The 71778-nt window shown below is 44.2% G+C and overlaps 2 protein-coding genes and 1 long non-coding RNA gene across 7 annotated transcripts in view; 2 read left to right on the forward strand and 1 right to left on the reverse strand.

Moving 5' to 3' along the window:
• Nucleotides 1–10829, forward strand: part of LOC111562596 (cAMP-dependent protein kinase type I-beta regulatory subunit) — an 82708-nt gene extending 71879 nt beyond the window's left edge. For both annotated transcript variants that reach the window (XM_055005132.1, XM_055005133.1), the window contains 2 exons: nt 6964–7045; nt 8572–10829. In XM_055005132.1, the coding sequence (XP_054861107.1) occupies nt 6964–7045; nt 8572–8744 (255 nt within the window). In that variant the 3' untranslated portion in view covers nt 8745–10829. The remainder of the gene's footprint in view (nt 1–6963; nt 7046–8571) is intronic.
• An 11944-nt stretch (nt 10830–22773) lies between these two features.
• LOC111562601 (uncharacterized) lies at nt 22774–26197 on the reverse strand. The gene is made up of 3 exons (XR_008599821.1): nt 25892–26197; nt 24037–25705; nt 22774–23714 (listed from the first exon to the last, which is right to left on the reverse strand). It is a non-coding gene; the product is annotated as an uncharacterized LOC111562601 (long non-coding RNA).
• A 53-nt stretch (nt 26198–26250) lies between these two features.
• pdgfab (platelet-derived growth factor alpha polypeptide b) lies at nt 26251–44791 on the forward strand. Of its 4 annotated transcripts, none has more exons than XR_002745606.3 (7): nt 26255–26786; nt 27693–27789; nt 31795–31929; nt 33114–33304; nt 41307–41433; nt 42148–42272; nt 42889–44791. XR_002745606.3 is itself a non-coding variant. In XM_023261222.3 (6 exons), the coding sequence occupies exons 1-6, from the start codon at nt 26724–26726 to the stop codon at nt 42900–42902; spliced, it is 627 nt and encodes a 208-aa protein (XP_023116990.1). In that variant the 5' UTR covers nt 26260–26723; the 3' UTR covers nt 42903–44791. The 4 variants fall into 4 exon arrangements, 2 of the variants coding, with proteins under 2 accessions (XP_035799832.1, XP_023116990.1); XR_002745607.3 differs by having other exon boundaries at nt 26258–26786; nt 31801–31929; XM_023261222.3 differs by lacking the exon at nt 42148–42272 and having other exon boundaries at nt 26260–26786.
• Nucleotides 44792–71778: the final 26987 nt, after the last annotated feature.

Here is a 71778-nt window from a genome sequence, read left to right on the forward strand (position 1 = left end):
AGGTAACCTGATTGGCTGGTAGTATCTGAGCTGTCAGGAAATGAAGAGCTGAAGTCAAGCTGGATAATTTACTGATTTCACACTTAAAATCCACGTTATTGGTCTCAGATTACTGTTTGCTGCTGGATGCTGACCTTTACGTCCTCATCTCCCCAACAGCAGCTCATTTGCCATTAGTCCTTTGACCCCACGGCAGTAATCATGCTGAAGGGGTCTGGAGGGTCCCAGTGGGTCACCAGAACAGGAACCACTCAGTGGATTCTCTACTATTCATCTTGTGCTACTTGGAACCTGCATGTTTGCCAAAATGCAATTAAGCTAATGGAACTCAATGCTGCTTTTACAGACTGAAGATCGATGCAGTTAATGAATGAAACCATATTAACTGTGAGTGAAAATGTACAGTTGAAAGACGGACGGTAAAGATGAAGACGTTTTAATTAAGTTTAACCACATGTGGAGCTGTGTTGTCCTGTGAGAAGCCCTGTGGTGCTGGGTGGCCTCGGAGCTGCTCTCCAGGATATCACCTTCCTCCACCTCCGCTGTTGTTCCAGCGGTTGTCATTTCCTTTGTGAGAGACGCTCCAGTGTGACGTGTCGCTGTGAGCGAGCTCTCTGCTCTGTGTGTGGTTTGTGTGTTTAATAAATGGTGTGAATGTGTGTGTAAGTATCTTCCAGTAGTGCTCACACTACTCCTGTCTGTTTCTTTACTGCTTGTTTCGTTTTCGTTCATTCATATTCTCTGTTTGTTTTATTCTGCGTCTGCCTGATTTCCTCTGCTGTCTTTCAGTCCTGCGTTGTCTGTCGGCCAGGGAGGCTCTCTGATGTTTGTAAGAACTGTGTGTGGATCAGTGCTAGCCCTGGGCTGGTACAGTACCAGATGCTTATCTGGACCACACTGGAGGAGCTACTGTACCGGCGCTGCTGCTTCGTCTCACCGTCTTTGTTTGGACATGAATGGAATCAGCTAGTTGTAAACACTGATGCCTCATCCTCTCTCCATTCACATCTCTGGCTTGTCCTACACTCTAACCACATTGCCAGGAATTAGACTGCTCCGATGCCTCAGTAGTGTCTAATAGTTGGACAATAATCAATAGATGGAAACATCAGATGTGTGGAAGGAACATTTAACACCACCGGCTGATTATCTTGATACTCTTATCTCCAGATATCTTCTCTCTCCTTCTCCATCTTCTTCAGCTTCTTCTTCTTCTTCTCCTCCTCCTTCTTCTTTTTCTTCTTCCCCTCTTTCTCCTTCTCTCTCTCTTTCTCCTCCTCGTTCTTCTTCTTCTCCTTCCTCCATCTGCAGTTATATACACATTGTAATAGTCAATATTGCACTAATATTAGTTTTCCAGTGAGTTTTCTGGCCGTGCACAAACTGTTGGTTTCATTTTTTCCCAAATAATAAACCACAAATCTGAATGCAAGTCTTCTGCTGAGTATGAATTTGATTAATAGTCTGTAAAGTTAATCTTAACCTGAGAAATGATTAACATTAAGGACACAGATGATGCTAATGAGTTGATTTTTAGTTGCACTGTAAATTAAACTTGTTAAAATAAAGCCATGAGGGAGACCCAGTCACACAGAAGCCCTCAAACATGTTTAACCAAGACTATTTAATGGTTCATGCAACTTTCTGCTAAGAGTACTGTTGGGGAATCCAGTCCTTTGCATTTTAGTGGCCAGAAATTAATTCAGACATTCCTAAATAAATGTGTGAGTTTATTTTAAGAGGCTCAATCAAAACCAGAACAGTTCCAATTAAAGGCAGCTTTCCATAAAACTGGTAAAAGTGAAAGGTTTGTATGGAAACGTACAAGAATTCATTCTTACTACATGAGTGGAGTGTTTTTAGAATTAGTTTTTGAAGTATTTTATACATTATGAGAGAGAGTTTGGGTATGATGAGGAACAGATATAGCTCATGTTTGTTTAGATGCAGCTCCAGCTGAGAAACTTCATTAAAAACCTAATTTATGTCGGCCGTCACCCAGCAAAGTGCTTAACAGAACAAATCTAAGGAATACACAGAACGAATGCTAAATGAATCAGAAGAAAGATTAGAGGTCAAACACAAACGAACACAGTTAAGAGCATAAAGAAGTTTGATCGTTTGATAAAAGTGAAAGTGATAAATCTCTGATCTTCCTCCTCAGGCAGATGCCGGCTTTATGAGCTGCAGTCTATGAACCTCTTCTTCTTTATACTGTGTTCAGATTGTGGTCTAAATGTCGTACAGTTTAGCGTGCCATGAAAAGCCAACACTGGTCAGCATAGCAGCGTTTTAGTCGACCACAAAAGCAAACTGTGAAGCACCAGCCTGTTCTCTGCTGCTCAGAAGGAGTTCAGCAGCAGATCCTGGAGGTTCTGTTCAGATACGGGAACAAACTTCATACAGCAGGGGAATGATTTAGGCCACCCAACTCATTATTCATCACATGCACACTTTCCAGGAACACCCATCACTTACCTCCTCTAACGCTGTGCACAGATTGCATGTATGTACAGAGCTGTGAAAACCTATTTGCCCCTTCTCAGATTCTTATTTTTTTGCATGTTTTCTCCACTTTGATGTTTAACATCATCAAAAAAATGTAAATATCAGACAAAGATACCCCAAGTAAACGCAAAGTGTAATTTTTAAATGATGATTTTATTTATTAAGGACAAAAAAGCTCTTCACAGCTCCCTGGTCCTATGTGAAAAAGTAATTGCCCCCTAAACCTAATAACTGGTTGGGCCAACCTCAGCAGCAACAACTGAAATCAAGTGTTTTCTGTCACTGGCAATGAGTCTTTCACATCTCTGTGGAGATATTTTGGTCCACTCTTCTTTGCAGAATTGTTTTAATTCAGCAACACTGGAGGGTTTTCCAGCATGAACGGCCTTTTTAAAGTCCTGACAGCATTTCAATCAGATTCCAGTCCAGACTTTGACTTGGCCACTCCAAAACTTTCATTTAGTTTCTTTAAGCTGTTCAGAAGTTGACTTGCTGGTGTGTTTTGGATCGTTGTTCTGCTTCAGAACCCAAGGGAGTTTCAGCTGGAGGTCATGAACTGATGGCCGAATGTTCTCCTTCAGGATTTTCTGGTAGAGAGCAGAATTCGTGGTTCCATCAATCACAGCAAGTCGTCCAGGTCCTTAAACCATCACACTACTACCACCATGTTCTTTTTCCAGATGTAACAAGACACACACCTTCCAAAAAGTTCTGCTTTCATCTCATTACTCCATAGAAGATTCTCCCAAAATTCTTGGGGATCATTCAGATGCTTGTTTCCTTTATATACTTTTTGGTCAGCAGTGGTTTTCTCCTTGGAACTCTGCCATGGCTCTATTTTTGCCCGGTCTCTTCCTTATTGTTGAGTCATGAACACTGACCTTAACTGAGGCCAGGGAGGCCTGCAGGTCTTTAGATGTTGTCCTGGGTTCCTCTGTGACCTCCTGAATGAGTCGTTGCTGTGCTCCTGGAATAATTTTGGTTGGTCGGTCACTCCTGGGAAGGTTCACCACTGTTCCATGTTTTCTCCAGTTGTGGATGATGTCTCTCACCGTGGTTCTCTGGAGTCCTAAAGCTTTAGAAATGGCTTTGGAACCCTCTTCAGACTGATAGATGTCAATGACTTTATTTCTCATCTGTTCTTGAATTTCTTTGGATCATTTTGTTGCAGCTTTTAGAGATCTTCTGGTCGACTTCATTTAGTCAGACAGATTCTATTGAGGTGATTTCTGGATTGAACAGGTCTGGAGGTCATCAGGTTTGGGTGTGGTCGGTGAAATTGAACTCGCTTTCCAAAAAATGTGATTAGCCACAGTTAGTTCATGATTTAACAAGGGGAGCAATTACTTTTTCCCACAGGGCCAGGTAGGTTTGGATAGCTTTTTTCCCTTAAAACATTAAATCATTATTTAAAATCTGCATTTTGTGTGTACTTTGGCTATCTTTGTCTGATATTTTAATTTGTTTGAGGGTCTTAAACATGAAAGTGGGGGAAATTTTCCAAAAAGTTACACTTCAAGAAGGGGGCAAATACTTTTTCACGGCACTGTATCTAATAAAAGTTCAGCTGTGAGCACACTACAGCAGCAGGAAAGAAAAGTCATCACTACAAACCGTATCTGTTGGACAGCGATGTGTCTCTAATGATAAACTTACTCAGAGCAGGATTTGCTTTTCTGTTTATTTTCAGAGTTGTTTTTTTTAAATGTCTGTGGGTTGTAAGAAGGTTATAAAGGTTCAAAACAAGCCGGTCCAGTCCAGTGGAAAGGGAAAGCCCAAAGCAGCCAATGGGAATATCCTAACTGTGCAAAAGTGTTTGTTTGTTTTTTTTTTTTTTAGTATATTCTATTTCTGTCTTGGCACATATTGGTGTGTTTTTATGTGTGGTATGTGCACACGTGTCCTCACTGTGACAGGGTTTTCCACAGTTAGAAGTGAATATTTTTGCACCATGAGGAGAAAGCCTTAATCTCAAACTGGCCACGAATAGAAAAGTCCTGAAGACGTCTTAAATCATCCCGGGCCTGGTTGGGCAGTTGGTTGTCTCGAAAAAGAAATTGCATTTCGGAAGAAATATGCGTTTTGCAGTTTCATGGTGAACATCAGACTGCTCTGACAATATCACAGTTTTAATGGTAGCAGTTTTATAGTAGTTAATAAACTTAATTATTTCCAAGAAGTTAAAATACGGAGCATCTTTAAGAGCAAGGATCCGGCTATGGTTTGAAAGAACCCTACACCCTACAATCAAGAAGTTCCACGACTGCGCCTATACAAAGCAGAACCCATACAGAATTTAAATCAGGCTGACGGCCCTCCTGAACTCTTTGTGCAGAGATCCACAACTTCAGAGCTTCTGTCAGGTTTCTGAAGCTCTGGAAGTTTTTCCTGTGAGTCCCAACAATGGTGACGCTTTAACTTGGTACAGTAGAACTCTAGGACTGTGGAGGACATCGGACATCTGATGCACTGATAAACCAGCTCTGTTACCAGTGATGATCTCTGGCATGAAGGTCGGATCAGGTTGACATCCAGCAGGTTTGTTCTCTGAGCTGGTTTGACGTCCGCGGCAAAGCACAAACCTGGACGTTGTAAAAAAAGAGAGTTTTTTTGGGAGCAGCATTTCCTTTCATCGGGCTACTCTGAAGGGAACCAGTGGACAAATTATACAGTTTTTGGTTTTTCTAGATGCTGTCCTGGAATTTCTTGATTGCATCTTTTTTAGAACATCTTAAAAAAATATGGATCTTTAAATCAGCACCATAATTTTTTTTTCAACACCCTCTGGCACAAATTTGGAGAGATGAGCTCAAACCAACATCTTTTAATATTTCTTTGACCATTGATAAATGAAACGTCATCAGTCCTGCTGCTGACTATCTGTAGAGTCAGGTCTAGCTGCTTCTTCTTCTTCTTCCCCTCCTCTTCCTCCTTCTTCTTCTTCTTCTCCTTCTGCTTCTCTTCCTTCTTCTTCTTCTTCTTCTTCTGCTTCTCTTCTTTCTCCTTCTCCTTCTTCTTCTTGTCCTTCTTCTTGTTGTTGTTCTTCTCCTCATTCTTTGGTTTCTTCTTCTAAACAGAGCCAGATGCAGTTTCTGAATTTTTCCGGGGACACAACAACCAACCAATGATTGAAGCTCAGTGATCAAACATATGCTGTAGGAGACCTTCTTCCATGGTCTCCTATGGTGTCTCTGCTGTGTTTTAGTGGTGAGGAGACCCTGACTCTAAAGCTACCTCCACCCTGCTGTCATTTTGTTGTTGTTGTGGTGATGTTTGGAAGTGACGTTCACAAGGTGTTCTCCATTTTCTTTGAACAGCATCCATCACTCCTCCACAGCTCGTTTCTCTACAGGCTCAGTAAGTCACAAACCTTCCACTGGAACTCAGCCTCACCTCTGTCAGTTTAGGGATTCTCATTAAGACTCATTATATTCAGATTTGGCATTATTAGGATGAGAGGATTAGAGCAGTCAGGCTGTTATGTGAGTTTCTACCTGCTACCAGTTACAGCAGCTCTGAAGTTCCCGTCAATGTCCAGACATTGAAAACACACCTCGGTCCAGCTGCAGCTGTGGCATCAAGCACAACTTTAAACGATGTTTGGAAAGATAAATACTCCAACATGCACACCAGCAGCCATGAGACAAACTGAGCTGTTGTCACCTGTTAGGCATAGAGAATGGAAAGCACATTTCCTCCCTTCTACTTGTTGGATGACTCAGACGCAGACAATGCTAATGTCCAGTCAGTCCATCCAGCAGATATCAGCTGTTGGACTCTCTCTCTGGGAATCTGCATGAGCTTGTTCGTTCTTTTTTTCTTTTGTTGGCTTTTTTAGACAGGTTAGTAGAGAGGCAGACAGGAAAGCAGGGAGAGGGAAGACCTGCAGCAAAGAGCCGTAAGCTTGAATGAACCCTCATGTGTGTTTTCTTAATAAACAATTCAGCATTTTACTCGTCTGTTGTCAGTCATTGTAGTTGGTCTGTTCACAGCAGAGGACCCTCAGTTTGGAGCACACGTTTAGTCCGTTACACTGAAGTATGTTGGGTTTCCAGGGTCATTTCAGGATCCTACATTCTTCTTCTCTCACTCTTGGACAATACAGTTGTTTCCATGTAACGGCTGAATGCAGATAAAGGGGATTATGGGATGGAGATGCTAAGGGGCTTAGATGTTTGTATTTATTACACTCTGGAGGAACTGAAGCAGAACCAATCAGTTTTCCTGATTGTATGTTGTTTAGCCTCTGCTGACAACAGGTGTCTGTCCCACAGAGAAGCAGAATAAATCCAGTGCACCTGTGTTCTTATGAAGCAAAGGAATTCCTCCTCCTCCTTTTAATCCTCCTGATGATTTCAGGCTATTACTGCAGAACCCCCTCCTCCTTTTATTCCTTTCATTGTCCTGTCCTTTCTTTCCTCCAACTCCTCTTTTGTTCTTCTTTTCTGTGTGCAGGGTATCGCCTCTGTTCTGCAGCGCCGGTCTGACAACGAGGAGTACGTGGAGGTCGGACGCCTCGGACCCTCCGACTACTTTGGTGAGTGGTTTCTACCTTACCAGATTTGCACCACAGACATTTTTGCGTCATTTTGTGTCATTTTTACAGATTTGTCATTCTTGCATCTTTTAATGATATTTTAATGTAATTTTTGCATATTATTGTGTCTTTGTGACATTTTTGCATATTTTTCTGTCATTTTTGCATATTTTTAGGTCATTTTTGCATATTTTCGTGACATTTTTGCATCTTTGTGTCATTCTTGCATCTTTTTGTCATTCCTGCATCTTTTAGTGATATTTTTGTCATTTTTGCATCTTTTCCTGACATTTTTGTGTCTTTTTTTAATCTTTTTTGTAACATTTTTTCATCTATTTGTGACATTTTTCATTTTTTTATGTCATTTTTGCATCTTTTCGTGACACTTTTGCATCTATTTGTGATATTTTTGCATCTCTGTGTGTCATTCTTGAATCTTTTAGTGACATTTTTTAGTGGAAACATAAATACTAACTCCTTTCTTGGCAGGTAAACGTAATTATTTTTTCAAAACATACTGGAAACAGCTGATTTGAAAAAGATGCAAATATTACAAATGTGGGAAGTTCTATATTTAATTATAATTTAAAATTATTTTGTGATCACAAACAATCCATTCAGTGAAATAAAAGAACTGGTCTGCAGCTAATTATTATTTTCATTAATGAATAATCTGCAAATCATTTTACTTGATGATGGGTTAAACATTTGGTCTCAGTCTACATGACAGAAATCGTGAAACCGTAGATGTTCTATTTGCAATCACAAAGTATTGGAGAATTCAGAATAAGAGACTGATTATCACCTAATTAATTATGGCTATAAATGTTTTTTTTAAAAAGTCCAAATATGTGACATTTCTGTTTATTCTTAATTGTCAGAAGTCAAAATTTGAGTGAAGTAGCTTGGAATGAAAACACACGATCATAAACTGAACAGTTATTCCTCCTCCATCATAAACTGAAGTTTTTCCTCCATCATAAACTGAACAGTTATTCCTCCTCCATCATAAACTGAACAGTTATTCCTCCTGTTCCTCCTCCATCATAAGCTGAACAGTTGTTCCTCCTCCATCATAAACTGAACGGTTTTTCCTCCTTCATCATAAACTGAACAGTTGTTTCTCCTCCATCATAAACTGAACAGTTATTCCTCCTTCATCATAAACTGAACAGTTGTTCCTCCTCCATCATAAACTGAACAGTTATTCCTCCTCCATCATAAACTGAAGTTATTCCTCCTCCATCATAAACTGAACAGTTGTTCCTCCTCCATCATAAACTGAACAGTTATTCCTCCTGTTCCTCCTCCATCATAAACTGAACAGTTGTTCCTCCTTCATCATAAACTGAACAGTTGTTCCTCCTCCATCATAAACTGAACAGTTATTCCTCCTTCATCATAAACTGAACAGTTGTTCCTCCTCCATCATAAACTGAACAGTTGTTCCTCCTCCATCATAAACTGAACAGTTGTTCCTCCTCCATCATAAGATAACCTCCGTTGTCCCTCCCCCCATCGTCCAGGTGAGATCGCCCTCCTCCTGAACCGTCCCAGGGCGGCCACCGTCGTCGCCCGTGGACCCCTGAAGTGTGTGAAGCTGGACCGGCCTCGCTTTGAGCGCGTTCTGGGGCCGTGCTCAGAGATCCTGAAGAGGAACATCCAGAGATACAACAGCTTCATCTCCCTCACTGTGTGACGGGTCGGCCCACCGTTCTCCACCAGCAGAGGTGTTCTACATCAGCATCGGGGTTTTGGTCGTGGGTGGGAGGAGTGAGGGTTCAGGGTGAAGGACACGGGTTTCACATCCACAGGGCGCTCATTGCCTGCCTTTTTCCGTTTTGCGCGTTTCTTTCTTTTGACCTTGTGCACTTTGATCCATGCTGTCACGTAGCTTTATGTCAGAACCAACATGCGGGGGTGTTTAATGTGAGAGGATCATTTAAATAAATGATATGAAGGAGTCGTGCATACAGTGTGCCAACTGTATCTGATGCACGCTCCAAGACTGACAATGAAGGATGTTTTCACTTTCATTCTTTTATGAAGGATAAATTCAGGAAATAAGAAGGAAGTAAAGTCATGTTTACGTACGGCGGGACGAAGTTAGTGCACATTTCTTTGCTCGCTGGCTGTGGTATGCCTTCTTTTCACTTGGGGGTGTCCGTGGAGCCATTTAGGTCCAATGTGATGCTCAGACACCAACCTCTGTTCCCTCAAACGTAGCTGTAGAGGTCTGAAGTTGTTCATTCATTCACAATGCTTCTTAAATGTGCTTTTACTGCTGACATCAGTTGGAGGCAGCTGTGTGTTGAGCTAAACGTTAACTCTGTCGACTAATCCATGAAAAGACCAAAACCAACAGCAGATTGTTGAGTTTTAAACATGTTTGGAGGCTTTAACTTCTTTAGAAGCAGCTCCACAGACTCATGATGGTGGTTCTTCTGCAGTCTCTGGTCTATAACATCACTGTAGACTGTTTTTCTTTACATTTTTACTGTGTACACTGTTATTCATTCTGTCAGTGTACACAGTGAAAACTTAGCATTACCTGATTTTATAACAAAGTAAACATCAGAAAATAAAATGTTCTTTCCTTGGTATCAGGTCTGCAGGTCTGGACCAGATGATCTTCAGCTTTTCTCCTGCTGTCAGTCACATTGGTTCATCCTGAACTATTTCATTCATTACAAACTATTCTGATATTTGGTTTATTGGTTTGAGTCATTTTTTTTGGTTTCTTTGCTCCTCTGTGGCAGCAGACGGACTATCTTTGGGTTGTGAAGAACCAAACAACTAATACATTAATCAAAGCAGTAACTGACAGATTAAACTAATCATTAGTTGTTACTCTAAGAAAAGTCTCCAGTTTTCTTGTCCTTCTTCAGCAGCAGCCATTCTTACCGTTCTCACTGTGGCGTCTTCCACTTTAACTTCTTTGTTGTATTTCCTCCTCTTCTGACAACTCTGGTTTTCTTCTCGTACATCAGAGAAACACTGACAGATCAGACTACAGAGATGGTTGTCAGCCTGTGGAGTTGTGTCTAAATGTGTTATTGTGCTCGTATTTTTAGTGATAAATAAAAAAGGCTCAGTGATGTATTTTAGCTTTTTTGACTATCGACCTCTGTGAGCTAAATGAGACTTTTGATATTCAGATGAAACTTATTCTTTGGATCAATCGTTGCTGCTTTTGGTCTTTTCATGATATTTGTTGGCAATAAGAAAAATCTAGAAAATCTCTGAAGTTATCCTTTAAGGTTTTACAGGTATGTAGCGTGTGCAGCCAAATGAATTAAGCAGCTGCTTCTTTCAGCAGAAACCCTCTTTAATCCTGCGACGGCTTGGTCTGATCTGTGAGCTGTGGATCTCTGGAGGTTCGAACCTCTCCGCTCTGCAGAGTCTGAAACAACCGTCCTGTAAACGCTGACTCTGTCTCAGGACTAAACCTCCAACACACATCTGATGCTTTTCTAAGCCGGTTTAGTTCCATGTTTGTTGCTATCAAAGCTTTTGCACCACCTTAGAGTTTGTATCATTGAGTCAATGCACCAGTTTGATTTAGCTGTTTTTAAGACATGAATTCTGTGTTATAAATAAGAGTTTTAAAAGTAGTAACTTGTGTTGCTTTCCTTTGATCTGCTGCAGTCTGACGCAGCAACTGATGTTGGAGAAATGGGACCTTAAGGAGAAAATCTTGTAAAATCTGTATTCTCTCTCTGTATCTTTTTCTTTCAACTATCAAACCATCTTGAGCAAATAAAGATAAGCTTCTGAAATCCTTTTCATTGGAGTCATTATTTGTCCTTGTCCCAGCAGGACTCTTTAACATTCTTTCCACGTCGTTTATCCCAGCTCCTGGCATCTTCTCCTGACTGGACTTAGTTCTGTCTGTCCCTTTATCTCACCTGTACTTCCCCATAAATGTTGTATTTCTGTTTCATTTCTCTTCAGTCTGACTCCACCCCAGCCTCCCTCCTCTCTGCTCTCCATCCTTCTCAGTGTCAGTCATCCATCAGACTCCTCCCAGCCGGTTTACACCGCGGTGGACTAAAGCCTCCACAGCTTTGACACATTCCTTTTCATCTTAATGCCCACTAAATCAACTGAGGAATGCACCCCCAACTCGCTGACATTGAGTTTAATACCCCCCACTTCCCACACATGTACACACACCTTCAGTCTGATGCTATGCTAACACACGTTCAGCAGGTCTGCAGCTCTGTGAAACAGGAAATGCTTGTTTTACCATAAATAAATCATCACAGCTTTTATTCCAGCTGTACATGTGGAACCTCTCAGGTTAGTTTCAAACAGACCTGACATTGATTATTTTAAACTGGCTGCATCATTACTGCAGCACTGACTGACTCCAGTCTGTGTAGATTCTCAGTCTTCCAGGTTGTGGTCATCCTTGGAGCTTCAGAAGCAGCTGGACTTCTCTCTTAGGTTCTTGAAGACGTTTTAACTTCTTTACTACTGGCTTTTCAAAAACTTGTTTCCTTGTTACTGATGTTCTGACTTCCTGAAGAAGGATGAAGCTGATGTTTCAGCTGTATGTCAAACTGAATGTGCAACCTAAGAAACCGCAGAAAATTGAAGATTAGACCAATTCAAAAGAAACAAGAAAAGCCCTCACAGAGCGCAGTCCTCCTCCAAGGCCGCTCAGTCACTGGATCAATTCTGATGGATGAAATCTTGAAAAAAATTGTGGCAGAAATCACCATAGAATGTGTCTATTTAATATAGATGTACCCACAAACAAAATGACCTTCCTCTGAGTACAGGCGTGTGTTATGCATGTGTACGTTATGTACGGATACCGGATCACGTGATCTAAATATGTAGCGGGCGGCGGGAATTGATGGGACTCAGAAACACCCCCACAATTTAATCAGCTGTTCCTTGAATCATTTCTGATGGATAAGTCCTGATACGTCCTCAGAGGTGGATTTGTAGTAGAATCACAATCATGTGATCATCAGCAGGCAGCTGACGTAGTGTTCACTTGTTGTCATGGTTACAGTGACTCCGTGCCGCTATCTGGCAATGATACAGAAATCTTTAACAAATCCGTGGATCCAGACTATAAACTGCATCACTGCCAAAATCTAATCACTTGGTCCTTGTGCCATTTCTGACCTTCACTGAAAATTTCATCCAAATCTGTTGGTCTGTTTTTGAGTGATGTTGGTAACAGACGGACGGACAAATGTATGCTGATCATCACATGCCTCCACCGCATTTCTTGGTGGAGTTATGAATGTGGACAAATGGATGATGCCTCCACCAAAGTGAGGAGAAAAAAATCATTATCAAAGTCAAGTATTTACTTTTTCACGTAATTTTTTTTAGTCCAATAAAGACTAAAAGCAGCTCAGCTTCCATAACAGCAGATTTGTCTCCATGGTAACTGAGCAAAACCATGTAATAGAGGTTAAAGATCTGGAATAAGCTGGTAAACGTCAACAACATCCACTGTCCCAAAGAACCAATATTAGTTAGAACAGTTAACGTGTGTGTGTGTGTGTGTGTGTGTGTGTGTGTGTGTGTGTGTGTGTGTGTGTGTGTGTGTGTGTGTGTGTGTGTGTGTGTGTGTGTGTGTGTCTGTGTGTGTCTGTGTGTGTGCGTGTGTGTGTGCGCGTGCACGTGTGCGTGTTACGTCCTGGGTGGGCTGGTTGAGGACAGAACTTGGCACCGTCACATGAGCCTTGACACCGTGGCACCATGCCAGCGTGAGAAGAAGAGAGTGCAAACAAATGTGCACTTTCACACACTCCTTTACTAACCTTCCATTTGGGTCAGTCACTTCTATATTTGGGCCCTTTATGCCTTCTTTGCCCTGTAATCCACCATGCAGCTTCTGTGTTGCTAATTTGACTGTAGCACTGACACCGAAGACATTTCTCCCATCAGGATAGCATGAGTCCAGGTGTGTCCAGGGCTTCACCTGGACACACCTGGACTTCAGCCCTGAGTGAGACCAGAGCGCATCTAGAGTTGAAGCTGAGGCTACGATGAGAAGCAGTTCTAATCCCAGTGTATACATGCTAGATTGTTTAAATACTACCACCACAGATCACTGTTCCTGCTCAGTCAAACGAACTGAATGGATCCAAGGCTGTAATTCACAAAGAAAACTTTTGGTCTCAGGGTTCGTATAGTAATGTAGAGACTTATTCTAGTTGTTGTCACATATTTTTACTATGTTTTGCTGCTTTTCTCGGCCATATTGCTGTTTTAACTCTGTTTGTGCCTCTTGTGGCTCCTTTGCTGCTAAACAGAGGTAGTCCATGAGAGCAGGAAGCAGCAGGGTTTCAGCACAACAGCAACACTATTACTTCTACTCCTTCCATCCTGTTTTACTGCCTCAGCTACCTGCTGTGACCCAGCTACTCCCACAACGTGAAGTCCGAACTAACACGAGACTCAGTGGATCTGTGGGGAGGAGAGGATGGTGAAGACAGGATGAAGACAGAACAGAGAACCAATGGCCTACACCACCATTCAAAAGTTTGGGGTCACCCAGACAGCTCCATGTTTTCCATGAGAACGCCCACTTTTATTCATTCTTGGTGAAGTTCAGGACAGTAGACTGTAGATTCTTGGTAAAGTTCAGGATAGTAGACTGTAGATTCTTGAATCTACAGTCTATATATCTACACCACCGTTCAGAAGTTTGGGGTCACCCAGACATTTCCATGTTTTCCAGTAAAACTCCCACTTTTATCCATGTGCTAACATAACTGCACAAGGGTTTTCTAATCATCAATGAGCCTTTCAACACCATTAGCTAACACAATGTAGCATTAGAACACAGGAGTGATGGTTGCTGGAAATGTTCCTCTGTACCCCTATGGAGATATTCCATTAAAAATCAGCTGTTTCCAGCTACAATAGTCATTTACCACATTACCAATGTCTACCCTGGATTTATCATTCATTTAATGTTATCTTCATTTTTTTTTAAAAAAATGCTTTTCTTTCAACAATAAGGACATATCTAAGTGACCCTAAACTTTTGAACGGTCGTGTGTATGAATTAAAGTTGCCCCACATTAGTTAAAGTTGCTCTAAATGAGTTAGAGTTGACCTAGTGTAAATGTTACAGAGTTTATCCCTCCACGGAAACATTTTGCCTCCTACAGGATGGCTTCTTAACGCATCCCTCCGAATTCCCAGCTTTATAAGACGATTGCCAAAACTTTACAAGATAAGATGCTGGGAAGAATCTGGCGTGTGCGTGTTTGCATGTGTATTTGTTGTATCCCATAACCAGACACAGCAACCCATGGTCTCCTGGGAGGACGTTTTATTTGGTGCTGCATATTTAGATCTGGCTCAGAGAATATAGCCGCTGGGTGTGTTGCCCCCCCAGCCTGATTCTCTCTTTTGTTTCCTGCCCTCTCCACTTGCTCTCTGTTCCCAGAGACGCCATCGCTGCTCCACTCCATCCCCCTTGACTGGGGAAATTCAGGCTAATTAAAATGCCTGCCAACCTCCATTGAGTCTCCTGCTTTCTCTCCTCCATGATCCCCACACCCTGGTGGAAAAATCAGCCCCCAACCGCCGGCTAATGACCGCAGCCTTTGATATGCAGCTGTCCAGATATATTGGGTGTGGCGACCTGACTGCTCCAGACCAAGGTTCAGCTGGTTGGGTTGAAGCTCTCCGTCCAGGTCCCGGCTCTGAGTCCCGGCTCTAATCGGGACCCTCTGGGGTCAGGGGTCAGCGCCCAGGCCTGGTCACAGGTGGCTGAGCAGTGGTGAAGCTGATGGGATTGAAAGGTTAGGGATGAGAGGAGGTGTCGAGCAGAGGTCAGGAGGAGAAGGAGAGCCACAGACTGGGTCAGGAGATCATCACAAGGTCTGCCTCAGTGAAAACTGGTGATGGAGCAGCTTGGTGACATGGTGGTGATGCTACAGTAAAACACGAGTTCAGACTCTGCATAGAACCACTACTACCAGTGGACAGTTGAAAAAGTACCCAGACTGCTTTACCTGAACCAGATGAGGTCTTTTTATTACACATTCTTCATACATGCCACTACTGGTCCATCACAGAGCAGCTCTGATGTTTGGTCTGAGGTTTCCTGTCAAAGTTCAGGTACTGGGACGCCCTTGTAGGGTGACCCATAAACAGCTTCTATAGGCCCAACGCAGCAGTTCAAATCCGACCCATAGTCATTTACTGCAGGTCTTTCCCCCACTGTGCACTGTAAAAGACAAAAAGGCCAAAAAAAAAGGTTCAGGTACTGCAGTGTGGAGCCACATGGTCCAAGTGGAGAAGTCTGCTAAAGTCGCTTCATTTCACCGCCAGACTGTTTTCATTTTCTGATTCTTTAGCCCCAACTGAACCTGGATAAATGAAAGAAATCTATCGGACTGTGTGGTGTTTTTCCAGCAGCCATGAAAGGTTTTATACAACTTTCTACTTAGATAGTGAGTTCCAACACCTGTAAACATTGTTTGCAGGTGTTAAAGTCAACATAGCAACCAAATATTCCAGTAGAAGCAGCAGCCATGAGTCCAGAGTAATAAATGACTGACTGTGAAATGATGTCCTCCAGTAGGAAACATAAGACTCAATAAAAGAAAAGAGAGAGAAAAGAAAGAAAGAAATGAAGGCGGAGATGAGATACCATCTGTTTGTTTTTCTGCTTTTCTTTCCCAAGCTTGTTATCGTTCCTCATTTCCTGCTGGACGACAAGTAAATAATTCACATGTATACATGTACCAACACTGAGCCCGGCCTCCCCGGCTCGCCTCCGTCTTGGCCTCAGTTTCAAAGCTCTTCCCAGCAAACGGAACCTCGTGTGACTCGCCTCCAAACGATGTGTAGAAAAAACAAACAAAAGACTGAAATGTTCTCCCGACATTCTGCATGCTCGAGGAAAAAAGAAAAAGCAAGTCGGTAGCATTTTTCTGGGCAAGATATTCCATCATGCACATGACTCTGCAATCTGCTGCCCACATTGATCCCAACCCAACAATCCTTCTCTTCAGCTCTGACTTCGCTCCCCGGGGAGGCAGCTCAGCAATCGTCTCAATTGTTCCTTTTTTCAGCATCTCCTGCTCTCAGAGGAATCGTTAGCGGTTTGAGTGCAGATCATAAAAGTAGTCGAACACTCTTCTACTCACATTAGTGAGATGAAGGAATGCAATGAGCAAAAAGTCCCCATTGGACTGTTTAGAAAATTGTCTCAAAAGCCCACTGAGACAATGCTAATAGAACTTTGGCTCTGAGACATTTTAGATGATGATTTGCTCCAGATGCTTCAGATTCCTGCACTGGAAGCGTCTCGTGTTTCTAAATCAGTCTTCAGCTTCTGCAGCGTGATGCTCTCAGTCGGACTGAACGCTGTATATCTGCATTGTTGGATGTATGAAAAAACTTGGCATCCTCTCCAGGAACTAACAAATCGTGTCAGTTCCTTCACTTTGTCTACATCCCAGAAACTTTGCTTCATCCATCACCACACAACCTCCCACTGCAGGTGAGCAGAGGCCCAACACAACGGCTGTCAAGTGTCTGTTGAATGTAAGACCACCCTAAACACCCACGACTGTCCTCAAGCACCCAGAATCCCCTCTACCTCCAGCCCAACCCCGAGCAGCACCCCAGGGCAGAGTGAGGGTGGCCTGGGCCTCCCTAAACCCTGCAGGACCCGGCTCAGGGGGACCCGGCTCTCCCTAGAACCCTGCAGGAACCAGCTCAGGGGGACCCGGCTCTCCCTAAACCCTGCAGGAACCGGCTCAGGGGGACCCGGCTCTCCCTAAACCCTGCAGGAATGTGTGGATTTGAGTTAAAGCTGTAACCAGAGAGCCCTCTCTCCTGTCTTTAAGCTCATAATGGAGCCACTTCCTGTTGATAATCAGTTTGTTGTGATCTCCGTCTGCCTCAGGATTTTCACACTTCATCTTAAGTCCTAGGAGAGAAGAAAGAGGAGGCAGAGGAAGGAGAGGCGTTATTATGGTTCTGGTCTGTGTACCATAATGACAGTATGTTCTGTCATCAAAGGCTCAGGACCAAAAAATGTTATTTTTCTTATTGGAGTTCTAGATCCTGCATTAAACCGCAAAGTACCCACACATGCACACGGTTGTAGATTCATGCTAACAACTCCCATTGTGTCATTCTGTGTCAGTTCTATCTAATAAAGGCAGGAATGCCAGCAGAAGTGGAAAGGAGGGGGGTCCCACTAACTCTGTCCTGTCTTCTCATTTTTTCCTTCTCTTTCTCCCACTTGCTGACAAGCATCCCAGAGCTGGACTGGAGCTGGTTCTGCTTTTACGGCCTCTAATAATAACAACAATAAAAGAGCCAAAGACCTGCTGTAATTATTTTTGAAAGCAGCTATAGTGCTGCTTCCAGAGCAGCTAACTGGGAGCTCTTTAGGGTAGGGGGCTTACATTAACCACTGTTAATCGTTACCACGATGCGTGCGAAACAGCTTCACAGTGCGGCCTATAAAGCGGGCAGGGCTTCTCTCCTGGAGGTAAACCGCTTTCATGGCTCACTTAGGTGTGGTTGCTATAGGAATTGCACTGTGTTGAGGAAAATTCAGAGCACTGCTAAAGCATCAAGTGGCCGAGTAAGGAGCACAAAAGTGGATTCTCTAACTGGTCTGAATCATCCTCTAATCCGGGGTTTTCCTTTGTTGGAATCTTTTTCTCTAAACCCTCTCTGTTCTAACACCCTCTCTCCTCCTACTTCCATCCAAGTCCTCTTCTTTCCTCTTCATCTCTCGCTGATGTCACTCAAGTCAAGCAAACAAATCCCTGCTTAATCCCACACATCACCACCACCATCACAACCTCCACCAGTGCCCTCATTTCTAGGTCCCTGCTCCATGAGTGCGACTGCCTGTGGGCTCGAGAAAGACAGGGGAAGGAAGGGTGAAGTGAAAGCTCCATCTGACATCCCAATTGGAGTAATTATGGGCTTATGGTCTCCTAATACATCTCTGAGGACAGCTTTGTGTGTCCCTCCAAGAGCTGAGCTTGTCTGTCATGTAGCGACATAAAGAGGACTTGAGATCCACCCATTAGCTTCAAATATGTTTTTCTTTATTAGATTTTAGATAAGGGGGCTGTACAGTGGATCAGTGGTTAGCACTGTCGCCTTGCAGCTAGAAGATCCCCGGTTCGTGTCCCGGCCTTCCTGGGATCATTCTGCATGGAGTCTCCATGTTCTCCTGCTGGGTTCTCCAGGTTCTCCAGCTTCTTCCCACAGTCCAGAAACATGCTGAGGTTAACTGGTGATTCTAAACTGTCTGTAGGTGTGAATGTGAGTGTGAATGTTTGTCTCTATGTGTAGCCCTGTGATAGATTCACCTGTCCAGGTGAATCTATGATAGACTGTTACCTGTCCAGGTGAACCTGTGATAGACTGTTACCTGTCCAGGTGAACCTTCACCCTCAGTCAGCTGGGATAGACTCCAGTGATCCTAATGAGGACTGAGCGGTGAAGATAATGGGTGGATTTTAGATAAGGCTCTCCCATGAAACACAAATCTACTTTTTCACTCTCCATATCCGTTTCTTCGTATTTGTTTGGATGACTTTTCTCTGCATGTTAAAACTGTTTCTTTCCACTTGATCCTGGCATGTTATCCTGTAAATTCTCATATGTTTATTATGAGTATGTTCCTGTATATGTTTCATTCTTTAATGTCCTTATTTCAGGGCCAAATGCATGTAAGGCAATACCAGTCTGCGATTTTCCCACTGGCACCAGCAGAGAGTTTACATTTGTGCCACCATAATGTCTGGGCTCTGCTCCTAGACCTTGGATTTTCCTCCGTCCCCTGGGATCGCAGTGAGACAGGGCAGCTCTGTCTCCCACCGTCCTTTCCACATTGTCCTGTCCCACCTTTGATGTTTGCGGGTTAGCCCCGTCCTCCCCTTCCCTCCTCACACAACATGGGACACGGTGGGAGTTCCTGGAGTTTTGGGGGAGTTGGAGGGGAGAAGGCAGGGGGGAGATTGGGTCAGACCACCACAGAGCTGGGGAGACCCCTGTCTTCGTCCTCGCCAGTTCCCACCGCTCCCAACACGGCACACACATGTTGAAAAGGTCAGGTCTTGATAGACAACAGAGCACCGGCAATTACGCTGCTATGTCTTAGTGGCTGGAAGTCCCCTGTTTTCTGAGGGAGTGTGTGTGTGCAGAAAGAGAGAGTGTTTTTTTTTTCATTCATAGAGAATAAAGAGGCAGTGTTTTAAGGGGAAAATGAGCTGGGACAGGGGAAACGGGGAGCTGCATGTAGGGACTTGTGCCCACATTGCTTCATGTCTGTCTGTCCATTGGAGGAAACTGGTGAAAGTGCATGAGGGAGTGCAGGTGTGTGAGTGTTCCCAGATATACAGTCTATTTCATTTATTTCACCTTTATTTATACAGGTAATTTCACTGGGACACGGGTCTCTTTCTGAAGAGAGACCTGTCCTCAAATAACAACAAACCAATATTGAGTTACTGACAAACAGCATGAACCAGACAATAGAACAATATAACAGAGAGCTTCATGACAAAACGCAACAGAGATCAAAATGGACGTGCAACAGCGCCAAGCAATAAAGTTAAAATCCTAACCCTGACCCTAAAATCTAAAATATATTTGTACACACACACACACACACACACACACACACACACACACACACACATATATATATATATATATATATATATATATATATACACTGCTCAAAAAAATTAAAGGAACACTTTTTAATCTAAGTATTGCATCAAGACAGTTAAACTTCTGGGTTACTGATCTGGTCAAGTAAGTAAAAGAGGTGGTTTTTAGTCAGTTTCAGCTGCTTTGGTGTTCATGAAATGAACTGGTGCTCTGTGCTTTTCACAGATGAGAGCAGGTTCATCATGAGCACATGTGACAGACATGAAAGGGTCTGGAGAAGCTGTGCAGATCGTTCTGCTGCCTGTAGTATTGTTCAGCATGACCGGTTTGGTGATGAGTCAGTGATGGTCTGGGAGACATGTCCATGGAGGGACACACAGACCTCTACAGGCTGGACAGCAGCACTCTGACTGCCATTAGGTATCAGGATGAAATCCTTGGACCCACTGTCAGACTCTACACTGGTGCAGTGGTCCTGGATTCCTCCTGGTACACGACAATGCCTGTCCTCATGTGGTAAGAGTATGCAGGCAGTTCCTGGAGGATGAAGGAAGTGATACCATTAACTGGCCCCCACGCTCACCTGACCTGAATCCAATAGAACACCTTTGGAACATTATGTTTTGGTCCATCCAACACCACCAGGTTGCTCCTCAGACTGTCCAGGAGCTCAGTGATGCCCTGGTCCAGATCTAGGAGGAGATACCTCAAGACACCATCCATCGTCTCATTCAGAGCCCCGACATCATGAGGCTGCATACAAGCACATGGAGGAAACACCAACTACTGGGTACCATTCTGAGTTGCTGCCAAGGAATTTCAGAAAGATGGACCAGCCTGCACCATCAGTTCTTCACTTTGACTTTTGTCTTGAATTCAGCCCTCTGTAGGTTGATCATTTTCATTTCCATCAAGCGATGTGGCATCTTTTCATTCCTAACACATTATCCAGTCCATATCAACGTAAATATCCAGTTTGTTTTTCCCTCCATTGAAATATGATGAAATATGATGTTTTCAAAGTATTCCTATAATATAATTTTTTATATATTTGCTTGACGCCTACACCTCAGAGGCACTAAATGAGACTCAGCCACTTCTGAATTCACTAAACTCTCTTCTCCAAGCTGGGAACCCTAACCCTTCCATACAGGTGAGTCACTGCTGCTGGACAAGTTTGACTGGACACATTCCCTGGACTTTTACATTTTGCTTTACTTTCTAAGCATTTTAAGCATCATAATCCTTCATTTGGCGTTTCTAACCAGTATAATGCAATATAAATGTCATTTGTCCAACCTATGGCTGTAGGTGTGAGTGTTTGAGAGATGTGTACCTGAGCTACCTGCCTGTTTCTGCCTCTGAATCTGATTTCCTTTCCTGACATGTGGACCCATCTTTGACCACAAACAGACTTTCAGGTTTCTTCCAGGGTGTTCCCAGTATTTTCTCTCCTCTGTATCACTTCACTTTCACTCTGAGCACCTATTTCTGCTCTCTAAGGATGACTTTCATGGTGGAGGACAGAGTGAAAAAGTCAAGGCAGAGTTCTGACAGAGCAGACGGCGGTTTGATGGATCTGGAGATCACACAGAGAGGATGCCTGAACCGCTGAGCTGTGCTGCTGTAATGTTAATGTGTTGCAGCTGGAGGCTTGCCGTGTGTTCCTCGTACCACCAGCTTTGTGCTCTTATGTTATGTTCTGCTCTTATTTGTGATGGCTGAGGTGGACTGGACCGTAGCGTGCAGGTGTGACTTGTGAAGGAGCGGCTGGATGTTGAACGCCTGCACAGCTACAGAGCTTAAAGGAGGAGTGAGCGGCGGGGTGCTGGGGCAACAGAGCTCTTCATTCAGGATGCTGTGCATGTCGGAGAGATGAAGTCTTGTAAATGGCTGCCAGTAATGGTCCCTATAAAAGAGCAGCTGCGTGTAGCTGTAAGTGAGGCGGCTGTACTTTGCCTCCCTCCGCTGCCTAACGTTCAGCTGAACACGCAGCAGGAGAGTGCGTTGGAGTAAAACGTTGGAGTGTAAATTTGTGCACCGTGCTGCTGCTTGTTTACGTGAACAGAGGTTGCCCTGGTTATGCACTCTGCTCTGGATAATTTCCAAGTCCAATCTATATTGCTACCAGCCTCTGAAATGCACCTTTGCTCCTGGGAAATTTCACCTGAACCACTTGGCCTGTGAGTGTGTGTGAGTAACCCGACCATAAATGTTCCTAGCGGGTGTATTACAAGAGCTGGTGTCAAATAACACACAGCTCAACACTAAAAACATCAAGACGCAGCCCACTAATGGCCTCAGCTTTGTCATCACAGACCCTGATGAGCTTCAGTTAGCGAGGCCTGGTGGTGCCCTGAGGAGGAGGGAGGAGATCTTTGCTCCACAGAGGACCTTGTGTCGTGACTCATGCCTCGCTGATATGGTTGGGTGGCACCGAGGGAGACACCAGCTTCAGATGTGTGTTTGTTTCTCTGTCGCAGGGCAATCCGCTCTGTCATCCACCCGGCTGCTGGCACGATGAGGCGTCACAGCGTGGGGATGCCCAGTGGAGAGCTCGTAATAATTTCCACTGGAAGGCAAATAAAGCCGCTGCAAGTCTCACAAATATGCAGCTATCAGTGCCGAGTTTCTATTGTGGACTCTGCTATCTTTTTATGGTCCAGCAGCACGTTGAAGTGTGAGATTCTCTGCTTTCGTTGAGGGTCACAGTTCAGTTCACTGGGATCAAGTTGAGATTAAGTTATGGATGATAAAGTTCTAACACTTAGAGGACTGAGACGCAGGGGCTTTGTGTTGCACTGTAAACAAATAAAATAAAAATTTACGGTAAAATTCTGGAAGCTGTGGTCGCCAGAACGTTGCCATAAAATTACAGTAAAACATTTTCTTCATTTACAGTAAGGAAATGTGTTGATACTGTTGATTTTACAATTTTAAAATGTGCTTCATTCCATATTTTACTATAAAAAAAAATAAGTTGTAACCTTTAAAAAAATATTTGTTTTACTTGAAAATTTACATGAAAATATTTATAAAATAAAGTTTGTGTGACCTGTTAGAAATATTACAGCATGTTTCCATCATCAGCACAGCAGCTGGTGTATTTATCATTTAATATGTGCATTTATGGCAATTAATATTATAGAATGATGCAAAAATTGCGGTTCTAGCTGTCATAAATATTAAAGCATGTGTTTGTTAGTACATCATTTTCACCACTACAAACTGCATTTTTGACATGAAATAAATGCAAAAATCATCATGTTACTTGTTATAAATATTACATCATGTTTCCGTTACCAGTTCTTACATTTAACAGTATATTTATACTGTACAGGTGTGGAGGAATGACTCAGCTGTTTATCAGGTTGATGGCAGCGGGGAAGACGGATGGATGGACGGATGGATGGATGGATGGATGGATGGATGGATGGATGGATGATGGATAGATAGATAGATAGATAGATAGATAGATAGATAGATAGATAGATAGATAGACAGACAGACAGACAGACAGACAGACAGACAGACAGACAGACAGACAGACAGACAGACAGACAGACAGACAGACAGATAGATAGATAGATAGATAGATAGATAGATAGATAGATGGACGGATGGACGGACGGAAGGACAGACAGACAGACAGACAGATGACTTGATTTCTGCTCCCTGAATCTTCATATTTATTGTTTTATTCTGACCATAAAGCAGATCTGAAATGACTCAACTACAGTTTACCTTCCTGTCCCAGCCTGACAAATAAAAATATAATAATAAGGTCAGGAGCAGACGGATGAACACTCCTTCCTGCCATGGAAACAGATGACTCAGATGGACAGTTCATCCAGACTGAGGCTCACTTCAGCTCATATCCACCACATTCTTTACAGATTCCCCCCTTCTTCCTCTGCTGCTCTCTGGGAACCATGCGAGGCCCGGGGCAGGACGGGAGTCATCACCTCACTCAGAGCGTCCTCTCCGCAGCGTCTTTATGGCTGGATTTACTGTGCAGCAGCATCTATAAAATCATTTAATGGGGTTAATGTTGTTAGGTACACAGGCCTCAGTTGCCAGTAAACATGTTGCCTAACAGCTCCTGCAGAAACGAAGGAAAACACAGAGAAGGAGTCCTGGCCTCGCTGCTTTCATTTTCTATTCTCCTCAAAAATATTAAAATAAAAACTCCAGCAATTCTGTTCTCTCGTCTTCCTAAAGATTCCTTTAACTTCATCCTGCAATCACACTTTTCTGACTCATGTTCAGATTGTTTTTCTCTACATTCATCTTCCTCTGAGCACAAAGGATCCATTAAAGTGAACAACAGGCTGCTTCATCCTCACCTGCTAGTTTCTCCTTTTACTCACTCCTTCACTTCCTCCCACCATGACGCCAAACCTTCATCCAGCATGAGTCAGTCCAGAGTAGGAGTCCCGGGAGGCTGACCTGTAACCATGACAACAAGGACCAGTCAGGAGTCATGAAGAACCAGCCTGGTCTGAGTCCTCTTAGTCCACTGAGGAACGATCAGAACAGAGCTTAACTAGAAAAGCCTCAGAGAGCGAAGTCCTCCTCCAAGGCTGCTCATTCCCCATGTGTCAGAAATGCAGCTTTTTCTTTATGAGTTTATTGGACTTTTTTGTCTTTTTTTGTCTCATTTTTTTTGTCATTTTCTGTCTCGCTTTAGTTGTTTTGTATCTCGCTTTTGTTATTTTGTGTCTAGCTTTTATTGTTTTGTGTCTTGCTTTTATCATTTTTGTGATCTTTTTGTCTTGTTTATGTTGTCTCATTTTTTGCCATTTTGTGTTTTGCTTTGGTTGTTTTGTGTCTCGTTTTAATTTTGTGTCTCACTTTTGTCATTTTGTGTCTCGTTTTTGTAATTTTTTTTGATTGTTTCGTGTCATTTGTCTAATTTTTTGGTCATTTTCTGTCTTGCTTTTGTTGTTTTGTGTCAGTCGTTTTTGGGATTTTTTTGTCTTGTTTTGTGTTTTTTGTTTAATTTTGTTGTCATTTTGTGTTGTGCTTTTGTGGTTTTCTGTCTCATTTGTGTCATTTTTGTCCCAATTGTGTTATTTGTGTAATCTTTTTTGTGTTTTGCACCATGCTTGTATAATTTTGTGTCTTTTTGTCTTGTTTCATGCCATTTGTCTAATTTTTTGTCATGTTGTGTGTCACTTTTGTTGGTTTTTGTCTCGGACTCAGAAACACCCCCACAATTTAATCAGTTGTTCCTTGTATCATTTCTGACAGATAAGTCCTGATAAGTCCTCAGCGGTGGATTTATAGTAGGATCACAATCATGTGATCGTCAGCAGGCAGCTAGCGTTTGCTTGTTGTCATGGTTACAGTGACGCTGTGCCGCTATCTGACAATGATACAGAAATTTTTAACAAATCTGTGGATCTGGACTATAAGCCGCATCACTGCCAAAATATAAACACTTGGTCCTTGAGTCATTTCTGACCTTCACTGAAAATTTCATCCAAATCCGTTGGTCTGTTTTATAGTAATGTTGGTAACAGACAGACAGACAGACAGACAGACCAACGCCGATGGTCACAAAACTCCACCATTCCTTGGCGGAGACAAGTCAGATGAATGACTTCAGCAGAAAGAAATGTTTTATAGAAATATTGGAGTCATTTTACAGCTGGTACCATCCTGACATGAACTTCATGGGGCTATTAAAATAGCTGCATTAATTACTCCACCATCTGCTGCCGTGCTTCCTCCGTGCACGGCTTCACCCTCAGGCTGCCTCCAGCTCAGTGGACGAGGTGGAGCAGACCACCTGGCTAGCTGACCTGTGGCTGCTAATGTGTGTCTGGAGGTATGTCTCCTTTATCAGGCCCTTCGGCTCTCCTCCCAGACCTCCCAGACCTCCCAGCAGAGCAACCTGCAGCTCCTCCAACAAGCCCAGACCAGTCGGTGGTGAACCTGCAGGTAAGTAGAGGCTTCCTGAGTCCCAGTGCTCTGCCCACACACAGACCTGGACACGAGCTGGTCATCATCCTGAGAATTAGATGTTTGTGCTGATAAATGTTGGGACAGAACACATAACTATAATTTCATAAATAAACTTTCATAAATCCTGAGACATCATGAGTCATCTCTCCATCCTTTTACGCTTTTTTCCTTTTTGTCCAAATTTAATCAAAGCAAAAAGCATCCTGAGTGATTAGAAATTAACTTCCTAACCTCCTCTTCCTTTGATTCCAATCAGAGAACCACATCTCTCCACCAGCATCCTTCCTTTCCCAGAGCCTCCACAGCTCCAATCACCTTTAATCACTGATAATCAATATCGATCACAGCTCCAATCTCTGAATGGACACACACATACACACACACGCACACACACACACACACACACACACACACACACACACACACACACACACACACACACACACACACACACACACACACACACACACACACTCTGAGGGGGGTGGGGAGGTGCTCTGAGTCGTCACCGGGGGGAGGCGCATCGTTCCCGGAGCTGCTGCTTCTATATCCAGCGGCTCAGAGGCGCTCTGGTTCCATTCACTCCAGAGTCCTGCTCAGCTGAAGACCTGCTGCTGCTCCGGATAGAAACACGGACAACTCTCTGAGGACATCTGCTCTCCTGGATTATTTTCACTGGCGACTGTTAGAGAGGTCTGACTCCTGAAACTTTGTCCAGAGATAAGGAGCCGTTTCTTCCTCTGCAGTTCATTAAACTGGGCTGAAGTTTGCGCTCTCAGAAGGTGAAGGACAAGTGCAATGCGCGTCTCTCTGGATTGTCTCCTTTGAGGAACTATGTGGAGCTGCAGATCAGAGCTTGTTCAGGAGGACCGATGTGAATAACCAGACCCAGCGTCCAGCCTCTCAGCCTTCCTGCAGCCCGGTGTCCGCCTGCGCTGCTCGGACACTCCGGTTTGTGTCCCCGAGGGGATGGTCGTGGATCCTCCGGGGCCAGGAGCGACTCTGGGGCTCCGACGCAGCAGCAGCTTTCTCGTGTCTGGGGTTGATTCTGAATTTAAGGGAAATGAGAGCCGCACTTTGCTCCTTCCTGCTGTGGACGACGTACCTGCTGCTGGTCACCGCTGAGGTAAAGTTACCGGACAGGCGGCCGGTCGGCCCGGTCGGCCCCGTGGCGCACGTACTTTGGCGTGATTTTATTCCTGTGAGGGTGCAAAGGTCCACGAGAACGCGCTACACGCACGACACGCACCCTGATGCCAGAGCCAGAAACTGCTCAGAAACATCTCGGAGTTTTAAAGGAAAGAGTTTCCTTTCAGCTGAAGTCTCACTCTAGATCTGTTTTAGGAGCAGAATTCATTTTCACAACAAACACGAACATCGCAGTTACTTTGGGCTTTTGTGTCAAACCAGTGTGTGTTCTGAGCGCGTCCATGAGGCTGATATAAATAGTTGAGCTGCCCGCAGGTGCAGAGAGCTGAGCTCCTCCGGTAGTCCTCCGGTAGTCCTTCCTGTAGTCCTCCGGTAGTCCTCCGGTAGTCCCTCCTGTAGTCCCTCCGGTAGTCCTCCGGTAGTCCTCAGCTCTATGCAGAAAACCGACCGTTTATCACCGCCAACAGCTGTAATATCTGCAGAACTGTGCATGTTAGGGTGAGCTACTATCTAAAGTTCTTCCAGATTAACTTCATGGAGATCATTTCCAGAATAATATTTTACATGGAACTGGTTCTTATTCTAGAATTATGTATTCAATTCAAATCAATTCAGTTTTATTTGCATATGCGCCAATTACAGGTCAAATTGTCTCAAGGCTTCTTTACAGAAGTCATGTGTCTGTGCGCGAAATTATCCAGGAGAGCAGAATGAGATTTTTTTTAAATCTATCATCCTCAGCCGGTTCAGCCTGGTATTTCTCCTGGAGCTCGGTGTCTCCGTGGACACTGTTTGGCACTGAGCTGCAGAGTTGTCCCTGATGTTTGAAAGCTTGATTCCTCCACATCTCTCAGCTCCTCTCTCTGCTTCTCTTCCCCTGAAGGAAGTGGAGTTTCCCCAGGAGCTGATCGACCGACTGTCCCACAGTGAGATCCACAGCATCAGCGACCTCCAGCGGCTCCTGGAGATTGACTCCGTAGGTAAATTCTGCCTCTCGATCCTTTTATTAATAGAGTTTGTTGTGTGATGTTGCTCAGATGTGAGATGCTGCTATTGTTGCTGTAACAGGGTGGAGCTGAAATAAAGCACCAGGATGCATGATGGGATCAGAGCAGGACTTTATTAGCACTCAAACTATGCGTTATTCTGGAACCTCCTTTAAACATGGCCTTCGTTTAACAGCCATGCTTGTGTAGGATTTCTGCTTTAGTGAAGCTAAAGCTCAGTGATCAAGCTAAATAAAATTAGATCTCTATAATAATCAGACCGTTTAAGCTCAGTGATCTGTTGGAAAGACGAGTGAATTCTGTGTAAATGTAAATGAATGAGAGGAGCCCCTGGTGGACCTACTGATGGCTGTTTAACTGAATGAGATGTGTAGAATTTGCAGAATTAGTGAGTTTAGTAAACAGACAGGTGCAGCTGCACACATTCTGCTGATTCTATCCAGCAGAGAATCAGACTTGTGTGGTTTCCAGATAAAGCAGGAACCCTGACAGGTGCATCCACATGTGACAAAGGTGGACTTTCACTGCTGGCTTTTATTTGTGCATCTTCTGATGAAGTGTCCTCCATGCAGCAGCTCTCCGAGACAAGCTCGCAGGCCAAACGTGCTTCTTCTGCTTCAGGTGCTGCTTCTTCTAGACCGGTCTGTCTTGGACCGGCTTAGATTGAGTTGCAGCGCTGCTCTGGAGGAAGCTGTTTGCCTTTACATGAGCCTCTGTTTACTCAGGATTCGGCCGTAGATCTCATCAGGGCTCTCCCATAAAGACTGGTTGATGGAAATAGGTAATGACTAAATTTGCTTTAACTGTCCTGAATCATGTCAGCTGGCTCGCTGGTCACAGCTCATTAGCAGCCTCCAACCTTAGATTCAGACTCAAGTGTTGCTCTGTGTCAGTGTGTGTTTGCTTTTCTGAAGGAAGTATTAATTAGAGCTAATGACTCCACATCATTAGTGAGCTTCATTTATTAATCCACAGTCAGACCTGCCTGGACGCCACAACAATGATCCCCCCGCTCCATGCTGAGCCAAGAATAGATCCCCGGAGTGCCTCTAGCATGAGAAGAGGTGTTTATAATTGAATTAACATGTCTTTCTTCAAACAGAGTGATGTTTTGCAGGGTAACAGTAGTAGGCTGATTATTATTACGAGGACATAAATCTGTCTGAGGGCCAGCTTGGCGGCCCTGGCTAGCCCATTAAAAGACCTTTGACGCCAGCCAGAGGGGTATTTTCAGAGCTTTTGTTGCAGATGTCAGGGACAGTAAAACTACCAGTATAGACTGTATCAAGCAGGGAGGAAGAAAGAAGAGATGTTTTTATGTACACAAGGATAAGAGACACATTCACACCTGGACGATCTGACAAGGACTGAAACTGTCAGTTATTTAGTTTTATCTTTTCATTGTGCATTATTTTTATCTTCTTTTCTTGTGAAGCGCTTGGTTGTGGACGTCTGTGGTGTTCGTACTTCAGCCTGTGAGGACGGATGAGGCTGAACGGCTGGAGGCCTGCAGGGCTCATTCAGGGCTGCATGTTTCACTTCCAGCCGCTCGCTCAGTGCAGGCTGTTTGTTTTTGTGAGGATGGTGTGTTCAGCTCTGACTGACAGATGAGATGACCTCCTTGCAGATGGCTGTCTGGCCCCTGAGGTGCTCCTCTCTATCCCCGTCTCCTCCTCAGGTGGCCCCTGGCCTGCCTGCTCTTATCTCTTTCAGTGAAGGACTCTGACAGAGAAGGGAACCTGACTCTTGACGTGGGGTGGAGGTGGAGGAGGAATCTGGAACTTGTGTTCCTGCATCAGTCAGTCAGAGAGGCTGCAAGTTGTTGTGCAATCTGCTTAGTTTGTGACAGCGTGTTTAAATTCTGGCAGCACTACCTGAAGCTACAACATCTGATAAACAGAGTGACTGTGCTTCCACAGCAAGGACCTGCTGCTCAAACGACCTGAGAGATTCTGGGTCAACTCAACCATCTAACTGATGACAACAACAAAACCAGGAAGAGTGACAGAGAAAGAATTATGGAGTTACTTATTACTACAAGTCAACAACATGTTGGCTGTTTGCACAAGCAGAAGGAGAAAGAAAGAGAGGAGGAGGAGTAAAGGGAGGGAGCCGAGGCCCTCGGCTAATGGTGGGAGTAATTTGCCAGTCATGAAAGCCTGATTCATGGAGAGAGACTGTCTCCTGTCCTCTTTTCTCTTGTCTCAGTTTGTCAGCGCTTGTTTTTGCTTCTCAGTCACCTGGAACCAGCAGAGCAGTAAACCCCTCACTCCTCCACCTCTCTATTCAGCGCCCCTTCCTACTCTCTCTTCTTACCTCATTTTCGTTGCTTCTTCCTGCCTGATCACCTTCGTTCCATCTCTTTTGTGCTGTTTCTTTGAGCGTAAAGGGAAAAAACAGCAGAATGGTCCTTTCATTGTGCTGAGAATGGGGTCTCTCCAGTCTATAAAAGGCTTCTTTATGTCCTACCTTCCTTTCTGCTGCCAGATTTGATAAAAACTGTCTGCGGGTGGCCACCAGTGTGACACCTTCCTCCCTCCTGCCTCCCCCAGACAGGAGGAGGTGAAGAGAGGCATCGGTAGGAAAACCCAGTGGGAGTCAGTGACCCGGAGTGTTAAAGGTTATTAGGAGGGAAAATCAGCCAGATATCACATTCCAGAGTCCGGTGTCAGTGCTGCAGACAGTGTGGGTCTGTGTTTGCTGCTGATGTACAGCATGTGTTTCTCTAAGTGTGGTTAAACTCGCCTGAACGCTCGGCTCTCACAGCTGTAGTCACCACTTCCCTTCTGTGAACCTTTGGTTCTGGGTCACTGGCTACATGACTGACTGCAAGGAAATTTCCTTAACTCTCTCTGAAGGACTGACACCTGACAGACCTGGAAAAAGTAGGCATCAAAAAGCAAATAAACAACCAATCGGAGAGGTAGAAGCATGTATAGGTAGAGGAAATCCCTTCAGAAGACTCTGGTCAGAGCACAAAGAAGCTGGGAGAGTGGAATGTGTTTGCCTGTGGCTGAGCTTTGTTGCGCTGGTGTACATTGGGTTTTAGCATGTTATGGAGGATAATAGATAGATAGAGTTTGCGTACTTGTGAGTGTGTGTTTATGTGAAGTGTACAGGTGTAGGATTCTGTTAGCCAGGTGGGGTGGATATTCAGAAGACCCACCCACTTAGCAAACACTCTCAGACTCTGCTCTGTGGGAAAGGCCAGTATCCTGTGGACAAGCTTTATCATTTTATTGCTGCTCTGGCACTTTTCTGTAATCCACCTCATATTCTGGGTGTGGACCAAAACAAGCAGCTTTATCAGATGACCGTGACGGTGAAAAAGCTGAAGTGGCTAAATTGGACGGGAGCTAACAAAACATGTACTTTTCCAAGCCACTGAATGATTGAAAAAGCAAACATTTTCAGGTAAATGAGAGACACGAAACCACTAATTAGGGGCAGGAATAATGGCAGCTGAGTAGCACCTGTCAAATGACCACTTTAGTCCCTGTGTGTCTGTGAAGGTTGTTTTTGAAGGCGCATGCTGACTCACCTGAGTCTAGTTACTTTATTCCTGCCGGGAAAGTTCAGCCAAATGAGTGAGTCAGGCTGACACACAAAGCTTTCAATTACACTGAGGTCTGTGTAGAGCTGTTCCTGCTGCCTCCCTGCACTCTGGACCGTTTACCTCAATTAGTGACATCATCAGCAGTCGCCCTGCAGGTCGAAGGGAACGCTAAGCCCTTCAGGGAATCAAAGAATCAAACATACAGCAGCAGAAACCAGTCAGAAGTTACCATCTCATTATGGTTGTGTGACTAACCGACACTCAGTTTGTTGTGGGAGGGGTCTGGTGAGGCCGACCAAGCCACCATCACAGCTTTGGACAGTGTTAAAGCTGCAGCGGGTGGTTTATTGGTTGAACAAGCTTTTAGTGTGCATGTGTTGCTGTGTGACATTAGTAATATGACGGCCTTCTGTTTTGACGAGGAACAGGAAATGATGTCATCGAGGAGGCGAAGTACAGCAAACACCACAACCACCACAAGAACTTCTCTCGTCATCACGGTTACTACAATGACCTGAAGAGTTTCCAGCTCCACAGCCGGCGCAAGAGGAGCATTGGTAAGACTGCAGGAACACAATATGCCTCAGTGTGTTGCTCAGAGGTTGAATCACCATTACGTTTGACACTATATATACATGACAGTGTCAAAATGCCCTAAAAATAACCTGTATCTTAAATATCACCCCTGACATGTGAGTTCCCAGGAGATGAAACCGAGCACTTTACACTAATTTAAAACAAAGCTAACACTTAGTGGCTTTTATACTGCTTTTTAGTGGATAAAAGGAACCCTAATGAAGACATCTACCCAGTATTTATGGCAATCAAAGAATCATGAGAAGCGAGACTGGTGCATGAGCTCAACGAAGACGTCTGACATGAAGCCTTTTAATTGGCCGGAGGCTTGCAGATCTAAGACACACGCGTCAGGAGAGAAATATATCCTTGAGCGTGGAAATTCCAGGCATTCAGGGTTCAAGTTGCAGCTCGCCTGGGCTCTCAGTCAGATTTCTTCATAAAACGCCATGCGGTACGATATCTGATCGAGGCGTGGAGAATGCCATGTAGTGTGTGATGTGTGTGTTAAAACTGGCTGCGTGTTTTCTCCCAGCAGCCTTTAGAGCAACACAGGATGAAGTCGCTGGTCGTATTTCATCCATGTGCTCTGTATCATACGTTTATGACACGCTGGACCATTCTGGCAGCTGTCGACTGAAGCCTCATGTTCTGTACATGAACATATCATCTTTACGACATAATGGTATCTTACTGTACACTCTCTGTCAAATCTTCAGATCTGACTGTTTGTCTTAAGTGAATGCTTACAGCCGTCCTCTTCACACTATGGCCAGCAGGGTCAGAGGCCATGATCTGATTTCCCACCTGTGGACGTAAAGTTTTTCTGGCCCAGTCACGGAGCATTAACCCCTGTGAGGGCTCTGAACAAAGGAACTCTCTTTTTGTGTCTCACCGACTCCTGAGCTCCTTAGCTGATATGAGATCAGCTTTTGGGAGAGCTTGTCTTCTTAACAGTCTTAAAAGAGGTTGGGTGTGATCTTAGGTAGGACGAACAGCTCCCACACCGAGTGAGTCATCAAATAATGAGCAGTGAAAGAATGCATGAAGCAGCTGTGAGGGAAGAGGACGGATTACAACAGCACATCAGCACACGCTTGTAATCGGAAAATTCATCACTGAACACTGATGCATTTACATGTCCCTCTCCCTGTCTGTCTTGCAGTAGAGGAGGCAGTCCCGGCGGTGTGTAAGACACGGACGGTGATCTATGAGATTCCCAGGAGCCAGGTGGATCCCACGTCGGCCAACTTCCTGATATGGCCGCCCTGTGTGGAGGTGAAGCGCTGCACAGGCTGCTGCAACACCAGCAACATGCGCTGCCACCCGTCCCGCAAACACCACCGCACCGTTAAGGTAAGACACGCCAATGACCTGCTCAAAAACATGCCTGTATTCACACAATCACTCTAAATAATGGCTGTACTGCCAGGATGACTCCACCTTATAGCCCATATACACCCATCAGCCACAGCATTCTGACCACTGACAGCTGAAGAACATCCATCATCTCGTTCTCCAACGTTCTGCTGGGAAACCTTCAGTCCTGACATTCATGTGGATGTTTGACATGAACCACCCACCTAAACCCTGCAGGTCAACAACCCTCCACCCCCCATAGCAGCAGCAGTCCTTGATGCCAGTTTCCACCCCGACACACCACAGAACCTGCTCAGGAGAACCTGGGGAACACAACAGAGCTAAGCTGTTCACCCAGGTTCCACACTCCCCAGATCCAGATCTAACTGAGCATCTGTGGGATGGTCCAGGATCAGCCTGATCTAGATACGTCCTCCCTGGAATCCACAGGATCCACAGGACCCACAGGATCCACAGGATCCACAGGACATTCCCAGAGGTCCTGAGTCCATGAACCACTGGGTCAGAGGAGTTTTAGCAGCATAAAGGGACCAACGCAGTATTAGACAGGTGGTCATAAAGTCATGCCTGATCTGTGTATAAATATGAATATATGCATACCATTTAAGATAAGTTAAACACACGGAGGCATCGTTGGACTAGCAGGCCTTCCTACATGCTCATTCTGTATCTTACCTCCTCTTCCTACCATAGTACCCCTCTCCTCTGAGCCTCTTTGGCCAGATACTGGCCAGCTAGCCTCCGCTGCCTCCCATCCTCTCCTCTCTCCTTCCATTTCTGCCCATCGCCACCCTCTCTTGGCATCCCTCTATCCCATGTTTGGTGAGAGGCCAGGGTGGCTGTGCCAGGACAGCAGGAGGGAGGAAGAGGACGAGAGAGAGGACAAGCAGAGAGGGTTGTTTACACTTTCTGCCAGGACATCTGTTGAAGGATCGGCCCAAGAGGGATGCTCCTGCCAGATATAAGACAGAAAGAAAGCGAGAGTGAATGTGTGGGAAAGAGGGGAAAACAGTGTCCTGTATCTTGAGAATATCTGAGTGTCAGCGACTGCTCCTTCGCTCTCCGTTTGTTTGGCCTTTAGCAGCGAGCTCCGAGGAGACAAGGTGAAAGAGAATGGGAGGGATTGCAGGGGCTTGCACTGTTCTCAGAGGCTCTTTGGCATCGCTTGCTTGAAAACATGTCCCTCTGTTCAGGATCAGAGGAGCCTCGGTGGCTGGAGCTGAGATGTATTTGTGATGTATTTACACTGCACCCTGTTAGCCAGCGCACGGCTCTGTTTGGAGGTATGGGAGTTATGTGGTCTGTTCTGTAAGAGGAGGAGACAACAGGGCATAAACAGGAGAGCCTGGAACACTCTGACTCTCTCCTCTGTAATCATGGGTGCTGGGACGTCGCTTTCTCTCCAGCTCCTCATGCACGACTTTAAAGATGCCGCCTTGATAAAGCAGTGGAGTAATAAAACAAATACCAGTGCTGTGTGCTGCTGCCTTCTTCCTCCCTTGGCACACTGGTGCAGGTCGTGGAGATTTGAGCTCGGATAGCAGGACATTCTCTGCTTTTAGTCTTAGAGCAGAAACAGTGAGGCTACGCTGACAAGACGGCCATTGTAGGGCAGCCAGGGCAGGGCTTCTGGTCAGAAATGCTGAGTCATAGTGTGGTAAGAGAGTCCAGCTCTGATATACAGCACAACCCTGTGTGTCTGTCTGTCTCCATGCAAACTCATCTGTCTCTCCGTCCGGCGGACAGTCTGAGTCCGTCATCCTCAATAGCAGCTCTGTCTGTGATCACAGCGACGCAGAGACACTGACGGCAGATCCGAGACAGCGTAAGGCGTGATTCCGCTATTCCTGGAATGCTGTGATCCATGCAGCTCTGTCCGTGTGTCCCCGTTGTGACACCGAGTACAGAATGAGCTCACAGACCTGAGGCTTCAGGCTTCCATAGGGAGCTCCAGCAGCAAACCGGCAGAGAGGCGATCATCCATGGAGAGGTCAGCGGTCAGCAGACATTCACCACGTTCTGTCTGAGAAACACTGTCTCATGACAAGAGTTTAATTTGTGTCCGTCCCTTCAGCTGCTTTCTGAATAGGGGTTCAGTTTATGCTTCTTCCTGCGTTTATTAGAAAGCTAAAAATGTTGTCCGTCGCCGGGCCTAACTTGTTTTTCTTGTGCAAGCCACAGATTGAGAAAAGAACACATTTACTGTGTTTCTTTCCATCTCATTCCACTATGCATCTTTATTCCCCTTCTTGTCTTTCTCTCCCTCTTCCTCTTTTCATGCTGTGGCCCCCAGAAAGAGCGGGTCTGTGCAGGCCCAGTACTGTAAAGCCTGTCCTGTTCAGTGGTGGTAATAAAACGGCAGCTCTAAATAGGAGCAGCCTGAGGGAGGAGAAGGGGCAGATCCTGAAGCCACCTACTTTCTTTTCCTCCGTCTTCCTTATGCCCTCCTCTCATTCTTTTGCACTTCTCTTTTTTTGCACTTTGGTCCATCACTGTGATAAGTCTATCTCTGAAACTTTACTTGTGCATATATAGGTTGCATTTACTTGGTTGTTTTTGTGTTGTCTGAATGTCCTGCCATGGAAAGACACCGTAAAAGAAAGAGGTGTAAAGATAAGCGACATGCAGCCGTTTAGAGATGGCTCAGTATTCATAAAAGGGATTGAGAGAGCAAGGCAGAGATGGAAAGACAAACATAGACAGACAAACAGAATTCTTAATGAGCAAATGCTTTTATGTCTTGGGACTCTATCATCCCTGCATTCCTTTAACTCCTCCTCCTGCTGCACTCTCAGTGACACCATTCCCTCCCTCCATCCCAGCATCTTGGCTCTCCCGTTTCCTTTCCACTCAAAATTATTTCTCCACACTTGTCTCAATTCTTTGAGATTTTTTTGGAACATCTTTTGCCACTGTCTCAGTGTCACAGTCTTCTTAGAGTTGTTATAATCTACATAAATGATGCACAAATTATTACATGTCAGAATGAATATATAAGTTCCACTTCTCCCCTCTGGTAAATCTCCGTTGTCATGTTCTCTCTTGTCTGTCTCACCTCCCTCTCCGGTATTTCCTCAGTTCCTCATCTCTCTCTCTGTCCAGTCTGATGCTTTTCTCAGAGCTTTTGGCTCCGATGAACTCACCCATAAAACAACAGGTGATTTGAACAGACAGAGGAAAGAAGCTGTGTGTGAGCTCCAAGGAGATTTCTGCACTAATCTCAACACACACGTGCACTTCTGCATTCTTTAGGCGTTTGTGCACGAGTCTGTGTTCTTCTTATGGGGCAGAGGAAACAGGCCAGGAATGGACCTGTCACTCTCAGGGCTTCTGCTTTAGAAGTTCATAACATTCATTATTTAAGAACATCATGTGATATTTGAGCTGACATTTCTTTAAACAAGCAAATCAGAGTGAGGGGCTTTTAACACGTACACACCCTGAAATCCATGTTTTGTGGTTTTCGGATCCAAAAAGTTAGTTGACAGTAAATTAATCTTTTCTTGTGTTGTGTCTGTTGTAGAAAATGAGCAGAACAATGGAGAGAACACATGAATGAGCTGCCAGCTACATCTTGGAATCCCACAGAATTAAAGAAAAACTTTATAACTTTAATAAATTTCAGTGTTTGTGCTGTAAATTGCATTTTAGTAATCTAATTTGTGCAAATAATAGTAAGGAGGGGATGGAGGAGGAGCACAGCTGTAAAAATAGAAGCAAAACATGAGAAGTTGGTGTTTCCACTTCATGCCGATCTTTAATCTAGTCAATATGACATTACTGTTAGGATTCCGCTCAGTTTATCTCGTTCTGTTTGCCCTTGAAGCATTACGCACAAGAATCCTGCAGAAGTCGGAGAGGGTCATCGGTGCACATCTGTGTAAACCCCAGAAGAACATGAGTGTCGGTGCTCGGCTACGTAAACTCCCCGACCGCAGAGCTGGACGAGCAGGAGGAAGACGAGCCGCAGAGTAATGAAGTGTTGATGGCTGCTGCTTCAAAGGCTGACGGAGGCCAGGATGCAGCCCAGCGCTCAGTGTGGGGGTCCACATGTCCCTGCAGTGGCCCTCAGCCCGACCCCGACACACACACACACACACACACACACCGACAGTTACCTCGGCGACGTGGGTCACATGGGGTGTCGGGGGAAGCAGTAGCTCTGGAGCTGCGGTTGTGGGGGACCCTGACTTACGGGGTGTTTCATAAATACGGCGGTGTGTCGCTGATACAGTGGGAATGATTTATGATGATCTGAGGAGGTGGGCTGGGGGGCGGATGGGACCGAGGGGCCTCCCTGTTTGAAGTGCCTCGCAGCTGTGAATTATTTTCCCTTTGATTCACTCAGCTCGTCGCCTAGATGAAGCAGGGTGAGGGAGTTTGTGTGTGCGTGTGTGTGTGTGCGTGTGTGTGTGTGTGTGTGTGTGTGGCGTGCACGGCGGGGGTCAGAGACCATGGGAGTGTCCTCGGCGTGCCAGAAGACTTTGGCTACCGCTGCACCGGCTGGAATGCATCAGCTCGAACAGGAAAAGTAGCAGCGTATTTTAATCATATTTTACTTGGTTTCTGTATTTTCCTTCACTCCTCCTCACCCGTCCTCCCTTCTGTCTCCCCCCTGACTCCATCCTCCCCTCCACAGCTCCTCTCCACACAGACCCCTTCAGTCCTGGAGTCGGATTGTCTGTTATGTGAAATAGCTGTTCACTCCCTCCTTGCACTTTCTGTTTCCTGAAACAGAGCCATCTCCCACTCTCTAATTGTACCCTCCTGTCAAGTCTCTGCCATCCACTCTGTCCTTTTTGCTCTTTCATTAAACTCTTATTTACTTTATCCTCTTTTAAGTGCTCAGCATGTATTCCCCTCGATTCTGTTGTTCTGTGAAAACCAACAGAAAGATCATAGACGTCGTCACATTCTTTGATATGTGATATTGCACAGTGGTTCTGCAGGAGAAGAAGACAGAAGATGTGGTCAGAGGAAGATATTCACATCTGGAGATACATTATTGTGGGTGTGAGAGGGAGGTGGGCTGAGAAATGTCCTCCACACACTGCCAGTGATAACCTCGTCCTCCCTGAGGGTGAAGCTGAGGGCAGCAGCAGGTTGTCTTTGTCTGACTTTCAGTCTTCGTCCTCGATAGGTTTCCGTTCTCTTGCGAGTGTCATTTTATCCTCCTTTTATTTCAGACGACAGACAGATGAAGAAACGTGAAGCTTCTCCTCCTCGTCACAGCTTCAGCATCTCATTAAGGCCTCTTCTTTCTGGCCAGCGTCTCCTGATCCTCCCCACCCCGACAGATGAATCGCCACGCCGCCCTGCCTCCATTCTCCAAACACACACACATTAGTATTTATTTATTTTTGCTAGATTCTGTCACTGTTCCAGCTTGCCATGGCCCGCGGTGCACATCCACATCCCCGCTGTGTTTTCCTTGGAAGGCCGGAGTAAAACTTTCCCCTCCATCATGCTCTCATCAGTGCTTTGTGCTCAGGGAATTCCCAATTAACCCGACTGGGACAACAGGCTTCACCAGGAGGGCTGCGGAGACGCTGGGGATGGACCGAGGGGGTGCACTTCCCAGAGCCTCCAGCCTCACCCCAACCCCGTGGATCGGATGTCATTCCACAGCCGCTCAGGGGGACTCTTTCTCAGGGCCTCGGCTTTCTAGGGAGTTTAGAGCAGTTTGATTTATACAAAGAGAGTGTGGGGCCCCTAGTCGTAGCGTGGGGGTCTCTCTAATGTATGCTTTATGTGGGAAGTCATTGACTCTGTGCCAGATAGGAAGCCAGTGATCTTTGTGTAGAGGTTAAGATGTGGCTAAAAATTGACAAACACAGAATTAAATATGGAACTAAAGTGCAAAAGTGGTTGAGAGGAGAGGGGCCCTCTGTGCAGCTTCAAGCCTTTCCTGGAACACAAGAAACAGGAAACACGGCAGAAACTAAAAGTGTTGAAAAACTAGTGAGAGTTCAGGCTGTTTGAAACAAGCTGCAGCACAGATACATCTAGAAGCATGTATGTAATTGTGGTACCTCCTGCAGGGAGTGTTTTTAGACCTGCTGGTGAGGAGTGAAAGGACAAGAAGATGTCCTGCTGCTGGGCCTCTCATCTGAGGCCCGTTGCATCATCCTTCTGTCAATAGCTGTTTGTTTGGTGAGCAGAGTTTGGGTTTGTGTGTGTTAGTCATTAAGATCGGCGTTAGGAGTAAGTGTCAGACGTTGGCTTCCTGCTAGCTCCTTCTGGAGGCCCTCAGTGCCGACATTCCCGTAACCAACGGCAGCAGAGCCGTCCACAGAGAGCTGCAGCCTTCATCTGTCTCCGTCGCCCCGTTTTCAGATAATTTGATTAAATATTAGCAGTGCCTTTCTGGGAATCTCTTGTCATTCCGTGATGGTAGATAACAATAAGCCTTTGATAACTTCTCCACCTATCCAGTCAGAGTAATAAATGTCCCCAGTGGGGAGCCCAGAAACTAAATGTTAATAGGTAACACATGAATGTCATCTCATGCAAGTCATGATCACGGTCACTCCCTCCTCCCCCTCCTTAAATAACCCCCTCTGTTTGCACACACACACACACACACACACACACACACACACACACACACACACACACACACACCCCCCTTTGTGTTCCCTAATGACAGTGATGCTACACCTTCCTGCTCTTGGTTCTTCGCTGCTCTGGCCTTTCACCCGCTCTCCCTCTCTGTCAGCCGGTAACAGCAAACACACACCACTAACCCAGACACTATTGTCCTTTGTTTGCTCACCACATACCTCCTCTGCTTACTTGCCCTCTTTTCACTCCCTCTCTTCTTTCTCTTCCTCCATGGTAAGAAGTTGTGGTGAAGGAGTGGCTGCTCCTCACTTCTTTCTGGTTTCAGCCTCTGTTACAGCACATGCAGTTATTCTCTCATTGTGAATGTCAGCATCATGCTTTGTTTTATCAGACCAGGATTGGTATGTTCAGTTGTCTGCATGACAAACTCACCACTGAGAGAAAGCCTTGGCGGTATGCCATCATAGGATAGAGGAAGAAAGCCTCTCATCAGTTCTGGCCTGCGTATGCGTGCGTTAGCCTCATGTCCACTCCAACATCGTGTTGCTCATAACACCAGAGAGCGCTGAGAGATTGTCGGCCAATATCCTCTCTCGTGCAGTAACCAGGATAGGTAAAGCAGCGGATATTGTTTCCATGTGGCCCTCAGCGGTGGATGAGGAGGTTACCTGCCCTTGGCGCTCAGATCAGAGAGGGAGAAGCATGTGGCCACCTCCCCTGAGTTACACAACAACATCATCATAACCTCCAAGCAACCTTTCCTCTTCAGCTTTCATCTGAGCTTTAATCAACACAGCGTATTCACAGCCCTCAGGGGATGCTCCTTTCTGCTGCTGGCTGTTGGGTGGGAAGCAGAGGTCTAAGCCCTGAACTGGGAGGGTGTTACCAGCTGGGATTAGTCCCAGTAAACTGAGTTTCCTGCATGCATGCTAAGCAGCACTTTCTCTAACCCATGAAGAAATGTGGTATAAAAGCAGCGTGTTGGGACAAGCTGAGGGCGTTTATCTGTGTCTGTCTGGACGTGGATGCTCCAGGCCTGGAGCAGGGGGATCTCCCAGCTTCTCTTCTCCTGCCAGGACGAACCTTCCCTGGGCCTCGGGGCGTACGATGCCCCCCCCCCCCCCCCCCAGCTCCTCGGCCAGTGTTTGCTTGGATAGTCATAGGCTCCGTTCAGTTACAACCTGATCAGGAGAACACGAGTGGAACCCAGTGAATCAGCTTCTAAGGAATGCTGCCGTCACCCTCAGACACAGCGCTGAGTTTTTAGGAATCGGTTTATGGATGTGTCATCAGGATCTACACCTCCTGATGTTAGCAGATGGGCAGACAGAGTACATTCATCGACACGCAGGGAGGGGTGATGATGTTGGTGGAGCAGGTCTGTACCTAACCTTTTCACCCTTCCTCCCTTCAGGTAGCCAAGGTGGAGTACGTGAGGAGGAGACCCAAGCTGAAGGAGGTCTTTGTGCGGTTAGAAGACCACCTGGAGTGTGTCTGCACGTCACAGCATCACGTGGTAGAGCACTCGGATGCAGAAACAGGTAAATGTCGCTACAGCACTCGCTTTTTATGCAGAAAGATCTCGAAGCTGAGTTTGATGGCTGAACTTCCCTCATCCCCCCATCATGCATCGAACCTCCTGCTTTTCTGCCTTCCTCGTGTCTGTTTGACGGTGGTTTCCTCTGTCTGGCTCCTTGGCTTTGCACCGGATGACCTTTTTCTGTGACTGCTCCCCAACAGACAAACATACCGCTGATGTGGCCTGCAACTGTAAAACTGTAAAGCTTGTGTGTTTTTACCTTGTTAGATGCCGACGTGTGTGTGTGTGTGTGTGTGTGTGTGTGTGTGTGTGTGTGTGTGTGTGTGTGTGTGTGTGTGTGTGTGTGTGTGTGTGTGTGTGTGTGTGTGTGTGTGTGTGTGTGTGTGTGTGTGTGTGTGTGTGTGTGTGTGTGTGTGTGTGTGTGTGTGTGTGTCAAAGTGTATATGAATGTGTGTGTTAAGGGAGGGTGTCCAAAGGCTGCTTGGCATGACAGCAGGTAAATCCGCCAGTGCCTTGATCTGAAGCCTTTCTCTCCCTGGGAGCAGATAAGCGCTGCAATGTGTGCTGATAAGGCATCTGAAGTATTTATAGTGTGCTATATCTTTGCACTCTCTGCTTCTGTCCCAGGGCTGTTGTGCCTCTTTCTGTATCATAAACCCTGCTTCTTGCTTTTAACCCTCCTTCCTATCCACCCTCCCTGACTTTGTGTTTTCAGGCCACCGTAGGGCTAAAGGTAAAAAAAGGAAACCTAAAAATCTCAGGCCCAGCAAGGATTTATTGGTGACGTAATAAAGTTGCGCTCATTACCCAAAGTCCACTGGAGAGCTGTGAAGGGAACAGGTAGGACTTGAGCCCTCTAGCCTTCTCTCACCTTCTGGCACTGCACTGGCCCAATCAGGGCACAAAGAGGGCCTGCCAATCACTGTCACCAATCACATCACAGCCAATCAGTGTGAGAAGAGGGAGGGCTAAGGAGTTCCAGCTCCATGCTGCATGCTGACCCTGCTGAGCATGCACACTGCACATACCTGCCTGTGTGTGGTTGAGTTCACTACTTTTGCCATGTTTTACTGTAAAACGGCTCCAAATGTTTGTCTTGTTTCACTTCTTAAAAAGCACCAGTCTGTCTTTATTTGCTTCTCATCGTCTGACAGAGAGGAAGGGATTTTTTGGTCTTATTTTAAACAACAGGAGAACTGTTTGTCCTCTGCTTTACTCTGCACACGTTCAGTATTTAGACTGATGTAATAATGTGCAGTCTGATCACTGTCTTTATGATCTGGAGAAATGTGATTCAGAGCACCGGGGGTCTTGTGTGTGTTGTGTCAGTTTGCTTGAAGTGCATGACCAAATCCATGACAGTGGGCTCTAAATATTTTTTATTTCATCATGAAGTGCATGTGTTGTGATTGTGAACTTGCAGTACTAATCTCAGCTCTGTTTGTCTTTCCTGCAGTGGATGTGAGGTGAGACCAGTCAGAACAGGGGACTTCAGCGTGGGAAGGACCTGAGTATGGAGGACGCCACCGATGGGATGCCTGCTCCGTCCTCTTCCCCGCTGTTATGCAACCTTCGTTTAAAAACACAACTAACTGTTCTGTAAAGTGGAGAGACTGAGAAATAGACAGCAGACAAAAATCAATACGATGCCAAAGGTGCTTTTTAAAAACTAAACGGTGACCAGTGACGATGGTTTCCACAGACAGCTGAACTGTGCCGCTGATTAAGAGGAGAAGATGCTGTGGAGCTCAGCAGGGAGATGATGAAAGGGATACGTGTTGAACATCTTCACTGACTTTGTTTGAATGAGACTCACAGCAGAAACGCTACTGAACAGTTGGATCGTTCTTTCACGGGAATCCGACTCAACACAAGGGCCCTGCCTCGTTTAATGAGTCGTGCACACACAGGAAGGGAGAGAGAGACACAGAAAAAACAGTGGAGAGAAAAGAAGAGAGGGATGGAGAGCGTTTTATTTCTTCAAAAGACTCTCTGTGGAGCTTCAGACTTTTAAGAGTCACTGGACGATCACTGAGAGAAGAGTTGAGCTTCTCTGGTTGTCTGGGACTCTGTTATGTACAGTTCAATTTGAAAAAGGAAGATGCGCCGCTACTTACAAACTATTTATATGTGTGGACGTTTGCTTTCTGTCTCCTCCAGTACAAAAGAAAGAACAAAAAGAGTGTTTTTACTAATTTTGCAGACATGCACGAGTCCTGTGTGGTCTGGTTCTGTGCAGCCGTCAGCATCACAATCTCAGTGTCATTTTTTCTAGTTGTTGTTTTTCTTGTCAGCCATGTTTCTTATTATATTACAGTATATCTGATTGATGTCAAGTCTTGTATATGGTTTGGATATATGTGTGCAAGGAGGAGATGTGAGAGTCAGTACAGGAAGATGCTTTATTTTTGTTATGAAATATATTATGCATACTTATATTCAAGCAGGAATTATGTTTATTTCTTTGTTGTGGTTGAATGTCTGTATTTAATCCATTGGAGGAAACAAATGAAAAAATGGACAGATGTGGAGCGGCTGGGACGTAATGAGCGGTGGTGTTCTGTAGCTTTGGTCCAGTCGTGACAGCTGCCCAGTCCTGTGATGAGTGATGAGTGTGAATCCCAGCCACAGAATCCCAGCAGCTACAGTGTACAAAGGCGGCTGACTGAGGCGGGACGTGTGCTTACAGCGTCTCTGAGGCTATTTTTCATCCATATCGCTCCGTTGATAAGGAAGATGCCCGCCCAGTCTGCTTCACGAGCACACATGTTGTTCCTGCAGGAGAGCAAAGTCCACCTGAAAGTCTGAATGAGACGAGTGGATGAATGGGCCCCTTGTTGTTTCAGCCTTTACCTTTACAGGAGAACAAACCTCTGATCACTCCACCCGCTGTACTCACACCACATCAGGACACACAACCATCAGCACAGCTCCGGTTACTTCCCACCACTTCATGTGATGAATGTGTAACCAGGGCAACAACAGCAGCCCTCTTCCACCCTGCGGTTCAATCAGAACGTCTGACTGGCATTTTTCAAACAGACAAAGGTGAAGGAGTTTAAAGTGAATCAAGTGAAAGTCACATGAGAAGAGTCTGATGGAAACGTGTGTGAGCTGTGGACGTCACACCCACAGCCCACCTGAGAGTTCTGCTCTGGTGCTAAATCTGTAAGACTGAACTTTCTGTTCACATCCAGATGCTGTTAAATCAGGGACCATGAGCTGTTTGACTAGACAACACCATGCATTCTGCTTTAAGCCTCTATGACTTCTCTTTGAGCTTCCAGTGGATAAAGACGGCAACAATCATAATTTATATATTTATGTTTTCAACAATAAATATATTTCTGCTTATGAAACTGTCCCCTGGATGTTGAGTGCCATAAACTGAATTCATCCATCATCTATACACCGTTTAATCCTCATTAGGGGCTGGAGTCTAGCCCAGCTGACAGGGTGAAGGTTCACCTGGACAGGTAACAGCCTATCACAGGTTCACCTGGACAGGTAACAGCCTATCACAGGTTCACCTGGACAGGTAACAGTCTATCACAGGTTCACCTGGACAGGTAACAGCCTATCACAGGTTCACCTGGACAGGTAACAGTCTATCACAGGTTCACCTGGACAGGTAACAGTCTATCACAGGTTCACCTGGACAGGTAACAGCCTATCACAGGTTCACCTGGACAGGTAACAGTCTATCACAGGTTCACCTGGACAGGTAACAGCCTATCACAGGGCTACACATAGAGACAAACAATCACACTCACATTCACACCTACAGACAATTTAGAATCACTAATTAACCTCAGCATGTTGTTGGACTGTGGGAGGAAGCTGGAGAACCTGGAGAACCCAGCAGGAGAACATGAAGACTCCATGCAGAAAGATCCTGGGAAGGCCGGGATGCAAACCTGGGATCTTCCAGCTGCAAGGCAGTGCTAACCACCACTGAGTCACTGTGCAGCCCCTATACACTGGATCCTCCAGGATGATTTTTTAACATAATGTGAGATTTCATGCAGCACTAGAAATAGAATAGGAGGAAAAGAAAGACACACTATCTGCTGTCCTCAGGTACAGACTTTCCACTAAGTTTTACTTCACCAGCGATCTAAAATGAGATCAAACAAATGAATCCACGTGTGTCGATCACAGCAGCATGACAGCAGCTGGATGTGAGGGTGGTGCTGTACACAGGAAATGTGAGCTTTTCCAGGCTTGCAGGCTGAGCAGGAGCTGGGCTTTATTCCAGGATCCACCAGCAGCAGACGGTAGGTTCTGGGGGCTTTATTACTTTTCCCCAAGCAGCTCACTCTAATCCCAGGGCTAAGGGACATGAAAGTCCCTCTCCTTTGCACTTCCCAGCAATACACCCCACTTATTACCTCAGGAGGGAGCCAGATAAAGAAAGGCAAAACATGAAAGAGAAAAGGGATCAGAGAGACAGCAGCTCAGCTAGCCGGTGGAACAGGGGATAAAGTCAATAAAGCAAAGATAAAACAAAGGGTAGCGGCTTGATTGACTTTATTGTTTTTATCTGACATGCACGGCTTTATTCATCGTAATGGGGGGAGGATTTAGAATAGCGTGTTCAGTTAGTCACCGTGCAGGAGAAGAAAGAAAGCAACAGGTCATGGTTGGGAGTGGGAATACCCCGAGGAGCGAGAGAGCAATGGGATGGAGCAGAGGGAATCAAGTGGACTCAGGATGTGGGAAATCGGCACCACAGCAAGACGGGGCAGACGGGGCAGCACTTAAGTGGACACGCTGTTCTAAACAATACCAGAGGGGCATCAGGGGGCAGATAAGGTGTGAAAAGGGCTGCTGAATGGGCTTTGTGTGTGTGTGTGCGTGCGCGTGCTTGTGTGTGTGTGTGTGTGTGTGTGTGTGTGTGTGTGTGTGTGTGTGTGTGTGTGTGTGTGTGTGTGTGTGTGTGCGTGTGCGTGTGCGCGTGCGCGTGTGTGTGTTGCAGCTGAACAATGCGCTGGAGGTCTCCTGGTGTGAAACATGGACCACTGGAATTCTGGGCTCTCTCAGGGAGCAAACTGTGGTCTGACTACCCACAATGCACAGGGTCAGAGTTCAGGGTTCACGGGTCAGAAGGGGACGTTGCTGTTGATGTAGATTGTAAAACTTTGTCTTCCTCATTCTCCATGTTGACTGTAAATAAGTTTTGCCACTTTTTTAAATCACAAAGATCTGCCTGACAGAGCAGCCCTCTCAGAATGTGCTTTGACTGTTTCCTTCCCAGATTGCAGATCTTTAACTTTTGGTCCATTAATTTTGGCCTCCCCCCGTCCTGCCCTTTCCTTATTTCCTCCGTGTCGCCCTGGTATGTTTCTCCTCTCGGCCCCAACCTGTGGCCTCTGGGTTTTGAGGAAAGGCAGAGGTGGCCTTTGAAGATGGCGACAGCCCGGTTTGTCCGGCCACAGCCATGAATGCACGTCTTTGTTGTCCGCCGCTCTCTCACGTCTTCATATCCTCCCCCTGCTACCCTCCTTATCCTCTCTCTGCCCCCCACAAACTCACACGGACACGCTCATGCCCTCGCCGGGGCCCCTTTGCACAAATGACCCTGCTAATTATGTATTTAAGGTATTTGGCTCCTGTGAAAACAGCTTTGGGTTAGTGGTGGAAGGCGGTGGGCGGCTGGAGAGAGGAGGGTGTAGGGACGTGGTGTGGTCCATGGCCTCATGGCTATCATTATTGCCCAGCGCTGAATGTAAACACTGGATTAGGCAGCGAGGGCTGATTCAGGAGAGGGCAGGTTGAGGTGGAGGTGGTCGACTGTTCCTGAGTTCTGGTCTCTGGTTTCACCCCAGGGTGGCAGCTCCTCAGAAACCTTTCTCTCATGCACACACACATGCACTACCATTCAACAGTCTGGGGTCATCCAGACAATTCCATGTTTTCCATGAAAACTCCCACTTTTATCCATGTGCTAACATAACTGCACAAGGGTTTTCTAGTCATCAATGAGCCTTTCAACACCATTAGCTAACACAATGTAGCATTAGAACACAGGAGTGATGGTTGCTGGAAATGTTCCTCTGTACCTCTATGGAGATATTCCATTAAAAATCAGCTGTTTCCAGCTACAATAGTCATTTACCACATTAACAATGTCTACACTGGATTTATCATTCATCTAATGTTATCTGCATTGAAAAAAACTGCTTTTCTATCAACAATAAGGACATTTCTAAGTGACCCTAAACTTTTGAACAGTAGTGTACCTCACACAGGTGATGGCTTATTTCAAGCACAGGAGAGACAGAAAACACAGAAGTCCTCACTAACTTTCTCTTCTTCTGACACTGTGAGGAAGCCTGTTTCTTCCAGGATCAGATTAGAATCTGTTACTTTTCATCGTCAACAAACATCTTAAATATGATGGGATGTGATGCAGAGTTTGCCTCTGCCGATGTATTTGGGACGTGTGTCTGTGAGATGCTACGTAACACCAGACTGACCAGAAATGGAAAAGAATGAAAGCAACATTCATGAAATTCATCTGAAGGCACCAAAATCATTGAACTTCCAGTGATGCAGTGGGTCTCTACCATTAGATCACCATCTGTCCTTCCTCCCACCTTCTTGTCTTCTCTCCTGGCTAAAATGCTTCGTCAGCTGTCACGTCTGGACCACAGTAAAGCGTGGACCATGGAGTCGTGAAGAGCCCAGAAGGACGGCTCTGAAACTGGATCCCCCGGGGAAGGGGCTGGCCGATGCTGCTGCTGATAATCTGGAGGTGGATTTGAGCTGGTTCCTTCTCCCAGTGGGAGACACAGGACTCCTCTCACAGTCACACTAACGCCTTAAACTCACATTAACCCTATCAGGGATATTCACTGTTGAACCCTGCCGACAACCAGTAATCACAGACAAACCTCAGTCATTAAGGTTTGCAGAAACACAGCGATCTCCTCTCATCCACTGAGGCCAGAGCACACAGGGTTTACTGGTGGGGTGATGGAAGTAGTTTCACTTCCTCTTCCTCAAATCCATCTCTTTTGACTGACTGTGCCAGTTTGTGTGGAAGTTGAATGAAAACCTGGAAATCCTCACACACCGATCTGCCTTTTCTCTATCCGACTGAAGCGAACCTCTGTCGGGTCTTTAAACGGAGGGAGGGAGGAAGCAGGACGAGCAGGGAGTGAAGGAGGGCGAGGCAGAGGAACTACTGAGAGCACCGAGGTCTCTGGAGGGAGATAAGTCAGGTTCTAATGGGAGCCCGAGTTTGTATGTGTTGTAATTACAAAGGGAGATACTGGCTTTGCTGTGTGTGTGCTTGTGAGAGAGGTCGAGTGTGCAAGCATGCACGTTTTCCGATGGGAAGCCAGTTTCCCTTTGCACATCAAATAAATCACAAGTCTACAATTAGAAAGAAGGAGTGAGCAGTGTTTGGTTTGTGGGAAGAGAGGAAGAAAGCTCGGAATGTGTCACAGTTATTGAGGAATGAGGAGCAGTGTGTGTGTGTGTGTGTGTGTGTGTGTGTGTGTGTGTGTGTGTGTGTGTGTGTGTGTGTGTGTGTGTGTGTGTGTGTGTGTGTGTGTGTGTGAGCATACAATTACATGTGTGAGGTCGGGAGTAGCCGCCCAGCCAACATTCTTGGGCCGGCAGTGTTATTAACTGTGGTGTAGCCATTATCAGTGTTTACTTTGATCCAACCACCACCAGAGGAGTAATGGACTCGGATGAACCCAGCCTCTCGCTCTTTTTCCTCTCAGAGATTCTTGTCTTTATTGACTCCATGATGTTCTTTGCTTCTTTATTGTCGAGTGGAGAGAGCAGAGAGCGCCATCAGGATGCCTCCGTCACAACGTCTGACTTCTCATTAAAGCTGTTGAGCCGAGGCTGAAGTTGGGGTTTTAGAGCTCCGCATCCCATAATTCAGCAGTAGTGATAAGACCACCGAGTTTTACAGCCTTATTATAACACTTGTTGGTAAGCTTTCACACACACACACACACACACACACACACACACACACACACACACACACACACACACACATACACACACACACACACTCCAATACACACACCGAGGTTCAGAGTCCTGCATTAGCATAGCTCGAACTGTTTTTTTCTTTCTGTCAGGATAACAAAGTCTTTGTGTGTGTGTGTGTGTGTTCACGTGGTTTACTTTCAGATTGTGGGAAAGCTGATGGTGCAGCCGCCCTCCTAGCTGTCTGATGGGGGCACGATGAGAGCATCACTACAGACCTCACACTGTTCACAGGCTGGCAGGTGGCAGACACACCTGATGGAGAAGAACACACACACACACACACACACACACACACACACACACACACACACACACACACACACACACACACACACACACACACACACTTTGTTCCATTTGTCCATCCATGCATCTATCCATCCTCATTAGGGTCTCGGGGGCTGGAGTATATCACAGCTGACAGGGTGAAGACAGGGGACACCTGGACAGGTAACAGTCTATCACAGGTTCACCTGGACAGGTAACAGTCTATCACAGGTTCACCTGGACAGGTAACAGTCTATCACAGGTTCACCTGGACAGGTAACAGTCTATCACAGGTTCACCTGGACAGGTAACAGTCTATCACAGGTTCACCTGGACAGGTAACAGTCTATCACAGGTTCACCTGGACAGGTAACAGCCTATCACAGGGCTACATATAGAGACTAACAATCACACTCACATTCACACCTACAGACAGTTTAGAATCACTAATTAACCTCAGCATGTTTCTGCACTGTGGGAGGAAGCTGGAGAACCTGGAGAACCCAGCAGGAGAACATGGAGACTCGATGCAGAAAGATCCTGGGAAGGCCGGGATGCAAACCTGGGATCTTCTACCTGTGAGGCGACAGTACTAACCACTGATCCATTGTGTAGACCCAAAATGTTTAACTTTTATCCTTTAAATGATATCATATTTAAAAATGTTACAAAACTATTTGCTGTAGCTTTAAGTTTTCTGGAGTGACTAAGGTCAAAAATAAATGTCAGATTATGTATCCACTACTCTAATGTGCTTCAAACATTTTTAGAGTCATATGAATAATACTTGTTGTATACTTTGCTGTGTTTGGCCTGACAAAGATTAGCAGCCATGAACACCACAGGTTCCCTCCATTCTCCTGAAAACATTGGTCAGATATCACTAGAAAAAGGAACAGACTTTATTTTATTTAAAATAAATCTTGGATGTTGAGGAAGGCTGCAGAACTGGTGTATTTGTGAATGAACCTCCTGACATCTCTCTTGTGGAAGCCTCTCTGGACTTCTGTCTGCTGGCAGTGGACGTTAAATCCACTTGAAGTCTACTTGTGTTTCTGGGTTCTGTGAGGGTGTTTTCTGAAGAAACCCCCCAGCATGACCGCCTTTGATGCGAGGTGAGGCTGAAAGGCCGGAGTCTGAGTGGTTTGACGGAGTGGCTTCTAGGGGAGGGTCACGACAGTCGGGGAGGGAGAGGAAACGCTGTGGAGGGATCTCTGACAGCATGTTAACATAGCCGGCTCTCAGACTTCACAGCACCCCATTTGTTCTCTTTGTCATGTCTTGCAAAAGAGCAAATCCCTTTTTTCTTTCTCTATAAACCGTCTCATCTACACTCTGATGTTTCTTTTTCTCTAGCTTGAGGGTTTCTCTATCGATGTCATATTAGAACTTCAAGTTATTTCCTCACTGTTGCGTTCCAACTCTGTTCCAATCTCTTGTTTTCTCTCTTCTGCTAATTTTTTCCTCCTGAGTAGGAAGAAAGCTGCTTTAGTAGTATTGTGACATTTCCTGATGGCTCAGTTGGTCTGTTTTTATCTGCACATTTGTCTTTGTTCGGTCAGATGATGTCATTGCAGATTGTGCAGAAACAGGAGCAGGCAGACACATGCACTAACCCAGCGCTTTATTTTCAGTGGTTTTAGTCTGACCCGAATATCTGTGACATGACTTTCACCAAAGCTAATAACAGTAACAGCATAACTGCTAGCAGTGCTGCTGGAAGCTGCCTGGCAAAGTTATTGTGGAAGGATGAGAAGCAGGCCCAGCAGTGGTTGGGAAACTCAGTGAACTGCATGCCGGTTTGACTACACCATTTTAGAGTTTAATTCAGGTTGAGTCCTTCCCCCGTCTGCCTCACACACACTCCTCTGTCTGTCCCCTTCTCTCTTTAATTTGCTTTCCATGAGCTAAGCAGCATGTGAACACCTGCTATTTTAAATGGCATATTCATTGTCGTGCAGAGTTGGAGGTGTAAATCACTGGGCCGCTGTGTGAGGCTTCACCCGAACAGAAATGACTGACATCTCCGACCTGCTAACGGAGGAAGGCAGGCAAAACAGAACATGTGCTCAGAGTCCAGGAATTCCTGTTTCAAACCCACCCCCCCTTTCCCCCTTTCTTGTTTAAGCTCTACAACACACACACACACACACACACACACACACACACACACACACATACACACAGAGTTGTCTTTGCCGCTGTAAGACGTGTTCACTAGACGGACCACACCAATGAGTTGAAGCTAGATTGTTTAGTGGATGAGAAGGATCTTTATGTTGGTGATTTGGGTTGGTGGGCTGTGGGGGAAAAGCTCAGTCAGAGATCAACAGTGACTCCTGGGCCGACGGACCCCCAAAAGCCTCCCATAAGAAATGAATGAAGAGTGGGCGTAACGTAGGTCTCAAGGGTTGGAGCAGAAGGAGGTAAACTTGAGGCCCATGGTCTTGATCAGATGGTCTGGAACCTTCGGCTGGAAGCTGCAGCAATACAGAAGGACTGGCCAGAGAACATGCTGGGATTCTGGATGTCGTCAGGACTTGCGTGCAGTGGAAGAGGAATGGGGATAAAATTGCAACTTGACTGATCTCTGTAGCAAACTGAGGGTCGGAAAGCAAAGCATCCCGAGATTTCTCTGGCAGCCCAGTGCCAGCTTATACTGGTCTTATAATGGTAGAGCATAGGAGCTGGCAACCCAGTGCTGACAGTGAGAAAGAGAGAGAGAGAGGGAGGGTATGCTGGGAACGGGGGATGGAAGGGGGGAAACTGGCAACCCATTGGCGATGGCAAGAGAGAGGGATTTTGCTGATAAAAAAGAATGAAAGTAGGAGGAGCTGGAAACCCGGTGCCAGACGAGAAGGGAAAGATTGTTGGAAAGTTACGTGAGTTAGCATCCCATGGCCAGAAACGTCTGTAGTGGAGGAGATGGGAACAGGTTGCAGCAGGGTAGGTTGCTGGTGGATGGGATGAATCAAACATGGCAACCACGGAGCTATGGAGAGCATGGTGACATCATGCTCAGGTAATCAGCGTCTGTAGGAGAAGATTGTTGTGGTTTATCATGTGTTGAAAGCTCATGTTTAAGAACATTGTATGATGCAAAAAAACCCCAACATATTTAGGCTCGTCGGTTTGGTTCTAATAAGCTTTGATGTATTTTTCTGTTTTGTTCTGTTTTTCACTGCCTCCTTTACACTATTTCATCATTTGGCACATTTTTACAACATGTTTGAAAAATCGCCTTTTTTTTCGACATAGTATAGTAAGGCGTTTTTTTGCGCCAAAATTCATGATGATTTTTTTTTCAAAGAAAACCTTTCTGGAGTGTTTTTCGCAGCCTGCGTTACATTATTACATCATATGGCACGTTTTTACAACATGTTTGAAAAATCGCCTTTTTTTCGACATAGTATAGTAAGGCATTTTTTTGCGCCAAAATTCATGATGATTTTTTTTTCAAAGAAAACCTTTCTGGAGTGTTTTTCATGGCCTCCTTTACATTATTTCATCATATGGCACGTTTTTACAACATGTTTGAAAAATCGCCTTTTTTTTCGACATAGTATAGTAAGGCATTTTTTTGCGCCAAAATTCGTGATGATTTTTTTTTTTCAAAGAAAACCTTTCTGGAGTGTTTTTCATGGCCTCCTTTACATTATTTCATCATATGGCACGTTTTTACAACATGTTTGAAAAATTGCATTTTTTTTCGACATAGTATAGTAAGGCGTTTTTTTGCATCAAAATTCATGATGATTTTTTTTTTCAAAGAAAACCTTTCTGGAGTGTTTTTCGCAGCCTGCGTTACATTATTACATCATATGGCACGTTTTTACATTTTGAAAAATGACATTTTTCGACATAGCATACTATGACGAGACATACATTGTAGAATTGTAGTAATTGTGGGCTGACTGATTTACTGATTATCAGTATTTTATTTTTTACTGATTTATGGTAATAAATACATTTAAAAATGGTGCTACTTTGGCTCTGAACCTTTATCTACCTGTGGTCACTCTGTCTTCTGGAGTGATTTGATTGGTTGTAAGTCACGAATAAAACTCCTTTAACTTAACATCTGTAAACAAAACAAAAACGTATCAACAAAGTTTTCTGTTAGAGTTTATTTTCTTCTAAGTTTAACTCCAAGATTTTAAACACTTTCATTTACTGCAAATGAATATCTACTCCAAATGTCTCACTAATAATCATTATCAGCCTTAAAAACCCACAAAACACCCCTCTATACTCGACCACACTTAGTACAGTCCGGTTCCCCCTTCTATAAATCTGCTTGGAATCGTCCACTTCCTGTTTGTCAAAGTGGCCTTCTACCTGGACAGGTTTTGTTGGAGCTCATGCAACAAACATTTTGGGTAAGTGCACTTTAATATGGATGGATGACACTGAATTAGAGTCTGTTTTAATGAGACTGAGTTAAGATGTGTAGCTCTGTCATTAAATAGGAAATTATTTCTCAGAATTCACAGAGAAAAGTCTGAAATGTTTGCTAGGTTAGCGTCCCACATGTTCTTTGGCTCAGCTAAAGCTAACTTTCTCCAACTTCTGGATCTCTTGAGTTGCTTGTTGTTAAAATATCTTGCTAGAGGTGCTGAAGCTCAGAAAGTCTGAGATGTTTGTTCAAGATAAGCTCATTCTCAAGTCTGATCTGAACTGTCCTCTTTTGTTTGAACTTTCCCTAAACTTAGGAGTTAATGACAGAGCAGCACATCCAGACTCAGTCTCATTTATGTAGAGATTAAACTTCAGTGTCATTCATTGATGTTAAAGTGCAGTTTTTCAAATGTTTGTTGCACATGCTCCCGACCAAACCAGTCCAGGTGGAAGACGATGTGAAGAGAAAGCTCCAGAGGATGAATATCGCACATTTACATTGGAAATAAATGTCCTTTAATTAGACATTGTCATGCAAAAGTTGGATTTCCTTTTAATGATGTTCAAATCTTTGTTGAGTGTTTCGTGGATGTTGGTTTCTAAATGTTTTCTGACACTCGGCCCCAAAGATTAAAACCTTTTACGGCTCACAAGCTGCAACAATTCACACATTATCAACTATCTTTCTGACTAAACTAAGATAAAAAGTGAAAAACTGCCTGATTCCTGCATCATGAATGTAAATCTTTTTGGTTTTTATGACAGTAAACTGAATATATTTGGGTTTGACATTTTATAAACCAAAACAAGAAATTAATTACTGGAGAAAACAATCAACAGATTAATGGACAAAGAAAATGTGTTTTCCAACATATATGGCTGAATTACTCCAACATTACAAGATACATACAATTTGAATTCAATTTTATTTATATAACGACAAATTACAGGTCAAATTGTCTCAAGACACTTTATTTTTATATTTTTTGTCATATTTAAAATATGACAAAGTAAGAAATTTTAACCTCTTGACTAATCCAATTTATTATTTGGTTTTTAAGAGACTAATCGACAACTAAAATAACTTTCTCCACTAAAACTAATAAACATGAGATCAAATAGAAGTAACTGTTTTAAATACTGCAATCCCACGATGACAAGAATAAAGTTTGTCAACAAAAAGTAAATCTGCTGGTGGATTCCATTAAAGTCCTAATAAATGATAATGACGTGTGATACTAAAGGTTTGTGGTGCTAAAAATGTCAAAGTAAAGATATCAAGTTGAACATCTGGATGGAGGTTGATAAAAGTTGACCTCCCTTCATTTCTCTGGAGCGACTCCATGGATTTTATGGATGGTGGTTAAAGACCTGCTCTTCTAGTCGTCTTCCTTCTAGTCGCTGTAAAAAGTCACTCCATCCTGGCTGACTTCAACACCTCTTCATGACAACTTGTTCTGCCTCTGACCTCGTGGAAACTCCAGAAACTCGGGAAAACCTGTCGAGACTCGAAGAACTCGTGGAGACTCGAAGAACTCGTCGGGCGGGGGAAGGTGTGGTGGGCGGTGGGGGAGTCTGGGTGGAGTCAGGGTGGAGAGTAGGCGGGGAGGTGGGTGGCGGCCTCCCCCCCCTCTACTCCCCCCACCTCCCCGCCTACTCTCCGCCCTGACTCCACCCAGACTCCGCCTTGGCTCCACCCATGTGGTCACTTGAGGAACTACAATGCCAAAGGGACGACGAAATCATTTCTTTTCATCTGATCTGTAGCTCAGTGAGTTAAGGATTTGCCTATGGAGCTGCAGGTCGCTGGTTCAAGACCAGACACTTCTTAAGTTTTCTCAAAATCCTGACAAAGACAAACAAAGAAAAGTGCCGGTGGTGGGTCTTGAACCTGCGACCCTCCGCTCTGTAGGCTCTCCTCTTATCCCCCTGAGCTATTCGCTCAGATACAAATTCTTCTTTTTTTTGCGCATTTATCATCTATTTTTTGTCGTTTTTGAGTTTTTTTTTTTAACTCAAGTCTCGACTCGACCGTTTTTCTCAGGAGGTTGGACTTCAGCCTTTGTGCTGGAGGGTGGAACCCTCAGTTCCAAGACTTTCCAAAGCCCCCACACCTCCCAAGTCCTCAGGACCTGAGCTTTCACACAGTCTGAGGGCTGAAATTTTCTAAGTTCCACAGTAGTTCTCTGTTAGTTTGAACCTTCAGACAGTCCAAGGACTGAAATCCTCTAAGTTCCTGAGTAGTTCTCTGTTAGATTGAACCTTCAGACAGTCTGAGGACTGAAATTTTAAAAGTTTCTCAGTACTTCTCTGTTAGTTTGAACCGTCAGACACTCTGAGGACTGAAGTTTTAAAAGTTTCTCAGTACTTCTCTGTTAGTTTGAACTTTCTGGTTAACAGAAGCCTTAAAACTTGTGACCATGAGTCTTGATTTCACATTTAGACCATCTATCTGAGTTCTTCTCAGACCTTCACCTGTGGGTTTTTTAGAAATCCTCAACAAACTTTGATTCTCTTCACTAAACAGTAAAGTTTGTGTAGATCAGAAGGTAACATTAGTTTGATCAATGCCTTCAACTACTAGTAGACTTTATCTGGAAAGCAGTTTTCTTAAATGAGTTCTTAATAAATCTGTCCACAATCAAACCATAGAAAGAGGAAATGTTTGAAGAAACAACTTGATGTTTTCATTTCAGACTAGAAAACACCTTAAGACTTTTATCTGTTTTTGCTCTTTTTGATCGTTTTATTGTCTCTTCTGTTTAATTTGATCTTTTAAAGTCTAACTGGTGTCTTTTCAAATGTTTTGTGTTTAGTTTGATTCTTCTTAAATGTTTAGTTTTGCTCTTTTCTCACCTTTTATTCTTTTCTAATGTCTGATTTGATTTCCAAATGTTTTGTCTTTTAATGTTTGTTGTTTTTTCAAATGTTTTATCGGCTTGTTTGAAAAATTTCCTTTTCTTTCCCAATGTTTAATTTTTTGATTAAGTCTTTAAGGTTTTTCTTTTTAAATGTTTTACGTTTTAATGTTTAATTTTCTTTTTAAATGCTTCATTGTATTTTCTGTTTAATTCCTATTTAAAGTTTTATAGTCTTTAAGATTTAATTTTCTAATTAAACATTTCATTTTTTAATTAAATGTTTTGTCTTTTTAAAAGTTTAATAATCTAATTAAATGTTTTGTATTTTTTTAAATGTTTAATATTCTTGTTTAATTGTATTTTTAAATGTTTAATTATATATTTCATCTTTAATGTTTTATATTTTTGTTTAAAAACATTTGTTTAATTTCATAATTACATGTTTTGTATCTTCTGTTTAATTATCTAATTAAATATTTTGTCTGTTTAATATAATTTAACTTTATTTAATGTTTAATTTTCTTTTTAAAAGTTTTATTGTATTAAATGTTTTTTCCTTTGATTTAATTGCTTTTTAAAAATGTAGTTTATTTCTTAAATTTTTTGTCAGTCAAGAATTTAACCCCAACCTTTAAAATGAAACAAACCCTAAATCACAATGAAAATACTTCTGTTGTCACAATCATGAGTTAGTCAATTATTCAGTTTATCAATTCAGCTTTATTTGTTTAGCACCTTTCACACAGATGACAAATCTAAACAAGCAAAGAGAAAAAACTACGCTAAAACTATGATTAAAACTCAAAAACATATTTTTAAAAAAAAGATTTAACATGGTAATAAAATGTGTTGTGTCCAGGGGATGGAGGGAGTTTATTGAAGTCTTCTTGGGCTCACATGGGAAATCATTTAAAATATAAACTTGATATTCCAGTCTAAGGAAACTGGAAACTGCAGAGCGACAGAAGAACCAACAATATCTCCTGTTTTCTCATTTAATGAGTTGACTCTTCTTGTGCTTTCAAACCAAAGAACTACAGACTCTTCACAACCTGCTCAAACTCTTGGTACAGGACCTCACCACACGGGTCAAGAAGGTTTCTGTCTCATTTCTACTCTGAAGCTCACCTTCTCCTGCTCAAACTGCTGACAAATGTTTCTGCTGCTCTAAAGTCTGGTCTCCAGAACTTCCTAAAAACTCTCAAAGTCTCTTCTGCTGCAGGTTGCTGTGTAGAACTGTTCCAGAAAACCTCACTAAACCACATGGAGGAGCCTCAAGATAGTCGTCCAAATGAAACCATACAAAAACCAAACTAGCACAACCCAAACGCTAAAGTCTCCTGCAGCCTACCAGAGAACCTCTGAGAACAGAGAATCAGGACAGGAACTCTTACCTTCTGGACAACCAACGCTGGTTCACAAACAAGAATACAGAATGTGTCTGACCAAAAACCTCTAAAGACTCACTACAGCCAAGATAAAGACACAACTCAGCTGCACCAAATCCACTAATCACTGCACACATTAGCACCATGTGCTAACTGTGGCTAAAGAACCACATTTACCAAGACAACTATCCAGTACAAAGCCCTAAAACACACCAAGAAACACATTAAAGATGATTTTACTGCTGGAAGCTGCAAGCCAACACCTAAAGAACAAATTAAAGCAACGGAACCAAACCCAGTTCACTGGTGAAGAGAAACAGAGGAAATGTTTGTCTGCAGCTAAATAAAGCAGGAAGACACTGAGCTGCTCAGGTGTTCCTGATAACACCAAGCAGCCACCTGGACAGCCAATAGGAACACAGCTTCCTGGAAGTCCGGAGGGCGGGGTTAGTGAAGGAAATTTAGTTCAAAGTTGAAGCAGAAAGTTAACAAAGAAAGTTGAAAACCACCTTCTGATACCTGAAATCTCTGAGTTTTCACACAAAGAACACCTGAACATGTCAAACTGGTTCCATAGTAGAACCCTCATTGTAAAAATGTCATATTATGGTGTGTTGCTCAAAAAACATTACAACCCGGCTGTCTAGGGTCGCAGAGGAGCAACACAAAAACAGGACAAACGCTGGTTTCCAGGGGGTTAGGAGGCTATTTATTTGAAAGAGGAAGTTTACAACAACACATGTGAAAAGAAAAATCACAAAGTCTGTCTTTAGTTCTGCTGAAAATATTAGTTTTTGTCTTTTTTATTGACCAGACTTATCAGGAAGTAGATGAAGAATAATTAAAGCTCTCATGTAGAAGTCTAACTTATTTTGGATCCTTGTGGAGAGTTTAACTTTAGAGTTTGTAAAGCTGTTGAGTTTTTAGAGTCACATGGATTGTTTTGACATTTAATAACTGAGTCCTGAAATAAAATTACAGTTGTGGATTTCTGTCATTTAGTCTGGACTAAACAAATAACAGCAGCATAAATCTCAAATGTCATTATGAGGAGTCTGGATTGAGGTTTCTCACTTGATAATGATCAAAACATGAAATTTAGTTGGTTTAAAGGAATATTCCACCTTAAATCTTTGAATGTTGACCTAAAAGGTTGGTTTCAGAGAGTATTCCACCTACAAGGTCCTCACACATCCACCTTAAAGAAGTTGAAATAATTCAACTTTGTTTTCTGTTTGGTGGCAGGTAAAATCTTTCTCTTTGGTTTCTGAAGAAACATGATGGAAATTTAATGTCTAGTGACATCAGAGAATCTGTCAGAAGAGAGGGAGTGTGTCGATCATTTCCGGATGTGACGACTTCTCTGAACCCTGGAGGAGTGGAAGCTGAGAAGTAGTTACATGTTGGACTTCCCTGGTTAAAGATGGCATCAGATGATGAGTGTCTGATGGAGAACAGACAGGAGTTCTGATCTAAGTCTCTCTTCGGAACGAGTGATGACTATAGTCCTTTCTGAAGCGACGCTGATCTCCTTGTCTCCATGGTCTCGTTGTGGATGAAGCTGGTCAACATGGAGGAGATCTGGAATGTTTGCTCATGGAGGCTGGTGGATGAGTGGTTGGTGGTAAGTCAGAGTTTTCTAAAGCCTCCAGACTGGCAGCATGGCTGAGTGATGTGTTGCTCTGTGGATGAGAAGGTGTGAAGGGCAGAGTGGTAGGTATAGACGTAGGACAGGAAGGGGGTGGTCCTGCTCCTGAACCTCAGCTGTAGATTTTATCTCCATTTAAATGGGATCAATGCGAAGCAGGTTTGGTACAAAAAGTTGACACTGAATACATAATTAGCATAATGCTAATCAACACAGCATCATCAAGGACCACACCCACCCACAGCACACACTGTTCATGCTTCTGCAGACGCTACATGAGTGTGAAAGCAAAAACCAGACTAAAAAACTGTTTCTATCTGAAGCCGGGTTAAATCAGACACCAATACTTCAAATTTAATTTTTGTGGGGGTTCTTTGTTTCCCAATTTATTTACATGTAATAGAATTTCTAAAATGAAATGTATTCCCCAAAACTTATGGCACAATACATTAGCAACTATATAAGCAACAGTACTAGAAACAGTACCCGAAACAGAAACATACAAGAAACATACGGATGTGGCCCCTAGCACACAAACAAAAAACCACAGTTACCACACTGCTCTGTATAAGCCTTGGTGCTAAGCACAGAATGCAGTAACAAACAGTAGTTACAAATATTTCATCTTTAACAACACAAAAATACAATGCATATAATAACACACTCATATCTCATGGAACTAGGAGCATAAAATCATATAGTGGAAGTCCCATACCCAGCACACGGACGACTAGCATCAGCGGCACATGTGCAGTGCTTCCATCCTCCAACCATCGGCACTCCTAAGCACAACACACAGACATAAAGTGGATCTCCAGTGTCAATAACAAACAATCCACCATTCCGTCATCATAGTTCACATTTCAGTCTTTCATATCGCGGTATGATTTACGTTTTTCTTACGGTCCTGATCCACGACTGTCTCTGCGATCACAACTTCCGGTATTCTGCCCTCTGACCTCCAAACTACAGCAGGTACAACAATGACCATACGCCCCCTGCTGTCCAAAATGAGAACCAGCAGAAGAGCCACAAAGGCATTTCAGTGGTTTTTTCAGTTTGTTTTATTGCCTGTTTACCACCTGGTTACATATCCACAGGCCATCGGGCTACTAAATTACTGACTCACATATCGCCTGCCTTTGCACATGTCAACATTTGCACATGTCAACGTTTGCACATATCAACGTTTTCGCATATCAACGCGCAAAATAAGGATTTCTTTCCTCAGGGTAACCACTGTGTTTCTGCTGTACATGACAATAAAGTTCTTGAATCTTGAATCTTGGATGGAGGTTCTGCAGTATCCTGGATGATGTTCACCACTTTGGTTTAGCATGCTAACATTTGTTAATCAGCGCTAAACACAGACGTTATCTGACTGGTGCCTGTTCAGGACGGCCGACTGCTTGGTGGTGTGATCAGCTGTTGTGCGATGAGCCATTTCTGCTTTCAGGTGTTTGAAGAAGCACCATGTTGTTGAGAGCACTAAAGTATAATCCCCCTTTTTCCCATCAAAATACAACAGTTTAATTTTAACTTCCGGTTCACTCCTTCTTTTGAATTAGGGTCTTCATTTTACAACTTAAAAATGGGAAAAATGGAATTTCCACCAAAGAAAAAAAAAATCAGATTTTTCTATTTCCTGTACTCCACTTCATTATCAGTCTTAATGGATGGTGGTAAAGGAAAAAAAAACAATACCAGAACACTACACTTACTGAGATCTCCAGCATTAAAGCCACCAAGTGTGATTCGAATGGATGAACAGTTGCAAAGAAACACGGATTTCCTTTATTTACTAGTGAGATGATGGTACTGGATGAAAAGTTAGAAGGTGATAACTTGAAGTCTGATTCGTCCCATCAGTGGCCGTGAAATCTCACTTCATCCAGTGGTTGATCAGAGAGGTGGAAAAACAAAGTGACATTGTCTTTCTTTCAGCTGTTAGCATTACTAAAACCTTCCAAGCACCGGGATCATATCAGACTTTAGTGATAGTGAATGAAGTCAGAATAACGTAAAGGACACAATGTGTTGGCAAAAATCTGAAATGTCTTTTTACAGAAATACAGAGTAGTATTTAGTATATACATCAGACTTTTATCTGTTTCATTTTAGATGTAAAATAACTGTGACACCAGTTTGTAAAAGTTTCATAAATTTCTACTTGAACATGAGAATTATTATGAATTATTTTACAAATACTTCAGAACGTCCCAAATTAAAAAGATTAAATTAAAACACTCCCAAAGCACAAAAACAAATTCTTTCTGTCGGTTTGTGATTCCTTCAACACTGTGCTTAGAAAATGGAGAATTCTATAAAGCAAAACTTCAGAGAAAATAAGAGAAAATCTTTTTTTATTCCTCTGCTTTAAGTTCCTGTAACAAAACAGATGATCCTCTTTGACCTCCTCTATAAAAATGCACAGTTATTTAATTGACCACAAAACTGACCTTTTCTCCAGACATTCCCTTAAATCTCCATTTGGCCAACGACAGAAACTGATCTAAATCTAAGTTTAAGTTTAAAGTAAGTCAGCAGTCAGACCGATGAGTCTGTGTGACTGTATGCATTGGCAGGACATGAACATTGTGTGATGTTATGAACACATGCTGAGCTGCAGGGGTCTCTATAAAGAGCTCAGTAATCCTTGACTGTGCAGCGGGGGTCCGAGGCGATAAGTCTGGGATGAGCTCTGTGACCCGAGCCTCCTTTTATCTCGCTCTCTCAATGACACTGATGATGCTTTGTCATCATTCTCTATTGTTCCACTGCTAATCACGTTGTGTGAACAGAGTCTCCTGAGCTGCACGTTGAAAGCATCTCTTTCAGATGGAACTTCGTTTTAAATTCAGATTAGTGCAGTGAGTGTTGGCCAGTAACACATTCCTCTCACATGCTACAGTAAAGGAAATACTTTTATCAGTAAGCTGCAATCTTCAGGCCTTACAGGGAAGCTTTCCAAGGACCCGTCCCAGCTGTTACACCAAGCACATAATAAACTAGAAAAGCACTCAGAGAGCAGAACTCCTCCAAGGCTGCTCAGTTGTTGTATGATTTCCAACAGATAAGTCCTGATAAGTCCTCAGAGGTGGATTTGTAGTAGGATCACAATCATGTGATCGTCAGCAGGCAGCTGATGTAGTGTTCACTTGTTGTCATGGTTACAGTGATGCCGTGCCGCTATCTGGCAATGATACAGAAATCTTCAACATCCATGGATCCAGACTATAAACTGCATCACTGCCAGAATCTAATCACTTGATCCTTGTGTCATTTCTGACCTTCCTTGGAAATTTCATCCCAATCTGTTGGTCTGTTTTTGAGTAATTTTGCTGACAGACAGACGGACAGACAGATGGACAGATGGACGGACAGACGGACACACAGACGGACGGACGGACAGACAGACATACAGACGGACGGACGGACGGACAGACGGACATACAGACGGACGGACGGACGGACAGATGGACACACAGACGGACGGACAGATGGAGAGACAGCTGGACGGACGGACGGACAGACGGACTCACAGACAGACACACAGATGGACACAGATGGACAGACAGACACACAGACGGACGGACGGACAGATGGACAGACAGATGGACAGACGGACGGACAGATGGACAGACAGATAGACAGACCGACAGACAGACGGACTCACAGACGGACACGCAGACGGACACACAGACGGACAGACGGACACACAGACGGACGGACATATGGGCAGACAGATAGACAGATGGACAGACAGATGGACAGACGGACGGACAGATGGACACACAGACGGATGGACAGACAGATGGACAGACGGACACACAGGTGGACGGACGGACACACCTGATGGACAGACGGACGGACAGATGGACAGACGGACACACAGATGGACAGACGGATGGATGGACAGACAGACACACAGATGGATGGACAGATGGACAGACAGATGGACGGACGGACAGACAGATGGACAGACAGACACCTATCGTCACATAACTCTGCCATGTTTTTGGAGAAGTAAAAACATGAAACTTTAAAACCCAAAATGCTTTTGGAAACATTTGTGTAACTTTCTGTCGTGTGAAATTACTGAGCTGCCAGAAGAAATAAAAAGTTGTCCACAGGTCAGTCGTATGGAGGAGGACCAGACTGTTGCTCTTTTGTTTCAGCGTCGGTGTTGAAACCAGAAAGCATGAGCTGGCTCCATGCAGAGAGGAGCTTCATTACATTACAGGTTACCAGAATGAAGAAACTGCCTCACATGAGGAAGTCACTTCTGCTTTTCTCCTTCATAATGAATTTATTTCATAAATGCAGTCGTTTTGTCACCACGGACCTCTTTGTGTTGTGTCTTCCTATATGGCAGATCAATAAGCTGAACTCAATTAATCATCTTTTAGTTAGCAGCTTTCTGATCTGGGCTTTGCTCAGCAACAACTGCGGATGTTAGAATTCTTCCATCCTGAGCAGTATTCATCACAGCCAGTGGTGTGTAAAAGCCAGTAGAATTGCATTAATTCTTACTTTGAACATTATTTTGTGGAGCTTTTAGATCCAGAGATGCTCGTTAAATCCATTGGAGTTATTAGTTACAGTAAGAAACTAGCGGCTGGCTGATTCACTGTCTAACGCTGATAAAAAAAAATAGATCTCAGTTTGGCACGGTGGCTGGACATGTGATAAGGAGCAACAATCAGAACTTCTAATAAATAAGCATCCCTGTAAATGTTTTCTACTTAATATTTTTACTGCGTCTGCAAAGTCAAGGAAAATATTTTCCCCCATTTCATCAGACTGAGTCAGAGCTGCAGTGAAAGTTTATGTTGTAACAGCTCAAGAGCAGGAATTAAGTGTGATTGTGGTGAGAGAAACGCCTGGAGCTGCTTTCTGAGTGCAGGGAAAGTGCTGATAATGTTCCTCCTGATCTAATCACTTCATTCTCTTCTTTTATTACCAGGTCTCTAATGAGATCACTCTGTGCACAACAAGCAAAGCGGTGGAATAGTTTCTGTGCATGGCAGCGTCAACTCGAACTGTTCAAAGTGCTGTTAAAAACCGGCCGACTCCTGAATCCCATTAAAAACACCCCACAGAAGTGCAGCAGTCATTAGCCAGTGGATCGGCTTCAGTAATTAACTCAGCCGCTCTGTTTATCATTCATAAAGTCCTTCAGGGCCCAAAGTGGCGAGACGTGACTTCCTCCCTGACGTAATGTTTTGGTTTACCTGAAGTCCCGCGGGCAGGAAGTGAGAAAGAGCGTTTAGATGATGTGTGATAGGAAAACAGCAAGTTGGAGTAAAATAAACCAGAATTTTGAGTAGAGAGCTTCCCTAAAGCCCAAACAGGTCCAACAACGGACTGCATTATATCCTCTGATTAAACAAAGAATAGCACCACAAGTTCCCAGTTTAGGATTACTCTAGTGAATACTGTGTTTCAGGGTAACTGTAGCTCAAATGTACGTTCATAATATGTAGTGAATATTTACTAACCTTTACAGAATTTGTCCCTCTTATTCTGTCCTGGAAATGAAGCTCAGACAACCTCTGCTGGTCCAGGTCCACCACGTTTTATTCCTCACAGTTCACTGTTTTAATGGAGCTGTAACTAAATAATGCTCGCTCTTAATGCTCAACTTTTCCGTTCCCCACCGCCGGTATCAGAGAGCTGGCCTGATTCTGTCGGTTCTGTCAGTGCTTCAAAGTCTGAGTTTCAGACTAGGGCTCTATGACGTCCAGTGGCAGCGTTTCAAATCACCTCTGGTGCAGTAGATATAAAGATAGCATTCATCTATTGACTGCTTTATGTTCCCACTGTGGCACAGATAACTACCTCACTGTCCCGGGACAACAGGGCCTGTGTGGACCTTTGTTGCTCTTATGCCAGCGGTGCTAGTGTGCATTTCAGCACTAAGTTCATCGGAGACGTGGAACGCTACGGGGCTCGTGTGCATGTGAGAGTCAGACAGTGACAGTGATAGTATGTTTGTGCTCAGGAAACCAATACGACCACAGGAACACGGTGCAGCGTTGGATAATTTAGTGATATTAAAGGCGTTTGTCTTACAGCAAATTAGGACAATGGCTCTATTTTATAACGGCTTGGACTGAACCTTTAAATGTAAATATGTGATGACATGAAATCAGAGAGGAGAGCAGAACGAGAGGAGGTTAGGAAGAGAGAGAAAGGACAGAGCAAGAGGTTAAAATAGGAAGAAAAGAGATACCAGTGTAGAGATGCTGTACAGCTAACTAGTCTGTTCAGTTAATCCGATCAGGAAGCTTTATCTGTTTCTTTTACTCATCACAGCTGGAGGAAGGTGATCTTCTGCGCTGTAAGATGTTCATGAATGTATTTCTGCATGTGAAGGTTCAGTGGAAAGCTGTCCTCCTCTTATTGGGTGAGCTGCCATGGCATTGATGGAGAAGCCAGATAGGAAGCAAACACCGGGCATGCCCAGACTGCTCTCACTTCTCCTCCTTTTTTCTCTCCATGTAGATCTCCACCCTGCGATAACACACCGAGATGCAAAATCAAATCCCTGAATTACTGGCAGCGGTGGCAACATTCTGCTCTGTCTTCCCATCTTCTGTCTCTTTTCATCTGGAGCTCCCGGCCTGAGAACAAATGGTCTCATCACGGTCTGGCTGTGGGTGCCAGGCGTAAGAATGTTCCTGTGAGCAGCCGTGACACCCTGCGGTCGCTGCTACATGGTGGCATCGTGTGGTTTGAATAGCAGAGAAGTCACTTAAGTCCTCTGGTTAACCTCAGAGCTTCTGCACCGTGAAGTCGCTGCACTGATCACTTCATGCTGGACTCATTAGAAACTCATGTCAGGTTACATTTGTGATCCAATAAATTCTATTTAATCACCTTTTTTTGTAGTGCGGTTTCACTTCAGAATGCCAGCGATAATCATCTAGACCAGGGGTGTCCACATCATCTTAGTCCAGGAACACATTCAGTCCAATCTGATGTCCAGAGGACCGGACCAGTAAAACCGCAGCATAAAAACCTAGAAATAACCACAACTCCATTGGTGCCCAAATGTTCACATTTAAGGAATTATCCTTTTTCTTCTTTCAAAAAATTTGACAAAAAAGTTACAAAGCGACAAAAAAATGAGACAAACGACAAAGAAAGACAAAAAAAGATTAAAAAAACAACAAAAACAAGACAAAATATTACCAAAAAAGAGACACAAAATGATAAAAGAACAATGAACAATCTAATATTTTACTTTATGATCAAAGAAACTTGTCATGGTCTAGAAATGATTTCAAATTTATAGTTTTACTAATTTACAATCTGAAGTTAATGTCTTCTCTGTAGTTTTTACATTTTGAGGGCCGGATTGGACCCTCTGGAGGACCGCTTTTGGCCCGCAGGCCGCATGTTGGACACCCCTGATCTAGGATCATAAATGAAGCAAACATTTGTTTCATGTGTTACTGTGAGACATCAGATATCTGTCAAATATCTAAAGGAGGATAACTGTGGTGGTGAAGGAGTCTGGAGGATTAAGGAGCTAACAGATGGAGGTCCTGAAGGTCAACAGTTTAGGGACAGAGACGGACAGAGATAATGTTGTTGAACACCTGTCTGAGTTCTGCCTTCTAAAATATGGCCTCTCTGACTTGTTGCTGGTAGCACGAGGCCCCAAAGACTGTTTCTCTTCCTGTCTTTTTTCAGTCTTTTTTTCAAATTTTTGCACAAGCATTCCTGTTTTGCTCGTTCTCTTTGAAGGCCTTATGTAGATCAGCGGATCATTCAGTAGGTGGAGGTCTAAACCAAAGCTTCCTCTGCAGAAAAAAAGCTCTTGACAACGAGACCCAAAACAAAACAGAGAGCAGATGCCAGATAGAAGATGTAAGGTTTTTATTTGTCCTCTGGAGCTACAGAGGTGCCATTGTGTGAGTGTTTGGTGCTCTACTTCAGCCTGCCTTTGTGTTTCCATATGAAACAAATCTCAGCCCAGGAATTCACCACTGCTGTGAAATCTCAACCGGCAGGAACAACACCACGTCCAGGACCGGGACTTCTCCGTCTGCCGTCTGTCACAATCAGAAGACAATCTCAAATTTCCCAATTACAGTCATCAGCTTCCCTGTTCTGGGCTGTAGTGCTCTTCCAGGGTGTCTCCACTGTGTCAGCATCGTGATTCATGCTGGAATCCACAGATGACTTGGCTTTGTGGTCGTCTCTCACGGAGCTTTTCACCGAGATGGCAGGATGACCGCATGTCTTCGTCGTGTCTCCCGGCTCCCCTGGAGCTTAATGAGTTACAGCTCAAGAGTTTTCTTTCTATTGACTGAAAATCCAAATCAGCAACTTCACTTGCATCTAAAATCTCCCAGGGAAGGAGGTGGCAGCCTTTTGTTGAGGTGTCAGGTCTGTGACAGGCTGGGCTGCTTCACTCCATATTTCCCAACAATCCCGGTGTCACCTCATTGACCTCTCACCTCCAACCCGTCAAATAGCAGGTCACTGTGCGACTGACAGCAGCTCCTGTTGCTACAGACAAGGCTACTGTGGCTCCATACAGCTCTCTCTCATCCATACACACTCAGCTGTGCTCTCAACGCCGACAAGCATACCCAAAATCACTCCCAATACCTGACATGGCTGCTTAATCGCTGCTGCACTCTGCTGTGGCATCGCAGCGTTTCTCTTTGAGAAGTGAGAAGGAGCTGCTGAAAGCTCCTCCGGCATGTTGTTTTATAAGGTCATTTGCTGGGATTCCATTCCTGAGCAGTTTGTTTTTATGTCCCTGATATCCAGGTGATGCCCACTGAGAATAGCTACCAGTTGTCCTGAGGTGTTATCGCAGAGAAACGGAACTTCATGAGACAGGAAAGAGGTCAAAGAAAGCTTTCAGGCTGACTCAGTGAGAAACGGGAAGTGAGTGAAGTGTTGTATTCAGACGTCATCAGAGCTTCTGGCTCCTTCATGTCCTCTGAGGGGGTCACAATATCATCTACCTTCGTCCTTTTCTTGCCATTTTTCATTCGTTCTTGCATGCTGTTTCTTTGGAGTGGCGTTATTTCTGTCAGCCTGATCTTCTCCCTCTTGCTCATAAATAGAGCAGAGAGAAGAAACAATGTTGGACAAGCGTCTCCGTGGATCATTCTCTTTCTCTCTTTCAGTTCCCCCCCTTTTTTCCTGCTGCTTTTGGCTGCTCTCCAGCAAATTTTAACACCCATCGCGGTATTCTGGGCATCATCCAACAGATGCCCTTGAGGAGGACATTCCTGTCTGGCACAATTCCTCTTTTCATGCTATTTATACTCAAATATCTGAGCCCTGCACTGATACCAGGGCAGCAGCAACCAGAGCTTTTATCTGTGTGAAACGGAAAGAAAACACTCATCTCACACTGTAGCCCCACAAAAACTCAGTAATAATAAAAACTGTCTGCACATTGTAGCACAGACACACAGTGCTAGTATTTATAGTGATCTAATCAGGCCTCATGTAGATAAAGGTAAACCAGCATTTTATCACCATTGCTTTTAGCTTCCTTTCTTCTAAGGAAATCACATAAAAAATAGATTCTTTGGCATGTTTCTAAGTTACCTCTTCATTTGTCCTACTGACATGGACTGAACCACTTCTGGGTGACAGTGGCAGACTGTACCATTATTGCAAAGTGAACAGGAAATTCATGTGAGGGTATTCTGAGAAGTCCTAATGGAAAAATACAACCAGCTAAAAACTGAGCTTTTTCTTTCATGTAAAGAGCCAGTCAGTTTGCAGCTCTTCTACTTTGATTGGAGTGCTTAGAAGTTATATTTTTATTACTTTCTCTGTGCTTTTTGCCTCATTTCAGCAGATTCAGGCACGTATCACATGAGGCTTGAGCTTCATGAAGCAGTGTGCTAGCGATGCACTAAATATCATAGAGGAGGATCAACAGAACGTTTTCCTCCATGCTACTTTTAGTCTGAGTGTATATTAGTTCATCAGCTGGCTCTTGTAGAAACACAGACTCAGTTGACTTGTATATTTGCCTTTGGTTTGTGCATGCTTACTTTCCAGTCCGTAGCTCATGATCAGGGTTAAAAGCTTCACGTGTATAAAATTAACACCTGTGGAGTGCAGAATACCACCACTGCTACATATCACCAGGATCAGACAGGGAGCTGCACTCTGAGAAACACTTAATGCTGTCATCAGGACTGATGCAAGGCTTGGACGGTCTCTCTGTGACTCTGTGGAAGTGGGATGAGGGGTGCTAATGGACAGAGGGTGTGGTGTTGAGAGGTTATTTGAGGACCAGAAGACTCAGCACATGTTGGGAAACAGAAACCTTAAAAAGCTCCAGAAGCAAATATGCATCCTGTGTACTTCTGTCCACGGCGTATTTATGTGTTTACACAATAATGAATTCGAGCCACATCACCAGCAGCTTATCTCCATGGACCGTAGATTTATTTACAGCACAGCGACCTGAAAGGCCTTACCTGGAACTGCTGTGTATTTTGGGCATTTTGTTTGCCCAGTGAGGAGTGACCTCCAAACCCTCCAGGTACACTTCCTTGAGGAAAAAAACTTGCATGATTTGAATCATATCTTTAAACCGTCACCAGTACATCGTCATTAACAACACAAAATACTCTTGTTTTACTGAGTAAAACAGGAATTCCACAGGGACTGAAATTCTTTTGTCTGTGCAGAAACCACCTTCCTGAAGCATGTCAAGCAGCTGCTCTTCAGCGGTATGTGGAGGACAGTCATTTTCGCTCATGGAGTCACAGATCAGTTGTCAGTACACCTGGAAACCATAGATAGTTGGCTTGAAATCTCAGGTTTGAGAAAAACATTGTCCATATGTTGTCCCTCTGGAAGATGGCCCAGATCATCTGAATCAGATGTTGAGATTAATGATGGTGAAGTGTGATATTTAGGTTTAATGCTGGAGCCTAAACTGCTGAACATTATAGAAATATATATGCACGAAATGATCAGTTCGTACCTCGGCTTCTGCTACGTCGTGGTTGCAGGTGAGTGTGTCAGTGATTAAACTCCTACAGATTATACAACCCTGGAACACACATAGGGCCGATAAGATCACACCATTCTGAGAAACCTGAGTTTTCTAAGGTTTGACAGCTGCGTTCACTTTCATATGCCAAGTATGTCCATGACCAGACTCATGGAGTTCTCTGTCTAATGATGTGACTGTTGGTTAGCTTGGAAAATTACTGAAGGTAGCTAACTGATGGAATATGCGGACATCTATTACAGACTTTGAAGGTGTAAATGTGTGCATATGTAGGTGATATAAGTAGTAGCATAACTGTCTCTATCAGGTCAGAAACATGTGCTGTAGCTTTCCTCTGCCAGTTACGTGGATTTATTGACTGTATATAAAGACTGAACCTCTGTGACTTCACCCATAGGTTTTCTGATCACTGGTTTGCAGCTCAGTGTGGATTCAGCGGACTCCTCGTAACTCCCACAAATGCAAAAAAGAGCAAAGAGGTGGAGCACAAGTAGAGGCAGGGTATGCAAACACCTCAGGGCTTTGAACTGGACTGTAAAAGTATGAGAACTGGAAATGAATTGGAAAAGAAATGGTATCACCCATCGTGTGAACACAACAAAAGATGGTGCTAATCTGTGTGGAAGAAGATGAGATATTTTACTGGATAAGTGGAAACTTTGAGCTGCTGGTGGTGCTACAAGATCCCTGGATTCATCCTCTGGACTCTCTGCAGGAGCTTATATACAAAATGACTGGACAAGACGTGAGA

This window comes from Amphiprion ocellaris, chromosome 19 (genome assembly GCF_022539595.1).
Source record: "Amphiprion ocellaris isolate individual 3 ecotype Okinawa chromosome 19, ASM2253959v1, whole genome shotgun sequence".
Classification (NCBI taxonomy): Eukaryota; Metazoa; Chordata; class Actinopteri; family Pomacentridae; genus Amphiprion; species Amphiprion ocellaris.

Bases quoted from the DNA above. Each gene is read 5' to 3' on its own strand.
- pdgfab (XM_023261222.3), top strand. From the start codon at position 26,724: ATGAGAGCCGCACTTTGCTCCTTCCTGCTGTGGACGACGTACCTGCTG. The intron at 27,790-31,794 runs GTAAATTCTGCC...TGTTTTGACGAG, and splicing joins CCTGGAGATTGACTCCGTAG to GAACAGGAAATGATGTCATC. The intron at 31,930-33,113 runs GTAAGACTGCAG...TCTGTCTTGCAG, and splicing joins CCGGCGCAAGAGGAGCATTG to TAGAGGAGGCAGTCCCGGCG.